The sequence below is a fragment of the Oryzias latipes genome, chromosome 22, assembly GCF_053564925.1.
Source record: "Oryzias latipes strain Hd-rR chromosome 22, Olatipes_Hd-rR_3.1".
Lineage (NCBI taxonomy): Eukaryota > Metazoa > Chordata > Actinopteri > Beloniformes > Adrianichthyidae > Oryzias > Oryzias latipes.
The window spans coordinates 8,201,454-8,270,070 of NC_136258.1; the positions used below are offsets into that span (position 1 = coordinate 8,201,454).

Below are 68,617 nucleotides of genomic sequence, written 5' to 3' on the forward strand. Positions count from 1 at the left end.
GGGCGGTCGCCCAGGGTAGCACGTCACAGGGGGCAGCTCACTCAGCAGCTCATGTTAATAATGTCATTATTTACAAACTATTGTAGATATTTTTATTACGTGTCTTTTCTGTCGTTTAGTTGGTGTCAGTATTTGACATAAAGACAGCAGGAGGTAATGCAGGAAAACAGTTGCACTTTAGGAGATCAGAAATAAACAATCCATCATTTGTTTATGAAAGTCTTGAGGTTTTTTGAATGATTTTTACTGTTGGTGTTGCACAAAATTAGGGAAATGCTAAATATTGTTGGAGTAATCCCACTGATGAGTTCTATGATTTAGTTTGTAATGTTTTATAAGACCTAAAAATGGTATTTATAATAAGTTTTTTTTTAACTCAATTCAATTCAATTTTATTTGTATAGCCCAAAATATACATGGGCTGCACGGTGGCCCAGTGGTTAGCGCTCTTGCCTCACAGCAAGAAGGCCCCCAGTTCAAGTCCCGGCTGGGGGACATGAAAAACACAACATCAATGGGGGACCTTTCTGTGTGGAGTTTGCATGTTCTCCCCGTGCATGCGCGGGTTTTCTCCAGGATCTCCGGCTTCCTCCCACTGTCCAAAAACATGCTTCATACGTTGATTGGCAACTCTAAATTGTCCATAGGTGTGACTGCGAGAGTGAATGGATGTGTGATTGATGATATTCTACCCTGCGACAGACTGGCGACCAGTCCAGGGCATCCCTTGCCTACGCCCAAGTGGCCGGGATAGGCTCCGGCAACCCCGTGACCCCGAAAGGGAATAAACGGTTAAGAAGATGAATGAATGAATGAATGAATAGCCCAAAATATCGACAACAGTCATCTCAGTGGGCTTTGTACCGGTAATTGTAAGGTAAACATACAATCAAAAAGGATCATAAAGGCATAGAATTCAATAGGATAATACTAAAACTTTAACTAAACTGACTGAACTAAACTGTCATCCCTACCCTTAGACCCTCCTTCGCGGTAAGGAAAAACTCTTTGGATTCCGGAAAAAAAGAAGAAACCTCAGGGGTGTCCACATGAAGGAGGGATCCTCCCCCAGGATGGACAGGTGATTTACCAGAACTCATAGAGAAGAATTAACTTATCTAACACTACAACTACACATTTATAGTCCAGACGAGCTTCATCCAGATGGAGTTGGGGGGATGGCTGGGGGCGTGAGACGAGCCAGAGGCAGGATCCACAGCCAGGTGTAGGAGCAGGAGCAAAGACGAGGTACACGGTCAGGTACAGGAGCACGGATGAGCCAACTGGAATCTGGAAGCACTCCGACTCCCCAGGAGGGGAAAGGGGGAGAGTACATGAATAGCACTACACCAAACAGAGGCATGGAGAACTAAATGATGAATAAATACATAATTTTATCTTTTTCTATAATTTTAGATCCAATCCCTCTGATATGTTTCACAAAGACACATACAGGACGTCACACACCAAGAAATGAACTTCTTGTTAAAAATGATACAGGAATCCAGCTCTAAAAAATGATAAAAGAGCAAAGAAAACGGAAAGACATGATTTGTTATTTCTAATAATTAATATCTCCAGGCTTTGTTTGTTTTGTTCTGCAGCATGTTCATATTTGTATAATTTTTACACAATTTATTTTAATGGAGAGCAAAATATGGTACATTATTTAAGGTTTAACTTGAGTTATTCTGGATTAATGTTCCTGTCTGTTTTTATTCATATTAATGTTTTAAAAATTCAGTTTTGAAAGTTTAAAAGTTTAGCTTTAGGGTGTTCAGTAAATGTTTATCTTGTTCGGCCCAAAACCTAAAGCGTGTTTTCAATTTAGGCCCCCTGTGCGCCTGAGTTTGACCCCCCTGTAATACCAGTCTAGACAGTGCATGCATTTTTTGTGTAAAATGGCCAAATAGAAGATAGGGAACACAAAAGGATGTCGTCAAATTGTATGTGTGCGGGGGGGGATTTACTCTCCCAGGGAGCAAGTAAGTGTAGAACCGCCACTGTGGTGAATTAATGTAAACACCGGAGCTAAAGATCAGCTGTTGCAGTTTTATAAACCTGAACACTTCTGTTAACATCAATGTTTTTCAAGGTTTTCTTCATATTTTTACGGATTCCGTTTTTTTTTAGGAGTTTTTCCCTACCGTGAAGGGGGGTCTAAGGGTCGGGATGACAGTTTAGTTTAGTCTGTTTGGTTCAAGTTTTAGTATTATCCTATTGAATTCTATGCATTTATGATCCTTTATTGGTTGTGTATTTACCTCACAATTACCAGCACAAAGCCCACTGAGACGACTGTTGTGAATGTGGGCTACACAAATAAAATTGAATTGAATTGAATGTTGAAAGGAATAAAATGATTACCATTTTAAGCTCAGCTTGCACACTTAGCAACCGTTCATTCACGTTAAAAAGTTTTAATAAAAGTTGCCACAATTCTGAAACCTTGTTGAATTTCCGCTTCCGGCTAACGATGTCTGGGCGTCTGCAGACAGATCCACTTCAAATGCATCAGCGGTTATCCTGACTTTTCCATGAGGAGATCCAAGTCCAGTTATGTCTCTGCATGTCCACGTCTCCAGTGAGACCAACACACAAACGTCTCCTGCCTGCGTGTCACAATGTGAGCTCAGCTCATGCATGTGATGAGAGTTCACCCTTAAAAATCCAGGTTTTGTTTGGTTCTTTAGTACACCGGTGAACTTGCAACAATGCACTCCATCCAGGTATTCCTTCTAAGTGGAATAACGGTGACAAAGAGTCAGAAGCGGTTCCTCTCAGCAACAGCAAACCAAAAAACAAAGACAAAAAGGTGCACAGACAAGCAGAGGGAGAAACAGCTTTGATGGGATTTCGTCCACAAGAACTCTTGACACAGATAAATACGTGAAACCTCAGCACAATGGGTTTAATTAGATTTCACTGTGTTTACAGAAGGTTGTAACAAAACAGGCAATAACTCACCCTGAGAAGCTCAGACAAGAAAACTCAGCAGAGCCGGTGGCACCACTCTGAGTCCAAAAATCAATTGCTCAATCCCAGAAACAGCAAATTAGACGGATTCCTTTAGCCACTAAGAGTTCTGTAAAGGACAGATGCTTCCTCTCTTTAAACTTACTTTACCTCTGCAGCAAAGTACAAAAGTAAAAAGGAAACTGCAAAAGGGAGTCCCTGATTGGATGATCAATGTTCATACATGGAAACCTCTTTAACGAGTTACAGAAGAATTCACCTGTTGGTTCTTCATTATAGAGTGCAGATGGAGTGAGGTGTGACCGGCTGGTGTTTCCAAAGGAAATGGACGTTTGATGGAAAAGAAATGACGTCTTTAAGTTCCCGAACTTCCAAAGATCGGCTTAACAAAATAATTTTTAATGTTTAATAGCTTTATTAATCCCGAAGGAAATTCAAAAGCAGCCTCCATTAGATGGAAAACATGAACCTACCGACGTACACCTGAAACTCTCTCCACTCTGTTAGAGTCGTGACATTTCCAGGCCAGAAGGTTCAGACTTCATTAATCATTGGTCCGGTTCTTGCCTAACCCCCGATGCGTTGTAGTGTCCGTGGGGACTGAATCACTGCCAGTGTTAGGCAGTGGAGTGGGTGAATGGGACTATGAAGCACTTACACCTTACAGGAAGGTAGAAAATTGCTACACGAGTATCCGCCATTAACCCTTGTGCTATCTTAGATGACCCCACCCTTACTTCTCCCTACCATGACAAAGGTGGATCAAGGTGGAAAGATTTCATGTAATCCACAGACACCAGTGAAGATCACAAATCATTGAAGAAAAAAGGTTCATAGCACTGTCTAGTGGGTCTAGATGACCCCACTCCCAACGCTTAAGTGCCTAGAATAGCACAAGGGTTAACCATTTCAAACCGATATGAGTCTTTGATCTGATTCCCGCTGCTTCTGATCCCTCTGCAGAGCTGCTCACGTGACGTCATGATGGTGACAGGGGGGAGAGTCAGTCCACTTCCTGTTTCGTGTGTCAGAGGCTGAACTTCAATAAAGAGATAAAACAGAACTTTTAAAATGAAGAGTTTAGTCAACAACTTGATCAGCTGTCAGGCTTCATTATCACCAAGAAAACCTAAAATCCAGTAAATTTTGAGAAGACTGACAGTTTTTTGCCAAAAAGGAAAAGGAACTGAACACAGCTCCATGCGGTGAGGGCAATATTTGAGTTTTCCCTATAAAACCTCTGGTGACTGTGAGGCTTGTTGGATGAAGAGCGCTCATCGGCTCACACGGATACCGATCCTTGAGAGCGACCGCAGAGGCTGGGTGGCCTTTGGTGGCGAGCCAGGCTGAGCACGGATGCCAAGATGAAGGTTAACCCGACGCCGGATAGCAAGAGTCGCTGGTGACCCACGAGGCAGAGATGAATGTGTGTTTAGTCTGGAAGCAGGACAGAGCGTGAGTGTGCCCACCAGCGTGCATGTGAACCTTTGCACGGACCACGCATGAGCAGCAAAGCTGCTCAATGTGCTGGGAATCACTGAGCTCTGCTTTTCACTGACCCACACTCAGAGTTTGGCTGAATCCAAACTCTTCCCTTACCTCTACATCTAGCCCTCCAAGCGGTCCCAGGATGACGTCATCAACAATCGACTGCAGGGGTGAAGCTACAGGGGGCAGCTGCTCCCCCAGCAAAAAGCTTGACCCTTAAATTTGAGTCACTAGCTGCGTTTACATGGACAAAAGTAATCGTAAAGAACGCCTGATCGGAAGAAAAATGTGTCATGTAAACACACCGATCGGACTAGTCTGCCCCGATCAGACTCGTTCGGATCAAAATTTCTTTCCGATGGAGATAGGTGGGTTATGTTGATCGTTTATCCAATCGTGTTACATGTAAACAGTTCATTCTGATCGTGTGTCACTACTGTTCTGGTTTAACGTCATGCATAGACGGTGTTTCGCTCCAGAGGAGGCTTTGGAGCTCAAACAGGACGACTGGCTGCTCCGTGGACGCCGCTGCACTCCGCCCTCGCCCCGCGGGCTCCGCCACTGGTCGCCGGTCATCTACGGTAGCATCGGTTTTATAACTTTAAAAAGTTGTGCAAAAACAAAATGTCAATACTTACATTTAAAGTTAAACGTCTGTGCTTCAGAAAACACCCACGTGAGGAAATGCGTTTGTCTTCTGCGACACACCCCATCAGCAGAGGGATACCCAGCACCAAGTCCGTACGGCTCCTTCTTTAAAAAAAACTAGTTCGGACACCACTACAGCTCCCGATGCCACAACAATTGGAGCAACAGACGGGTAGGGAAAGAATTTGGATCCTGCCTGAAGCTTAAGTCATGCTGTTGTAACATCTGGCTATAGGGACGCATTCGCATACATGGATGTCTTTCTAAAGAAGCTGTGGGCGTGCTCGCTCAGAATTTACTCTACGCTTTAGGCTCCAATGTTCGACATGAATTAGAAGCATCACAGACAGAAAAGCCTGACCTGAAGCTGGAACAAATCCTTCCCTCTGCAGCTCACATGGTCTCACATTGCCATCTAGAGGCCAGACTAGGAGCTGCAGCATGCAGAGTCCTTACCTTTTTATTATTGGGTTTCCACATGTTTTTTGCATAACAAACGAAGACTTTGACGCAGGAATTTGTGGATTCCACAGTGGAAGGAGCTTGTATTGTGTGAACAGCAGCCTAAAGGGCCTGAAAATTGAATATTTGACCGACTCATGGGAGCTGGAGAAGCAGACTGATTGCAGTCAGAGATTTATTGCAGGTTGTTGAAGCGATAACAGCAGCCGTACAGATGTCAGGACCAGCTGGACCTGCTCAGAACTGATCCCCACGACACAGACAGGCAGAGCCGACACAGAACCGCGGCGTTTACACACAGCAGGCAGCAGGCGGGTCAAACACTTGGTGAACGTAAACCAAGACTTGATTTTGATTCAGTTTAGATCTAAACTGATGACGGAACGTTTGTCTGCCTTTTTCTGTTGAAGCTCAGCTCAGGAAGGAACTTTCGGTCCTTTCAGTAACATTCAATAGTTTGGCCTTTTTTCAGACAACTGTTGAAGTTTGACACAGAATGTCACATTCACATTTATTATTGACAACATAACATCTATAAATGTCTGAAAATGATTTGGCCTGCATTTCACAGAATGTAATTTTCAGGAGACAAAAGGTGCATCGAGTGGAAACAGGATTTTCTCATCAGAAAGATGGACTTTGGTGATGTTATTTACACACTTTGATCTTTAAAAAGACTTTCAGGTAGTTAAAAACCATCCCCTCCTACATACAGTGTGTGTGTGTGTGTGTGTGTGTGTGTGTGTGTGTGTGTGCGTGTGTGTGTGTGTGTGTGTGTGTGTGTGTGTGTGTGCGTGCGTGCGTGCGTGCGTGTGTGTGTGTGTGTGTGTGTGCGTGTGTGTGTTCTCAAGTGTCTCCAAAAACATCTTCATTCTTGTTTTGGTGTTTAAATGCTGGTTTAACGTCTGTGAAAGTTCTGCTGAACATTCCCATGCTGTGAATGTGCAGTAATGTTATGTGTCAGCTGTGTGTAATGTCCCAAATATACTATACAGTAAAAACAGTGAGGTCATGTGTTTATGCGTCAAAGCCAGAAGGGGGCGGGGCTTTTAGTTTAAAAAGGCGTCGACCGCTTAGGGGACCTGGACAAACCCTTCACTGCTGTGGGCTAAGTCTTAAGTCAAAACACAGGACGAGAGTGGACAGGGTTCTCCGGCACCAACATTCACGAGTGAACGGGCCAGATCTGGAAGAAATTTCAGTCAAAGTTTGTAGAACAGCAACAAGAAACATCTAAAATGGCACGAAAATGAACCATTCCAGCTGATCAGACAGGGTTTTGTGTTTAAAAAAAAACCACACCATCACAGTCCTGACACTCTTTCAGCGACAGAGATTCCCCCCAAATGTTCCTCCTCTGAAACACCAGACTCTGTTGCCGTGGTAACCTGTGCTGTCAGTCCTCCACACGGTTCACGTCTCAGTTATAGAAGAACCCTACGCAGACCTGCATGCAGCGAACGCAGCAGTGACGGCGTCAAAGGTCACAGGTGCGTTTACCTGAACGTCACAGGATCTACAAACGTCTTTGCTTCGTGTTGCTCTGCAGCGCAGCGTTGGATTGTGGGACTTTTTTTAGGGAGGAAATGTTGCAGGAATCAAATCCTGAAAGAAATGATTTTTTTCCCCCCACCTTTTTGGATGTACTTTGGTTAAATAAAAGTTTCAAAAATTGCTGTTTTTGCTCTAAAATGTTAAATGTAGCTTTAAAGTTGGACAGAAAGACACAGGACTTGGTAAACACAGGAAGTTAATCTTTGTGAAACCCTCACAGCCTCAGGTTTCTTTAAGGTCCAAGAAAGGTTCTGATCAATTGTGATGCTGCGTGTGACGGAAAAATCCAGCTCCTGTTCTTTTGAGTCTCAGCAGTGACATGGAATCTGATTACAAACGTCACGCGCATCATGTCAACCAAACCTTTAAGGCACATGTATCCACATCTCCTGCTTTGATTTATTTTGCCCTAGAAATTTCCCAGAAGTCTCTGCGAAAAACTAGTGTGCATCGATGCTCACTAGATCGGAGAATATAGACCACAATGCATTGCGTCAAAAAATGTATTTGAATGTATTTTAAAACCATCAAAGTTTTTAATTTCTGAAGACAGTGAATCATAAATAATCCTCTAAAAACGCTCATATTAATAAGATTTCCACTTTGTAAAATCGACGTCAAATACGCCGTTAAAAAAAATAAATTACTTTTAAAATTCAGGGCTCTACATAGTAGTACTATATAGTTTTATAGTAGTTAGGGGTTAGGATGGAAATTCAGACACAGCCTAATACTTTCTCTGTCTTTGTTTTACAAATTCCTTTTTTACACATTTTCTATGCATTTTTTTGAACATTTTTGTAGTATTTGCTTCTTTTTTTGCTGATTTTATCTTTTCTGTAATGAACAGTGTTCTTGAGTGGCAAAAGGCGGTTTAAAAGAAATGGATTATTATTATTATGTAAAATCTTGTTTTTTTTAATCATCTATCACAGATGGTTTTTTTTAGCACTTTTCGGTTTTTCAGCTCCAACAGTTTTGAAACCGTCTTCAGATTCTGACATTTACCGTGCAGCATGTCACCTGAACCTTTTACCAACATGTTTTCACTGTAAATGCTGTTTTGCTGGTTTAGTACAGTAAACATTTCTAAAAACTTGACTTTGGGCGCTTTAAATTACTGTGTTTCTATAGCCGGATGTACTCTGCAGACCACGGCTTCCAGCTGATAGCTTACTGCTCCACCTCAAAGAGAAGATCAGTACAACCTAAAGGCGCCGTCACACAGCCACGACCCACATTTACCCACAGAGCACAGATGAACATTGGTCAGATGGGAACATACGTGGAAAAAGGGAGAAAAGTTGTGGTCTTTAATCGACATTTTCACAGATGTATCAGGAATGAACCACATTAAAACCATGGAAGAAGTACGAATAAACACGCAAAGAACACATAAACAACGTACAACATGAACCGTGTGACTATTGTGCCGTTTATATTTAATTTATCAATGATTTGTGCGTCAATTCCGTCATTTGAATGTGATATGTGCGCCGCATAGAAGCTCTAAAAGTTATACATCCTGTGGTTCATGCGTGAAAAGTCTGTTAGACAAACGTGGAACGGTCGTGGAAAGACACAAATCTGTGTATGAATCTCACACAAAAACACACACAATCGCATAAGATTTACACAATAATTACGTTTAAACTACGTAAAATACTCGTAAACTGTGTAATTCTCAACTGACCAAAAATTCTGAACAGCTCAAAGCCCGTCGGCTGAAACGGGCGACGATGAATGATGAACGCAAGAAACACCAATGAATGACGCATTTCACGCCTGTAGCATGAATGACCGGCATTTTATACGTGAAAAATGTATGTAGTGGCCGTGGGACACGGCCTAAAGGCGTGTTGAAGAGCTGCTGCTAGAATTAAAATGAAGTCCAATCGGCTTGATGCACAGAAGTTTAGAATTCTGCACTAAACGGAGACATCAGACGAGTTTTGAACGACCTCTTTGACCACGGACTCTAAAAGCGTTTCTGTGTAGTGTGGACGGCTGGTGACACACAACAATGACAACAAACACAACATGCATTTGTGAAGGGGTTAAAAAAAAAGGAACACAAAGATGACGTGTGAGGCGGTATGGAAGACACGACACGGATAAAAAGGAAAACATCTTTATCGTTTATTACACTTTTGATTCTTTAGTTCAGTGATGCTCTCTTTACACAAAAATGTCCAAAAATAAAAAAGAAGATGGTTTTCAGCCCAAATTAATCCCTGAAGCTTGGTTGAGGTCCTGAGCAGCGTCTGCCAGCGGCAGAAATACCACGGAAACCCAGTCAGTGAATAAATAACATCGAAAACATTTCAGCGCCTGTGCTCGTCATCATTTGGAGTTTCACTCCTAAATAATGGAATCAGATGAGATCTTTGAAAGCTTCCTCTGAATTCTCCTCTAAATCAGCTGTGTTCAGGAGGACAAACACGTTTCCACAACTTCAACCTTCAAACCAGCCGTTTGGTCAGAGAATAACGAACCGCAGACGCTGCTGAAGCTGCCCACCAGTCGGCATATAGTGCACTCAACGTCCTTGGTTAACGTCTCGACTTCCCCGGTTAATGTCTCAAGGTCCCCGGTTAACGTCTCAATGTATCCGGTTAGTCTTAATGTCTCCGCTTAACGTCTCCGGTTAACTTCTCAATATCTCCGGTTAACATGTCAACGTCCCCGGTTAACGTCTCCGGTTAACGTCTCAACGTCCCCGGTTAACGTCTCAATGTCTCCGGTTAGTCTTAACGTCTCCAGTTAACATCTCAACGTCCTTGGTTAACATTTCAATGTCTCCGGTTAATGTCTCCAGTTAACTTCTCAACATCTCAGGTTAACTTCCCCGGTTAACGTCTCAATGTCTCTGGTTAACGTCTCAGCATCCCCGGTTAACTACTCAATGTCTCCGGGTAACGTCTCCAGTTAACATCTCAACGTCCTTGGTTAACATTTCAATGTCTCCGGTTAATGTCTCCAGTTAACTTCTCAACATCTCAGGTTAACTTCCCCGGTTAACATTTCAATGTCTCCGGTTAATGTCTCCAGTTAACTTCTCAACATCTCAGGTTAACTTCCCCGGTTAACGTCTCAATGTCTCTGGTTAACGTCTCAGCATCCCCGGTTAACTACTCAATGTCTCCGGGTAACGTCTCCGGTAAACGTCTCAACGTCCCCGATTAACGTCTCAATGTCTTCGGTTAACGTCTCAACCTCCCCGGTTAACGTCTTGACTTCCCCGGTTAACGTCTCGATGTCCCCGGTTAATGTCTCAACGTCCCCGATTAATGTCTCAATGTCCCCGGTTAACGTCTCAATGTCTCCGGTTAACGCCTCCGGTTAACGTCTCAACGTCCCCGGTTAACGTCTCAACGTCTCCGGTTGACGTCACCGGTTATAGTCTTAATGTCTCCAGTTAACGTCTCCGGTTAATGTCTCAACGTCCCCGGTTAACGTTTCGATGTCCCCGGTTAACGTCTCAATGTCTCTGGTTAACGTCTCATTGTCTCCGGTTAGTCTTAACGTCTCTAGTTAACATCTCAACGTCCTTGGTTAACATTTCAATGTCTCCGGTTAATGTCTCCAGTTAACTTCTCAACATCTCAGGTTAACTTCCCCGGTTAACGTCTCAATGTCTCTGGTTAACGTCTCAGCATCCCCGGTTAACTACTCAATGTCTCCGGGTAACGTCTCCGGTAAACGTCTCAACGTCCCCGATTAACGTCTCAATGTCTTCGGTTAACGTCTCAACCTCCCCGGTTAACGTCTTGACTTCCCCGGTTAACGTCTCGATGTCCCCGGTTAATGTCTCAACGTCCCCGATTAATGTCTCAATGTCCCCGGTTAACGTCTCAATGTCTCCGGTTAACGTCTCCGGTTAACGTCTCAACGTCCCCGATTAACGTCTCAACGTCTCCGGTTGACGTCACCGGTTATAGTCTTAATGTCTCCAGTTAACGTCTCCGGTTAATGTCTCAACGTCCCCGGTTAACGTTTCGATGTCCCCGGTTAACGTCTCAATGTCTCTGGTTAACGTCTCATTGTCTCCGGTTAGTCTTAACGTCTCTAGTTAACATCTCAACGTCCTTGGTTAACATTTCAGTGTCTCCGGTTAATGTCTCCAGTTAACTTCTCAACATCTCCGGTTAACGTCCCCGGTTAACTTCTCAATGTCTCAGGGTAACGTCTCCGGTTAACGTCTCAACGTCCCCGATTAACGTCTCAATGTCTCCGGTTAACGTCTCAACGTCCCCGGTTTATGTCTCAACGTCCCCGGTTAACGTCTCGACTTTCCCGGTTAACGTCTCGATGTCCCCGGTTAATGTCTCAACGTCCCCGATTAATGTCTCAATGTCTCCAGTTAGTCTCTCAATGTCTCCGGTTAACGTCTCAATGTCTCCGGTTAACGTCTCAATGTCTCCGGTTAACGTCTCAATGTCTCCGGTTAACGTCTCCGGTTAACGTCTCAACGTCCCCGGTTAACGTCTCAATGTCTCCGGTTAACGTCTCCGTTTAACGTCTCAACGTCCCCGGTTAACGTCACCGGTTATAGTCTTAATGTCTCCAGTTAACGTCTCCGGTTAATGTCTCAACGTCCCCGGTTAACGTTTCGATGTCCCCGGTTAACGTCTCAATGTCTCAGGTTAACGTCTCCACGTCCACGGTTAACGTCTCAACGTTCCCGATTAACATCTCAACGTTATAGTCTCAGTGTCCCCCCCCTTACAAAAACTGACCACTCATCAAACAATGATGTCCTTTAAATCTGTTGTTGCACAATGAATGCAAAACTAAATAAAAACGCCATTTCCTGCTGTTTTGCGTGACAAACTGAAAATGACGACTCCTGTTTCCTCCTCCTAAACTCAACATTCACGCCGTCTCACACTCAAGGATTCTCCATGACCAGCACCAGCATAGAGGAGGACTTTTCTGCAGCGTCCGAACACACAGAGCAGAGATCTGCTGAGTCATGAGCTTTAAAAAGCTGTTATGGACCAACATTCAGCGGGACAGAGATGTTCTGCTGAAACTCCTCCCCGTCTCTCAGTCCAGGCCGGATCCTTTGATCCTTTCGTAACCGACAGCTTTCCCGTCCGAATCGACGACAGCAGTGTGGGGGGAGCACGACTGCCCCCTTTCTCCATGAGCGGGAGCCTCAAACCCAGAGGAAAACAGCAGTTGAGGTGCCGCAGAACCATTGGTGACCATCAGTGCTTAAATGACAGAGAGGAAGAGGAGGAGGAGGAGGAGTTCCTTTAATAGAAATAATGACAGCCAGAAAAGGCTGAAACTCCAGAGAGGTTCACCTCCTGCTGGAACTTTTCTCCTCTCCATTGGGCCTGTGGGGCATCGGGGGACACAGCCCCCCCAGGGAGACGCTTTCGTGTTGGTGCTCTGACATGTTTACCGCTGACTGATGTGTCAGAGGGCGTGCCACGTCGCGCCAGAGCGCCTTAGACCTAAACACACCCCTCCAACTCCAGCTTCTGCCCTTGTATGGGTGGAGTGTTTACCCATCAGCCTGACTCATCCCAGGCAGCGCCGGGCCCTCGCCCCCATCAGGCACGCCGGCCTCCCAGCTCCAAGAGCTTCTCCACAGACCCAGACGCTCTTCATCATGCCGGCGCGTGACAGCAAACTGCAGACAAGGACAAACGGAGCCGCCGCGTGATCTCCAGCGGCCCCCCCCCCCCGTGATCTCCAGCGGCCCCCCTGTCCTTCTGCACTGCACCGGCCGGACCAACAACACAAAGTCAAGCTTTGTTTTCTAAAGGAGACAAATCTGATAAAGTCCTTTTAGCTTCACCTCTGATCTGACATTCAAAGCACAATTTGTTTCAGAGAAAATATTTCATAATCAAAAATGAAGCAAAAACATCAGACATAATCCAGTTTGGAAGAAGTTCTTCATTCCTGCAGCTGCTTTTCACCGCTAGAGCAAAGTCTGCGGATGAGGATCCGTTACTGCCCCGCCTCTGAAGTAACAAGGATACCTGAAAACGGTCACCGCCCCCTTCAGCTCAGCTGATGCCGAGAAGAATGACCTCGACATGGAACCTTGCGTTAGTCTACCATGAAGACTCACTTTCCGGTCAACGTTTACCTGGAAGTGTGTCTTCATGCTGGCAGGCCCTTCTCAGGACCTGCACTCATTCATGGCTGTGGTGCATAGAAGAAGAAACAACTCATCTGAAGTACACGTGAAAGAAAACCTCCTCAAGTAGGAAAAAGAAATACATTTCTACAGCATTTCTACCATAAGATGAGTGGTTAATAGGCCACTTTGAAACTCAAGACCACCCTCATTCATGCTGCATTTAAGGACTTCACAAACATTCAGTCTTTTTTTGCAAACCCAGAAGCTTCTGCATCGGACGACGAATGATTTGTGCTGCCGCTTTGGTTGTTGCATCGCAGGAGACATGATTCCCCAGCATGCACCACCCCGTTAGGCGTGGAGATCCACCCACAGAGTCCACGTCCGCGTGTCAGGCAGACGTTAATCTATAGCAGCGCTGTCAAAGTTTCAGCTCAGGTTGAAACTTCTGTCCTTTGCTTTGGGGACAAATGTGCAACGATTCCGACAGCCGAAGCGCAGACACGCAACGGCTGGAACGTAAACCTCCATTCTTTGATTCAGTCTAAGGTTCTTAGCTGCAGCATCAACTCCATGTTTGGTGACCGCCAGCCGTCCACGCCGAACATGGGAGGAGCTAAACAAAAACAAACGGGAATGACGGCTGCTGTGCAAAGTTCAGAAACGACGGCTGGTTTCTATGAGAGAATATGAGTGGCGTGAATGGCGAGAAAAATCGGCACAGACTACATAATTACACCTTGTAACCCCCCTCTATGCCGGCCTATACATTAGAAAGACAGTAAGCTTTGTGGAACAATCTCTTTTTTAAAATAGTAATGACGCCCTGTTTGCCTTCAGAGTCCTGTGGCGGACACAGGCGCCGCACTGCTCCTTCACTCCAGTGTATGTGCGGAGGGGGCGGAGTTAGCTGTTGCGTGTGGCTGCCTGCTCCTTCTCGGCCTTCTCTTTGGCCTTCTCCATCAGCTTCTCCTCCTTCTGCAGCATCACCATGATGTCGGCGACCTGCGAGGTGGAGACGTCGATGTCCTCTTTGTCGATCAGCTCCACCACCTGCAACAGAAAACACAGCCAGGACAGTTAGGAAAGGATTTGAGGCGCAAAATCAACTCTTTTATCTCAGATTCAGCAAAGAAATAGGATTTCGGTGCGTTTTCTATAACACAATCCTCTTTAAAGCCATCACGTTAACAGGAAAATGTTCCCTCCAAGTAGGAAAAGTTGTGCTTTTGTTTGTTTGGAACTGACTCCACCGTCCTGACTACAGTCCTCGTTCCAGATATCATCCATGTGGATGCCTCCATACTCTGCAGACCGATGAAGCCATCGGGTGTCCCTGCAGCTGTTTGCTAGAATCCTTTCTTCCTCCACCAAAGACAAGATCTCTATGTTTGTGTGATGCTTCCATCTGAGGAGGAGAAGCACTTTTTGCCTTTTTCAACGTTGCAATGCTAATATAACAGACTATTTTCATTCATCTTTGTTTTTTAATGATCAAACGGGTCGCTTCATCTGCAGGAGTGGGCGTATGTAACACTGTTTACTTCCGCATTGGTGATCGGATGACAGATTCATGACGTAATGTGACAGATGAACTTCAGGTTATGTGAAAGAAAGGGAGAATAAAGGCTGCAGCGATCCTCTACACCCAAACGTGTCTCTGAGCTCCTTATTTTACATATGAAAGTCCGCTTTACCGACACCGAACCCCGGAAAGACTGCTACACGGAAAATAATCTGATTTTGAGTCGCCAAAAGGTTCAGAATCTCTTTGTTTTAAACCTATAATCCGGAAATAAAGCTTCACAAAAGGCTCTACATCTTTCATCTTCAAGCTAGGCTCAGATAAACAGACAACTTCGGTGTTTTCTCCTTGTTAATCTATGAACTTTTTCCCGTAAATTTACGAGTTTTTATCTCCTAATAAAATTACTTTTTTTTGGTGGCCATAAAACTCTGTCGTAAACTCTTAAATACAAAGCCACTAGCTCACTAACATTAGCCATAACACTGAATACTCCTGAAAGACTCAGCTTCACTGCTCTCGTGCAACATTGCTACTTTTATTTTGAAACTTTATTTCGACTTTTATCTCGACACGACGAGTTTTTTCTCGTCATGACGAGATTAAAGTCGACATGACGACTTTAATCTGAATTTTGTTCCCTCGACGTGGCCCTAAAACTCCGTCGTAGACGCTGGCTCTTTTCATTTGCAGAGTTTTCTTTTTTTTGCAGCTTCATTTCTTTTCATTTGCAGAGTTTCTTTTTATGTTTGTCCAGATTTTCTGTTAATTCTGTTAATTAATTGGATTCTACACCAATATAAAGAAGAACGAAGGTACAATAAAGTCGTCTTCATAGAAAGTGTCTTTTTTAATTCAAGCTGCTGCAGCAGAAGGATCTTATTTGACATGGGGTGCATTTTATTTTGAAAGGACCTTTTATGCGCTGCTCATAAAAATAAAAAACATTTAGAAGAATAGGAAACTGTTATAATTCGCGTAATCTAAATATTTTTAAAAGCTACATTTAAAACAGATTGAATTATGGCCACAAAAACATAAATCCAGTTGACTTTTCTAACCGGTTTGTTCCGGTCAGTAAGAAACCGGACTAAATGACTCTTCTAAGGTTAAAGGTTGCAAACACTGGGGCTGTGTCTGAATTCCCACCCTAACGCCTCACTACTAAAAAACTAGATAGTGCTACTATGTAGAGCCCTGAATTTTCAAAGCAGTTCAGACGCCACTCTTGGTACTTTTTTTTTTAAACGGCGGTTATGACGTCATAGATTTCAGGAAGTTAAAATCTAATTTATATGAGCGTTTTGTGACGATTATTTATGAGTCCAGTGTCTTCTGAAGATAAAAACGTTGATAGTTTGTTAATAAAATACATTTTTTGGGCAAATATTGTTCTGGCGCAATGCATTGTGGTCTATATTCGCTGATCTAGTGAGCATCGATGCACACTGGCTTTTCGTAGAGACTTTTGGGAAATTTCTAGGGCTCTGGATTTTGGAAATGGAGCTTCGGACAGTAGTGAAGGAATTCAGACACAACCCGGGTCTAGCACTTCCTGTGGAACTACTACTTGTGTTAGGGAATGGTTCGCACTTTGATGACGTCGTCGATGTCGACCTTCCCGTCTTTGTTGTCGTCCAGGGCCTCGGCGATCCGGAGCAGCTTCTCCTCCGGGATGTTCTGGATTTGCCGCATGACGTTGATGAGCTCGGTGATGCTGATCAGGTTCTCCCTGAAGGTGTAGAACAGACTGCATACAGGAAACAGTTACCGGCTTGGGCGGCAGGTAAAGTGTGGTGGAGAAGAGCCGGAACAGCAACCAGGCTGCATTCACCAGATGTGACGGGGCCAGGCCCGTTTCGTGGCTTCAGTTAACTCATGCTGAATTACAACCAAAAAGGAACTTGCAGGCAAGTTCACCACTTCAGCAGCTGGATTAGAGGGAAAGAACCCGTCGGCCCAAATGATGCAAATCAGGCAGCGGGGTGACGGGATGAAATCCAACACCCGTGCTGGTAAAGTCAGAAGACAGCGGCTCATTAGAGGAAGAGCAGAAGCGGGTGAAGCTTTGATCATGTCAGGCACAATTCCAGCTTCTGACACCCACAATGCAACACCAGCATCTGACAAGCAATCAGACGGCAGCTTGAAGCTGTTCAGCTTACCTTGTGGCATCGCTATATTTAGTTAGGAATAATCTGTGAAATTTGCAGCAGATTAGGAATTGGAGTTGTTTTTACACCTGCAAACGCTAAAGTCCTAAAGCCATTAATTTGGTTATCTCCACCACAATTTACTGGAAGTACTGATGATGATGAGCAGGTGAAGGAGATGATGTGGATGAAGATGATGGTTCTGAGTTCAGACAGATAAGAGGGAATGATCCACAGGCAGCGTTCTGGAGAACAAAGCTGACGTTCCTACTACTACTTTAATGCAAAGAGGCAGGAAGTGAAATTCAGAAACAATTTCTATTTCTGAACGTGAAAGAATTGAACCAGCAGTTCAGACTGAGCAGCAGGTGGCGCTGAAAAGATAATGGAACGAAGAAAAGTCTTCAGAAGGTTCTTTTGTTTGTCTCTTTAACTGTTTTATTCTAAAACCAAAACATCTTTTATCATCATAGCGCTTAAGGGGGACTTTTAAGGAGGAATTTAAGGGTCTGTCCCTTACGTTATTATTGGAACTATTTTGAAAGGGCCTAAATCAAGCAAAATCAACTTTTTTAGCTTTGAAGTGTATTAAAATGTTCATTCCTCACAAAAACAACCCCAAAGCAGTATTTTGATCCATTCATTCATTTCTAAGTATTCCTCTAAAAACCTGCTCTCTGAGCACCAGCCCCTCCCAATCCACCAAAACGAGTGGGTCCTCACATTGTGACATCACAAAATGAGGACCCGCCCCTTCCAGGAAGAGTCTGTGCTGCCAGCCCCGCCGCCAGGCTAACAGACACGCCCACTTTCTCAGTGGAGCTAGCGGTGATCGGCTAAACGCTTTTATTTAAATGTGATCAATATGAACATCCTTCTTTGGAAAAGTTCAGATGTTTTTTTTTCGTGGGAGAAACGCAGACATGCTGCTGAGGCCGACTCTATATGATGTCATGAAATGGGCGGCACCCAAAAGGAGAGAAAGGCGGAGCCTCAGAGATTGAGTCGTCTTACTTACTGGTAGGAAAATGAGCTGCAAAAATAACTCGTATTTCATAAAAAATGGTTCCTTAGTGTGGCAAAGGTAACAAATGCTCATATCTATGGATATACTTTCCTCTGAAAGGCCTTTAACCTTCATCAGCTCTGAATGTTCCTGCAGGTTATGAAGCGTTCGTACGGTCTCAGAGTGGGCGTCCACGCTGCTCCTCTGGTTTTTTCAGAACGCTGCCTGGAAATCATTTCCCCTCCACAGAAACGTGTTCTTTGTTTCACGAGCCTTCAGAGGAACAATTCTGGAAACGCTCAGTTTCTGGGGATCTTTCCACAAGAGGGAGCAGAATCCAGCAGTAAGCATCTGTACTTGTGTCTTAGCACAGTCAGAAGTGGATTCCCATCCAATCTGACACTAATAACTGAAGCAGGAATGATTCCCAAACTGAAACCTGTGTTCGAATTCATATTCAACAGTAAGCACGACGGTGCTGCATGTGTAGTAACACACAGGTGAATGAGCTGCTCTTACCCGACAGGTGGGGTGGCTCCACTGTCCACCTGTCCGTCCAGGATGACTTTGTCGTTCTCCAGCTCTGTGATGATCTTGTCGATGCGTCCGATCATGCGGGTGACTCTCTTAGAAAGACGTTTGCTGGCCTTGGACTCTTCGATGGCCTTCTCCTGGCCGCTCTTAGAAAACTCTTTCTTGATCTCCTCCAGGTCCTGGAGGACAGAGGCAGTGAGCTGCTGCATGGACACAACGTTCCAGGACAGCCGGCGTTAAAGCAGGATGTTTCTGTTCAGCACCTCGTTGTACTCCTGAACATCGTCCTTCAGGTCCTCCAGCTCCTCCTTCTCCAGAGTCAGCAGTCTCTTCTGCTCCTTCAGCTTGGAGCAGGCGTCACTCAGCAGATCAATCTCTTCTTTGGTGATCTCTTCATCCTGAAAGGTTGAGAGACAAATGACAAAATAAAGTCAAACGTGTATTCCAAAAACTAGAACATGTCTGTTGAAACTGGATTCAACGCTTGGTTTTTGGAGGGACGCTCGTGGGAGAGCAGACATGCAAAGCTGATACGTGGGGGGTCAGAGGACGAGGGCAGGGGGGGTGCATTGACAGAAAGAGGGTGGGGGGGTTCCAAACAGAATTATTCAGAAAGGTAGGAAGGGGAATCCGGGGCGTCTCTACAGCTGGAATGAGCAGTTTTCAGGTTTTCTTTTCCTAAATTCTGATGACAAACCAAAACTATACACAGAAGTACACACTACATACGTTGGGATCAAGGATAATTGCAGGGTCATGGGGGGGGGGGGGCGCATAATAGATGCTAACCTGGAAGCGTAGATATGTCTGCAACTGTTCAAACAGAGAGGACAAATCCCATCCAAACGGTGGCAACAAAGGGGTGAGAGAAAACAGAAAGAACACAACAATGCTCCATGACGTCAACACGTGGAGCAACGGAACATATCTGATAGGTCTGGGCTCATTTCCCAGCATCCACCACTGAAAGCAGCTGAGCAGGTTAGTACTCCTGATGATGGATTCAGCAGAACAGAAGCAAAAGGCCAAACTGTGGTCCAGAGATCCTTCCATCAAACTGCTGGCTTTGCCCGATGATCGGACCGATTTTCAACTCAAATCAACCGGAATCATTTCGCATTTCTGCTTCCAAGTTTTAGGTCTGTCACCGGAAGCAGAAAGTCCATCCAACAATGTAAAGTAGGACACGTCTACTGCTTCTAAAAGGCCGTGTCGCACAGCCACTACAGACGTTTGACGCAAAGAAAGGGGTCAAACGTGAATCCACGTGGGAAAAGTGAGTGGTCTATACGTGAAATGTTCACAGATGTAACTGGAATGAAACACGATAAAACCACAGAACTACGAATGAACCACGTAAATCAACATAAAACATGAACCGTGTGATTACTGTGCTGTTTATCGTGCGTCAATTACATAATTTGAACATGATATGTGCGCCGTATACGTGATAGAAAAGTTATACATTAGAGGTTCATGCGTGAAAAGTCTAGTGGACAGACACACATTTACATATGCATCTCACAAAATATCATGCACGATTGTATACATTGTCTGTAATATCGAAAAATACGCCTAAACTGCATGAGTCTCAACCAACCAAACACCAAATTCACGTGAAGATCCATTGACCGAAACCTTCCACGGACATCTGCACACATCGACGAACGACAAACGCAAAAAACACTCATGAATCACGAAAGACAGACATTTCACACCAGACAAATGGGCAGAATGTAAGTAGTGGCTGTGGCACAGCTTCTAGCTAATGCTGAGTGCTTGGAGGCATCAGAGATGATGTTACCTTCAGCCCGTCCACAACAGGAGCCGTGTCCCGCAGTGTCTCTGAATGAGACGCTCCGTTAGCCTTCAGGGATGCCGTCTCTGCCTCGCTGTATCTTGCTCTGCTCGCCGCAAGCTCCAACTCGCCCTCCTCCTGCAGGACAAAAGCGTTCAACCGAAAACATGAAGAGACTCACGAAAAAGCCTCAGAGCAAACTGAATCCTGCTGAAACCCGGCGTCAGTCCGTCAGCAATGTAACACCAGAGTCTCAGCAAGTATCCAGATCCTCACTCCCTGTTCCACATCTTCCTCCAGTCCTGTAAACCACCATGTCCTCTTCACTTCCTCACCTTGGCAGCTTTCTCTGCAGCGTCAGCCAACCTCTCCATCTCCCGGTCCTTGGTGTCCTGGCGTATGGCGGCCTCCTCCTGCAGCATCGTCTCCAGTTTGGTCTTGTTGTCCACTTTGGACAGCTCCATCTCTGCCACCTTCAGCTGTGCTTCTTTGGTCTGCAGAGGTAGTACCATCAGCCTCTAAAGCCCAAAATGGGTTTGTGCGGCGCGTGCCACAGTGAACGTACCACCATCTCAGGGAGGGTCTGCAGGGTGGTTTTCAGCTGGTCAGCGGGAGACAGCGTGTCGGGGAGGTACATGGCTCGAGACAGCAGAAGCAGGGAGGTGGGGATCTGCTGGTTCAGATGCAGCTCCAACCACTGAGGGACATGGCAAGACAGAGAAGATCACCAGGGAGCCACCCCACCTCACTAGTGCCACAGTATGGATGCTGAAAAAGTCTTAAAAACAGAAAACTGGTACCTGTCCCAGCTGCTCCCTGAGTCGTTCCTCTGTGACTCCCAGAGCCCTCATCCCTCTGACGCGACAAGCCGCCTGCACCTCGTTGACGTTCAGGCTCTTCACTCCCTCCTCTGCTATCAGCTGGAAACACAGACCGTAGACGTGTGCAAAAGCCATTTACTTAAAGTATCACGCTGTCACATGAACTCTCTCCTCAACATCAAACGCTTCTCTTCACACTGAACGAGCCAAAAGCAGAAGTGAAGACAGGAGTCTGCGGCGGCTGAGCTCTGGGGAGGTACCTTGTCATCTGCACGGATGGCCCTGAGCTTCATGATGAGCTGGAAGCGGAGGAAGTTGTTGGTCCCGATGGACTGGAGCTCCAGCAGGCGGCAGAGCGCCACCAGCTGAGGTCTGGTCAGGTTGTCCAGAGTGAGCTCGTCTTCAAACAGCTTGGAGAACTTTATGATCTGTTCATTGCTGGGACGCTCCCCAGAGTCCCGGATCTACAGGAACCACAAGTTCAGTCACATTCAGCGGTTTAAGGTGGATTGAGCATAGAAACAAAACTGTCCTCTAGTCGGGTCACTTTTTATCGAGCCCCCACTGCTAACCAAGGCCATGCAGGGATGGAGCCGTGTTTCTCGTCCTCTAAATCGGTGGATCCCAAACCCCGGGCTGCGGACCGGTACCTCTCTGTGGGCCACTTGGCGCATGTCCTAAATACATTTGCTGCATTCTGAAAGCAGCAGCTCCGACCACTGAATTAAAAGCCCAACGCTAGCAAAGGTAATAAAAAACAAACTTTCTTTAGGGATGAAACCAGAGATAAGGACTGTTACACGGACGCTGCAAATAAAGTTGTATTTATTGTGGATTTATTTCTGTATGTAGAGAATTCCAGTTTTAGGAGGGTACCGTTTTATTTGGTAGTTGTTTTTAGCCTCCACTTTGTAGGTTAAAAAACGACGTCATCTTTGAATGGAAGTCAAGACTACAAAGAAAATAGACACAAGCTGCAAGTGTTTTACAAAAAAGGTGCAGATTTGTGGAAACCTTTCAGAATAGAAGATAGACAAGGCCGGCACCTGTTCAGAAACTTTAGCGCAGAAAATACTCCTCTGTATTAAAGAGAAATACACAAAGACTTAAGATGTAATGACCAAAAATAGGATTAATCTTTTTGCACTGAAAGATGAGTTATTATTGTTACAATGGCGCTCTATAAAAAAACTGCCTGCAACGTCGCCTTTATTCCAAATTCAGGCACAACTTCTACAAATCAACAGCTTTGTTTTATTGGATTTCAATTCTTCTTTTTTTAACTCATTCCATTTAGCAGCACTTTAAATTGAAACATAGTATTTCCAGAAACCAGAAGCTTAAATAAATGCCAACTTCAGCTTCGCTTGGACCGGTCCAAATATTGTCTGACATTTAACGGGTCTGCGGCCTAAAAAAGGTTTGGGACCACTGGTCTGAACGGGTCAGAGTTGTTGAGCGCTTCAGCAGCCAGCAGGGGGCGGTGCTGAGGTTCACGCGTCTCAATCACAGCTCACCTTCTGGAAGAAGGTGGAGAACTCCTCCGTCACGTTGCCTTTAGCTGCTTTGTTCCTCAGGGCAATCTCCTCTATGGTGTCCTGCAAGAACTTGGCCATCTCCAGTTTGACCCTCAGCTCCTTTTTCAACCTCTCCTCCTAAAAGCAGAACAACATTTCCACATGAACGTCCGTTTTAGGTTCATATCAGCTTTAAATAGTCAAAAGAAAAGTCAGACTTTCTGTACACATAAACATGTTTACTTCATGATAACTTCCACGATTTCTGCCTGAATATTTACAAAAGTTTAAAGTTTGCTCTGAACTCCAGCAAGCCTCGCCTCCTGATGGGCAGGCGTCAGAAGGCCGCCGCCGCCGCTTACCTTCTTTGACTGTGTCTCGAAGGTGGACGGCAGCATGTTGGGGAAAAGCTTCAGGGCGACGGGAAGAAGAAACTCCATGAACGGGACGATGATGAAGACCAGGAAAGGAAGCAGCCGGAAGACGTCTGCACAGGTTCTCAGGAACTGAGGAGAAAACGGAAGAATGTGACCATCGTTCCATCGCATCCTGGCCTCGTTTGTGAGGGTCTCTGTATGGATCTGGACCACCTGTGGAGAAACCTGCAGCTCCAGGAGAGAGCAGCATGTGTGCAGAGAGCCACAGCATATGTCCGCCACACCTTTCAACAGTCAGCATTTTGAGTCAACACGTGAACAAACCGCGAGGCTGCAGACCAGCAGGAAGCGCTTTACCACGACTGAACTGTACAGCAGCACCACCTCTGCTTCATGGTCCGGCGGTGGCAACCGGCCTGAGACACAAACTGCAGAAACAGCCAAGAGGAAAGAAAGCCAGACTTTCTTCTGGCCACCTGCGTGCCAGCAGGCCATTGGGGTGAGGGCTTTAGGGCAGCCTGGGTGAAAAGGCCTTTGTCCGCAGACCCATTGACATGTATATCATCTCACAAAGCTCCTCACGGCGGACGGGGGAGGGGGTGACCGCTTAGAAGCAGAATCCTGAGCGTTGTAGGTGAACATGAAAGGAGATTAAGCAGGTGGGATGAATGCACTCCGAGGGAGTCTGCTGAATGTGAAAAGGTACAGATGGGGTGGTGGTGCTGGAAGCATGGTGGATGTCCACTGAAGCTCCTGGACCGCAGACACTGAAATGAGCTTCTTCGTTTGCAAGCTGGAGATCCGGCTTTTGCGCTGAAGTTTCTAGGGTCAGAGCGGGACCACTACGACTCCACTCACAAACTGGTGACACAAACACTTTGAAAAAGTACCGACACTGAAAACAGTGTTTTCAACATGTTCTTGTGGCATTTTTCTGATGAGGAGGGATGTTTACACAGAAAACTAGAAGGAGCTGCATTTCCAGAAGAAAATGCAGGGTTGATGCTATATTACTGAATGAAAATTAAACTTAAAGGGTCATAATTGGCACAAAAAAATCAAATAACTGATCAAAGTTGAGCATAAATATAGTGAAAACAGCACAATAACAAAAAATATTTGTTTTCAAGGATTCCCCATGTATTTCAATGGGGGCAAAAATCCTGGAAATCCTGAAATATCTGGAAAAGTCCAAGGATTTGAAGTACCAAAGTCATAGCTGTAAAAAGCTGAAAGAGCTGAACATTTGTATAGTTGAATGGTTGAAATAGATGAAACACTAAAGAAGTTTAGCGCCAAAAAATGGAGGAAACAGGAAATTCGATGAAGCATTCAGCCCATGATCGTTTTTGGAAAAAAATATGCTGGACGGGGCCACAATGTCCCGGCTCCGTCCCGTTCTGATCATCCACTGTCAGACTAATAGATCCACAAACGTCTTTGTTTTCCTGGTCTGAGCTGGAATCTGGATCAGAACTGGACGGATGGATAGCTACGATATTACTAACTATTTTTGTTGCACCGCTAATGTTAGCTTGGGGTTGTGAGGGACTGTAAGCTAGTGGGAGAAAGTGTAAACAGATGGGTGATAGGAAGTGGGGGGAGGGCTTACTCTACGCCAAAAGCCCCGCCCACAACTCAGAGGGAAATTTCTAATGAGCTCCTGCCGCTCTGCAGAAACTACGTCCTAGAAAATGACACAGGGTTTTAGATTTTGGCTAAAAGTAGCATAATCATAATGAAAAGACGACTGGGAAACACTCTTTAAAGACTCTTTGGGTCTTTAAAGGATTTAAAGCAGCTGCGAAATCAACTCAGATCAATCTTTAGTGTGCCAAAAGTAATATACGATCATATATATGGATATAGTTTACTCTGAAGGGCTTAAGAAAAGCAGGATATTGGCCCTTTAACATAACTTGACTTTTCCAGACCACCAGCTTTCGAGAACAGTGATTGAAGGTGGATGTGACCTTCAAAGGGTGTGAAGGTTTGGAGGCAAGTTTGAGAAGAAAAGGAAGAAGATCACATCGAAAACAAGAGCAGACAGCTTAGAAAAGGTCTTTCCTTTCATTCATTAAAGGGTTCCCAGTTTAGGAAAGTGTTTAGCAGTTTAGCGTTTCAGGGGATGTCCTATACAGGAAGTAATGAACAACTTGGAATTTGCCCGAGAGTTGCAGAAGACTTTTATTACATCCACTGAAAATGGAGAAGGGAGTGGTCTCCTCCACTAAAGCTGTTTGTCCCAACCAGATGAAGATTACTCACTAGAGAAAGCTTAAAGCTTTTCCTGAACAGAAGTGGTTTAGAAAGGAGATCTAAACGGATCTGAAATCTAAAGCAGATCATCGCATATTTTCCAAGGTTTGTTGATCGGAATCGGAGTAACTAGTCTGATGTGGTCCAGGTTCACCATCCAGCAAACATAAATTTGGAAGCGGCTGAATTAAAACTTCCGTCTTATGCTGTTGTAGCATCAGAGTAATCACACGACTCCACAGGAGACAGCGGCACGTCCCGTGAAACCGGAGCCGACGCAAACGTAGATCGTGGCAGAAGAAGAAGCAGCAGCTGACATGACGGGTAACAGAGGAGCGCATGCTGGAGGGAAGATCACCTTTGGTCTGAGGTGATGCCAGAACTGAAGCTCAGACGAAGACGTTTCAGCTGACAGCGTTTCAGATACGAATGAAAACGGGATCGAACAGAGAAAGGAACAGTTTAGGGAACCGGTGGAGCCTTCCCTCATACTGACAGGTGGGCAGAGACTCCATCTGCATGCACGTCCTAGAATTGATCCCATTAGGCTAAAGACGCCATGGATTAATGTGAAGGAACAAGAGTCCTCGCCGCCATCTGTGACCTCTGAACTCAAGCAGGTTATGTTGGCGTAACTCTTAAGAAAGACTGGAGTATGAGGCTCCTGAACGCCTCACGCTGCTGCTCAGAGATCAGAACAAAGTTGACAGATTTTTATCAGCTACTTAAAAAAGCTAAACGGGTAAAGTAACTGTTTTGATAAAAACACAAACAAGGACATACAGTCAGGTACATAAATAATGGGAAAGCAGCACAACTCTAACAGTTTTTGCTCTACACACAACCACAATGGATTTGAAATAAAACGCACAAAATGTCCATTAACTGCAGACTTTCAGCTTTAATTTGAGGGTTTTTACATCCAGATCAGGTGAGTGGTGAAGGAATTACAACAGTTTGCATCTGTGCCTCCCACTTCTTCAGGAACCAAAAGTCAATGGACCAATTGGCTTCTCAGCTGTTCCATGGCCAGGAGTGTGTTATTCCCTCATTATCCCAATTACAATGAGCAGATAAAAGGTTTTCAAAGTGTGCTGTATGCATTTGGAATCTGTTGCTATCAACTCTCAAGATGAGATACAAAGAGCTGTCACTATCAGTGAAGCAAGCCACCATTAGGCTGAAAAAAACAAAGAAAACCATCAGAGAGATAGCAAAAATAGTAGGCGTGGCCAAAACGACTGTTTGGAACATTCTTAGATTGAAGGAACGCACCGGGGAGCTCAGCAACACCAAACGACCCGGAAGACCACGGAAAACAACTGACCGAAGAATTCTGTCCCCAGTCCAACAGCTGGTCCGACCAAGAACAGACTCCAGGATGTGTGTGTTGATGTCGACAATCAAGAGAAGACTTCACCGGAGTGAATACAGAGGGTTTACCACAAGATGGACACCATCAGTGAGTCTCAAAAACAGGAAGGCCAGATTAGAGTTTGACAAACAACATCTGAAACATCCTATGATCCCAGATGAGGCCACACTCAACTTGTACCAGAGTGATGGAAGGAGAGGAGTATGGAGAAGGAAAGGAACTGATCCTAAGCATACCACCTCATCAGTGAAGCGTGGCGGTGGTAATGTCATGGTGTGAGCATGTATGGCTCTCTTGTATATATTGATCATGTTGCTGCTGACAAAAGCAATAGGAAGAATTCTGAAGTGTTTCGGCCAATATTATCTGCTCATATTCAGCCAAATGATTCAGCACTCATTGGACGGCGCTTCACGGTATAGATGGACCCAAAGAAGACTGCAACAGTAACCAAAGACTTTCTTAAGGGAAAGAAGTGGAATGTTATGCAATGGCCAAGTCAATCGCCTGACCTGAATCTGAGTGAGCATTCGTTTCACTTGCTAAAGATAAAACTGAAGGAAAATGCATCAAGAACGAGCAGGAACTGAAGACAGCTGCATTGGAGGCCTGGCAGAGCATCACCAGGAATGAAACCAGCATCTGCTGATGTTTATGTGCTCCAGACTTCAGGCTGAACTTGACTCCAAAGGATCTGCAACCAAGTATTACAAAGTGAATGTTTGATTTAGGATTACTGTTCTGGCCCCTTACCTCTAGGTTCCTGAAGAAGTGGGAGGCACAGATGGAAACGGTTGTGATTTTCTACACCACTCACCTGGGGCCTCATTTATAAAACTTTGCGTAGGATTTGCGTCAGAAGTGGCGTACGGATGAAACATAGGACGTGCGTACGCACAGAAATATTCGGATTTATAAAACCGTGCGCACACACATCCTACGCATCTTTCCCTTTATAAATCACAACCAATTCTAAATGCAGCGCAGCTTTTGCGGCTTCATGACACGCCCATAGTTGCCCATAAATAGTCCGTGAAACGCCCACAAATGAATATTCATTGAATGCGAAACCATGGCACACACCGAGAGGAAATGAAAAAAAACGTAACTTTACTCAATGTGAAGTAGAAGTTATCGTTGGCTAGGTGGAAAAGAGGAGCAAAGTGTTGTTTGGAGGGCACAGTGTGGGCATTACTAATGCCAAAAAGGCACGTGACTGGCAAACGGTGGCAGACGCCGAAAATGCTGTAGCCTCACAACCTCGGACCGTGGCCGAAATAAAAAAGAAATGGTCGGACATCAAAGTCAAGGCAAAAAAACGTCTGGCGCTGCAACGCCAGAGTGTGTCTGCCACGGGGGGGGCGACACCGGAGCTGACCCCTCTTGATGAGAGACTGGCGGCAATAATTGGGGAATCCCTTAAGTGGAGTGGTGACTGAGGCGCAGGGGGAACACCGACGCACCAGATGCACCGGGTGACACCCCCCCAAAAGCTCCAACAGGACGGCTCGAGGAAGTCGGAACCGGCTCATAAGCCACTCGTCCTCGTTTGCCAGCAAGTCTTCTTGCTGTCTAAAGATGCGTTCACTCCGAATTCTTCCATTTGCCTCATCTTCTAAGAGCGCAAGATCAGCCATTGTGCGTCATTACGCATTGTTATGGGGCATTTTATTTCCAGCCATTTAATTGCATCTGACAAGCTACAGATGTCGGTAATAATCGACGTGGAAATGGGAAATCGTTCGGCGCAAATATAATTTCTTGTTGCTTTCTGAGACATACGCCATACATTGTTTTATCAAAAATAAAACAAACTAAAGGCATATGCATGAATACCATAATTCCATAGCTTGTGAAGAAATGTTTTAATATGAAAACAACTTTCCCTAGTGGACAATTAATGCATCTCTCTCTATCTATCTGACGGACACATTAACGAGAATATCATTATTATTACGTTCTGTTAACTATATTATTTATGAGGATGAATTGCACAACATGCCAATATTGCAGAACATATTTCACTTTTCTTTTTGCAAATAAGTGTTCATTTGAATTTATGTTGTAATTTTCTTTTGATCTTTTTTGTTTGTCTCACTGCTGATCGATCAAACGGGTGTTCGTGTAGCTGTTAATTGTAAGACTTGCTTTGTGAAGTCTTCATGTTATTTCTGAGAGGCAGTATTGTCATTTTCACTTTCACGTGTTTCTTCCATCTGCCGACGGTGTCGCCGTTTCTCATTTCACCCGTTTTTGTGCGTACGCCTGGGTCAGAGCTTGCGTGAAGGACCGCACATTTTCCCGTCAAGTTTGCTTTTTATAAATCTCAACTATTGCGTAGAGAGTGGCGTACGCCTTCTTTTGTGCGTACGCAACGTTTATAAATGAGGCCCCTGATCTGGATTTAAAAACCCTCAAATTAAAGCGGACAGTCAGCAGTTAACCCACATCTTGTTAGTTTCATTTCAAATCCATTGTGGTGGTGGTGTATAGAGCCAAAAATGTTGGAATTTTTTTACTGTCCTATTATTTATGTACCTGCCTGTATGATGATGACTTTCATAAACTAACATTAAACTCATTCACAGCTCATGTGGTTTCAGATGGGGATTTTTGTTTTTGTTTCTTGTATTCCTTTTTACTTGAAACCAGGGGTCTCAAACTTGCGTCTTGCGGGCCACTTGGTGCCCCCAAGACGATATTTTGTGGTGGGGTATACGACTCTTGGGGGTGTGACACTGACCGGGCTTGAAGCAGGAAAACATTGAAAGCAGGAAACCTGACAGCCCCCTCCCCGGACCAGAAGAAGTTCCTTACTTTCCTTTTTAGAAAGTGTCTTTGCCCATGTAGATTTTCTAAATACATGCAGCCGGTGCTGATATTTTTTTTTGTTGCTGTTCTGCTGATTCTTTTCAGTGCAATTCGTACGATTTATTTATTTTTGAACACAGCGGCCTGTGTTCTGCATCCTGATTGGCTGTAGATCTTGTCAATCATTCTCCTTCATGGTGCGTCTACTGTACAGAATACGTTCACTTTTCCAAATTTCCATACATCATTTGTTGGCAATCAGATCTTTGTTTTCATTCTTTAATCCTGGACTTTTTCTTCTACAAAGATTAGACATTTTAGAGTTTAAACAAGAAAAGTGTGATGATGTTCTTTCTGTCTGAGAAAAGTGTATAAAGTGTGTAGCGAGGATTTTTACAGCCTTGTGGGTAGTTTTTAGAAAATACCCTCCGCGAGGAACGAAGGAAAACTGCACTCCAGAAAGACGCTCAGGACTTCCTAATTTGGTGCAAAGCAGCCCCTTATAATGAAACCCCCACCACCGTGCTTAACAGTTGGACTTTTGCAGCAAAACTGTTTTTGGAATTCCCTTAGATTAAGGTGAAGAGCTCCACTTTGGTCTCTCTTCCTCTTTAGAAAACGTGTTGTTGGTGTTTTCAGACTTCTTTCCGGCTGAAAACTATTGGTTGAATCTTCTAGCAGTGGTGCTGAGGTGGACTTCAACGCGCTTCTACAGCCTGCAGGGGCTCAAAAGCCAGATCTTTTGTCTAGTTTGCGTGTCTCAGTGCTGCATGGCTTTGGTGAAAGTTTAAAGAGCGACACTTCACAGTCTTGAGTGATTACGCTTTTGGCCGATCCTTTCCCTGCCCTCTCACATGTTCTCTGCGGTTAACAAGCAGCTGAATGTCTTCAGTGCTGAAGGTCTGCTGATACAGTGTTTATCAAGAACCTTCTAGCACCTTCTCCTATGGTTGGTTTGTTCCTCGTTTTACTTTCTATTATCAATAATAAAAAGAATATGTGTTTTTGTTAAAGGGGTTTATCTGAACTAGAAGGAGCAGCACAGGGTTGAATGTTATGTTGCTGAATGAAAATGGAACTTAAAGGGGGATAATTGGCACAAAAAAAAAGATAAAAAAATGATCCAACTTGAGCATAAATAAAGTGAAAACACAATAACAATAAATGCCAGAGCCGGGTATCGAACCAGCGAGCTTCTGCACCAAGGATTCCCCATGTATTTCAATAGAGGCAGAAATCCTGGAATATTTTGAGAAGTTCAAGGTTTCGAAGGACCAAAAGTAATAGCTGGAAAAAGCTGAAAGAGCTGAACATTTGAATAGTTGAATGTTTGAAACATTGAAAAAGGAGTTAAGCGGAATTAAATGGAGGAAGATACAATAATAAAGAAAGAGAAATAGGAAAACGATGGGACGAACGCTTTATAGCACTCAATTAAATTAATGTTTGCCACATACTGAGACTCACATTAGCCTTAAGATTTGGAATCTAAACACATAAAAAGTTAGTATATAAAAGAAAGTAAAAACTTGTCCGCGTGACTGAAATGACTCATGAATCTCTTAAACTGGAGGCTCCGTCTTAGAGGGCTTACTGCATAACCTGCATAAGCTGAAGAGAAACGGAATTTCAATTTCTATGTATGTGGAAACATTGTAGAGATTGACAATAAAGTTACTTTGACTTGACTTGACTTTGACTTACTGCATAACCTGCAGTCAGTTCTGTCTGATCTCACCTGTCTTCTCTCACGGCGAGACAGAGGATGTCCGTTCAGGATCCTCCACAGCATCCGCCCGGCGATGGTGGTGTCGATCCACAGCAGCTTGAAGCCGTGGTAGTAGTGCCAGATTTCATCCACGACTCGCTGCCGGATCGTCTTTCTGACGGGTTCTGCATCTAGAGTTGGACTGTACACCGGCCCTCCTTCCTCCAGCTTCTTTTTCTTGTCTTTTAACGAACGCAGGGACTTCTCCACCTTCGAGTCGTCCCATCTTCTGCAGGAGGAGTGTATCCACCGGACACCAGGAATGTCCTGCTGATGAGCTATCGTCCACTTACTGGCGGATGTGACGGAGGGCGAAGGCCCGACAGCAAAAGCACAATCAAGCAGCTGAGGGTCGGCGCTCTCAAAGGGTCCCAGGTGGTCACCTGCCTGGGGCAGGGGGTTGGAGAAGCTGGGGACCTGGGTTACGCCGCCAAGTCGGAACCCGTCGAACCTGAGGGGACAACCAGCAGAAGACTTACCACCCCTGTGTTTGGCAAAATGTTGTTACGGAGCTCCGCTCAACTTTTCATAGATCTTTTGACCCAAACCCCATTTTGTTTCTTTAAGGCCAGTCAGGGAGGTTGCCTGTGTTACCTGGACACTTGAGGTTGCTCCAAAAACTTTTACACCTGGCTAGGAGATGTCTACTGCTACAATGGATACGAGTGCAACCTCCATCCGTTACACAATGGTACACAGAGACTTTTAAGGTTTTTGCAATGGAACGCCTCAGTGCCCTGTGAAACAAGACGTGGAAGCCTGATCTGGATCACCTTCCTCGAGAAAAAGCTGATATACTTTGTAACAGGGACTCACATTTTATATTTAATAAGTATTTATTATATAAGTATTTAGTAACTTCTTTAAGAAAATGTTATTCTAACCTAGATTTTGTGCACCTTTAACTAGTTAGATATCTGCTGTGCTGGTTTGTGTTGTGTTCTTTTCTTGAAAAGTTAATAAAGTATGATTACAAAAACAAAAAAATGACGTCAACATAACAGGGAAGCAGAAGAACAGAGGAATAAACACAAAGAAGTCAAATGCAGAAGAGGAAAAAAAAAAAGAGACCAACTTTTTGTTGCACATTTTGTTATTGCTGTCAGATTTTTTTTAATCTGCTGAAAAACACAAAGTGTGTCGTTTTCAGGGATTTCTTACTTTTCTCCGGTAAGTCTGAGAGTTGTGCAGCTGATGCAGGCTCCATCCGGCAGTTTCCCTGCAGAGAAAGGAGACGCAATGAAGGCACCACAAAAAAAACACACAAGGTTACACGTGAAGTCAACACACTGAGTGTGTGTTTGTGTCTTGACTTCATGTTCTGGGAAAATCTGTTTTCATGTCAGAACATCAAGTGAGAATTCCCTAAAGGAAAGACGGAAAGATGGGGGACATCGGGCGGGACAAACCAAACACGGGAGCTGCCAAGTGGTTGAATGGGGGTTCAAATCCGGAGCTTGATGGATAACGTGTCATGAACAGGATAGCCCCCCACACTCTGGTTCTGGCTGTTCCTGGAGCAGAGCATCGACAGAACCTGGAGAGTGTTATTCCTGCACCCCCCACAAATCTGCAGCCCTCAGAGCTGGTCATGCGGTGATGGAATGTGGAGGCAACCATTAATATGAATGAATGTGACACACACGCTGACTTCTTCAGAGGGCATCTGACTAGAATGAACCTATTCTGGGACGGTGGGGAGAACCTGCACCCCCCCCCCCCCCCCCCCATTAAAAGAGACCACAAACTCCAAGCGGAGAGGTCTTTCTCCTCTGGACAGTCTGGTAAAATGACTTAACTCATTTCTTCTGCTAACGTCTTTCTCAGCGTCACAGAGTAAAAGGCTTCCAGCCAATAAGATCAGAGCTTCAGAGCGTTCCCGCCCCTCCTCTGCGTGTCACGAGGCCGGCTGGAGCAGATCCAGCAAAGCCCGGCCAAACGTGACACAACAGGAGCCATCAACGGGGACGTTGCTGGAACAGCGTCCCCCGCTGGCTGAGCGCACACAGACGGAAATGCCTGGAAGTACAGTAGATTACTCAAGCGCTGGGGGGGGGTCACACAGAGGTGACAGGATCATACCACGGCTGTGGCTCCTCCCCCTTCATTCCCGTCAGCCTTGTGGTTGCAGTTACACGTCTGCTGCTGATCTGGTTTATGAAAGGAGAACCTTCAGACTTTGTAAAAACAACTAATTCAAACATTTTCACTCCCAGCTCGGATGTGAAAATGATCATTGAAGGTGAAAACGTTCTTTGCATTGCAAACAGCCGATGTGGAGACGTGCTGCACGGACGCCGCCCGCACGTAAACAAGCGCGGCTCTGCTCCCCGTGTGCGCCTTCAGGTACAAACGGGGGTTTGTGAAGCTGCAGACCAGGCTTGGTTAAAAACATTTATGGTTCCTGGTCTTTCCTAGAAGCCGTGGATCATCTACCTCCAGATAACAACCCACTTAAACTGCAGAAAACGGCTTTAGCGGGGTGAGTTTTCATTATTGCCCTGCTTTATCTAGTCGTTACCTTACATAATGTCCTAATCTTTGCCACGACTAACCTTAAAGTCAGACCTCCAAAGTGGATGTCAGTTATCCACTTTAGAAGGTTTGAGGACAGGCCAGATTTAGGCAGCTCGGGTCAACGACAAGGTGAGGGTCCTTGAAAGCATCATCACCCCCCTCCGTCTCCCAGAGGGATGACGATGGTCTCACCTCAAACTTTTACTGAAGGACACGCCGCTGGTTCTACAACAACATACAGACAACAGGAACCCTTAGAGCAGGAGCGTTATTAAAGGCTGTGACCTTCACTAAGGGAATGCAGCTTGTCTGGTGCTGCCAGAAGCACAGCCGCGGGCTCTGCAGACGGACGAGGCTTCGTGTTCATCTATTTGTAAGGCCAGACTCAATGCATTAAGCAGACACACTACTACCGTCAGAGATCACTTTTCATATTACATAACTGCAAGACGCATGATCTCGACACCGGCACTGCTAGTTACACAACAGTCCACTTCTTTAAAAAAAAACACTGAAGAAAAACAACTATCTTCAGTGGGCCGGATCGAAGCTAATGCCAAGTTTACAACATTTGAACACAGTGAACAGACACACAAACGTTGTGGTCAATAAGAGGGACAGAGTTCTTCCTCATCTGTTATCTCCATGCAAGCAGATTCTGTATTCTTTATATGATCTGGAATAGATTTATCGCTACCACGGTATCGAGCTGTGCAATACGCATGTCGCAAAAGACGGCGAAAATTGCAGTAAATGGTTACCCTAAGCCTTGTGCTATTTTGTGGGGTCTGGATGACCCCACCCTTGCATTGACGTGTTCTCCCTACCATGACAAAGGTGGATAAAGGTGGAGAGGATTTCATGTAATCCATGGACACCAGTGAAGATCACAAATCATTGAAGAAAAAAGGTTCAGCGCACTGTCTAGTGGGTCTAGATGACCCCACTCCCAACGTTGGGAGTGGGGTCATCTGGACCCCCGAAGACAGCAAAAGTGTGCTAAAACAATCCTATGGCAGCTTGTAGTATTTAGTGAATCAAATAAATCCATTTATGCATTTGACCAATCGGATGGAGCCCTTTTGTGTTAAATACATGTGGAATATTATTTAAGGTATGTTGACTCTTATATAAATGAAACTGCAGTAAAATGGAAAATATGTATTTAGTTGCTTTGCAAGTTATATCGTCATCGCAATATTGACCACTAATATGGCAAATCGTGAGTTTTCCTCACATCGTGCAGCCCTATTCTTGAACAAACATCTTTGTTTTTTTTTCTTTAAGAACATTTAAAGTTATTCTGTTCAGAATAAGAGTTTTTTTCTGATAACCCCTTCTTCAGAGGGCCTAAAGGAGGGGTTCTGTTACTAAATATAGACTCGTATTACTGACAAAAGTGAGCGTTTCCTTGAATGATGGAGTCTTTAGCAGAGCTCGCTGTCTGTCAGCTGAACGTTTGCCATAGCAACAGCGTCAGCCTCAGGCTGCAGAGGCAGGGGGCGCTGCCAGGCCAACCCGGGCTGGCTGTCCTCACATAACCTGCCTCCTTTCTCCTGTTTGCGCCTAGGAAAAAAATAAAAATAAAAAACAATCTCTTCTCGCTCCTCGTTTCTGCTCACCTGCTCGCGAGGTTTTCATCTCCGAGAGCAGACGTCAGAAAACAACGGTCACCTTGAATTTCCCAAAGATCCACTGAGTCCTGGTTCAAGTCAACCCAACTAACAATTCACTGCTCCTCTAGATCCTAACAGATTATGAGAAATTTGGTTCAATTTGAACAAAAAAATCTTACCTTTACGTTTCCGGAATTCGTTATTGAATGACCGGGATGTTTTCATGAACGGTGCCCGGGTTCTCGTGAACAGGATTAACGCCATGCTTTCAGTCGGAATCCGCTGCTTTTGATGATCGGCTCTTTCGCCGTCGCTCCTCCTCGGTAAGCTAGCTGGCTAGCTAAAGCTAAAGTTCCGCGCGCCGCTCAGACTCTTCATAGAAACACTGAAACCCTGAACGATGTCGACTATCTACGACGCCCGGAGAGACGACCAGTGGAAAACTGATCTCATGTCATGTCCTTTCATGCCTCTGGTGACAGTTACGGGGCCGAACACTACAATGACGTCAAACGTCACCTGGTTAAGCTTCCGTATCAGGCCCAACTTCCGGTAAATTTACAAAATAAAAGACAGCTCTTTTTTTATGGGACTGTGCTAAATTTAATGAAAGAAAACTACAATAATCCACATCCAGCTCACCAGCTTGAACTCCTGTTGTCATGAAATGTGTTATAAAATATTTAGAAATCCATAGGGTGTATGATGTGCAAATCATCAACAACTTTGAATGCATCTCTCTCAGAATAACCTTTAATAACAATTCCAGTCTGGCTTCCATCCCCTTCACAGCACAGAAACGGCTCTCCTCAGAATCTCCAATGACCTCCTCCTTGCTGCTGACTCTGGCCTACTCTCCATCTACTTGTTTTGAGCTCAGCCTTCAATACCATCTCTCACACCATCCTCCTAGACAGACTGTCCGCCATATGTGTCACAAACATACCCCTCAACTGGTTCCACTGGTCGCCCCCAATTTATTCAATTAAAAACATTCACTTCCCACACAGCTCCTGTCAATACAGGTGTGCCCCAGGGCTCTGTCCTGGGACCCCTGTTATTTATCATTTACCTTCTTCCTCTTGGTCAAATCCTCCGTAAATACAAGATTCACTTCCATTGTTATGCAGACAACACCCAGCTCTACATCTCCACTAAGCCAAATTCCTCTCTTCCACCCACTTCCCTCACCGACTGCCTTCTTGCAATAAAATCCTGGTTTACTGCTAATTTCCTAAAACTATACAATGATAAAACTGAACTTCTCCTGATCGGCACTAAATCCATTTTAAACAGCATCCAGAACTTCTCCATTCCCTTTGAAACTCCTCTATTTCCCCCAACTCAAATGTAATGGCTGATTTTGATTATTTATTTTTCAATAAATTTTAATTTATTGTTACTTTTGAATGTTTCAAGTCATTTCAGTGAGCATTGTGGACTTTCTTAATTAATGTTAATCCTTCCTCTTTTGGCTTTTCCCATCAGGGGTTGCCACAGCGAACAAGTCGCATGGTAAACTTGGCAATGTTTTACGCCGGATGCCCTTCCTGATGCAACCTTCTCGGGACCGGCACAGATGTAGAAAAGGGAACAGGGAGCAGCCTGGAGTCGAACCCTGGTTTCACGGACGGAAGGTGCTGCAAACCAGCACGAGCTAAACCGGCTCCCTCTTAATTGATGTTAATAATTATTATTAATAATAATAATAAAAGAGTTCACACAATGTGTTAAAGAAAATACATCCAAATCAAGAAAGGCTCTATTCATTCATCCACTTACTTTCCAGAAGACACTTGGTGATGGTTACTGGAGAGAATTTATTAGCTTAAGGGTGGTCAGCATCCCATCAAAGGACCAAAAAGCAAAAACATTTTAGCAAAATCAATCATCTCTCTCTCTCTCTCTCTATCTGAGAGAGAGAGAGAGATGATATGAGGCATAATTCATATATTTCCTCCATAATTCTATCTGGAGGAAAATATTTCTTATTTTGTTTTTGAAAGGCAAACCAACCAGAACATTGTGAGATGAGCTGTTCCGGCTTTGGGTTCAGTGCTTCCTTTAATCGCCCCCTAGCGTACGCTAAAGGTACTGCACGTTTTGTTATTAAAAAAGCAGCCTGACCAGCGCAGACTTAAAAGTCTTTTTAAGATTTCAGACCAAGATGTTTGCAAACTCTTGGTTTGGAGCAGAAAACACGCAAAATACTGTTGTTGTGTTCACTGTTGCAAGAGTCTAGTTGTATCGCACTTGGTATCTTTCTGTACCGTTAAATCCATTTTTCATAAGTATAGAACCTCGTTTGCTGTCCTGATGAATTTAAAAAGGGTTTGAATTACAAATAGGTTTTATATTTTGTTCTTTTGCAACAGTTTATTATAACTTCGGTCATGTTGAATGCTCGTCTCCTCCGTGTGATGCTCACGCATCTTTTCTAAACAGCACATGACTTCAAATCCTTTCAGTGTCATTTGTGAAAGACTGCGAGTTGAAACGTGGAGTAAAAAGCGGCTGGAGCCCCGTCTGCAGGCTCGGGGGTCAGCTACTTCCTACGGTTGGTTTTTTTTGAAAGGACCGGTTGGATCCTCGCTCTGCCTCCGACCAATCGGAAGTGAGTATTTTTCGCGCTGGTCCGACGCAGAGTTTGAGTTTCCCGCAAGCTTTTGATTCGACTTGAATGAAGTCCGCGGCTTTCCGGGATGAATCTGGAGACGCCGTTCCTGCTGTAACGACCGAAGACCCGATTCAAGCGGCGGGTGAGCAGCGGAGCTCCGCGGGGATGTTGTCAGTCCAGAGGCGGCGGCGGCTCGGAGGTTTAGCGCGAGCGCTGCTTCGGGCCGACCATCCATTTTAGCGGGCGAGCCGGCTAACTGCTAACGCTGTTCAATAGAGGCTGGTTAGCTTCGGCTAGCACGGTTAGTTTTTCGGGACAAGCTGTCATGGTGCCCACGTCTTCTGTGTTTATACCGATTTATCTGAAGACTTTACCCAACTTAGTTCAACAAACAAGCTGCGCCTAAGAAAACGTCCGCGTACGTATCTGCTGAGGGTTTTCCGGCTGTGCGACTGCATGGAATATTTGAGTGGCGGCTTTGTCTATTTGCTGGAGAAGCTATCATGGCTGACTGTATTGATGACAGAGATGCGGCTGCTATCCATGAGTTTCCGTCCCCTTCTGTTGTTGCTGGACTCGTTTTTTGCATGACGTGATCTGGACTAATTGCTGGTGCTTCCGTTGTTATTTCAACGCTGCATTAATTAGACGACCTCATTTTTTTTTCTTTTCTTTTGGCACATTCGGCAGCACCGTTCTGCATTCCGCTCGTAACTGAAAATAGATGCATCCCGTTTTTCCGGTTACGGCTGCATCTTTTTTTTTACGGGGCATTTCCGCGGCTTTCCTGGCGTGCAGTGCGGCTGCGCCGCGGCCAACCCACTCGCTCAGCATTCGGGGCATGCCGCGGTTCTCGCGGCTGTCCGCACCGCCGAGCTACACGCCGACCATGCTAGCGGCTAACCCGTCCTCGTTCGGGGCGACGCTGCCCCGCTGGGAACGGTCCATGTCGGGATGAGAGTTGTTCGTTGATCCCCGTGGAGACGCGCGGTTCCGGTGGTCCCCGGGCTTTGCTTACGTTAACCGGTGGAATAGATCCCGCTCTCTCTCCCGGTAGAAGTCTGTTTGTTTACATGCTGCTGGAAAAGTTCTGTGCTGACAATAATGATGCTCGTCTTTCTTTCAGCTCCTGCGGAGGTCAGAAGGGATGGACGGCAAAGGCAGCTCCCTGCCCTCGATGCCTGAACCAGCCAACCCCGTCAGCATGAAGCAGCCCCCCGAGTCCCTGAGCGTGCGGAAAGCCCTGGGGGACGTGACCAGCGACCCTGCTCTGCTGATGGACAAGGCGGCGGCGCAGCTGGCCGCCACTCTTCAGGACGGCGTCCTCCAGAAGATGGCTGGCCACAACCACCACACCCACGAGAAGCTCAAAGACCTGACGGCCCTGGTGCTCAACGGGGACCAGGACGCGGTGCTGCCCCAGCTCTGCGCCCCAGAACCACCCATGTTCAAGGGGGCCGAAGCTCCCACCGCCACCGGCCCCCACCAGCTCAACGGCACGGCCCACGCCGAACCCGAGCTCACCGTCTCAGTACCGCAGGTGGTCCAGCAGCCGTCGCTGGAGCCGTACTGCGCCAACGGGGTCGGCTTGGTCACCGAGGACACTTTGTCTGGTCCTGATGGGAGGCATGAGGTGAAGAAAAGGAGAGGAACGGCCAACAAACCGAAGGCTCAAGTAAACAGCACCTTTGTCCTTCCTGTGGATCACGAAAACACTGGAGAAGAACCCGCAGTAGCTCAGGTTCACTTCACTTCCTACCAATATGAGAAAGTCATCGCATTTACATGTCAGGCTTCTCTTTCTGAAAGAAAAAGTTCATGACTGAAGCCAAAAGAACCTTTTCCCTGTTGAAATTCCTCATGATGTGAAGTCATGAATGGACTCTTTCTGGCTCTGTTCTGACGGCGTTTTTCTGTCTCTCCCCCAGCCGGCTCTGATGTCAGCGCTTCCTGGAGGGGAGTGTCCTTCGCGGACGCGGTTCTGTCCTGGAGATGTGGTTTGGACCAAGGTGTCGGGTTACCCCTGGTGGCCTTGCATGGTGACCAACGACCCAGAATTCAACAGTCACTTTAAAGAGAAACAGAAGGGTGAGAGCCCGCCACCCCCCCCCCAGACCTGCGGTTGATAGAAGCTTAACTCTGTTCCTTTTCTTTGTTTGTCTTTTTGTTCTAGTTGTATTTTCAAACGTCTTTTAATTGATTTGTTTTCTCAGCGGTGACCTGCGAGCTGGACATCCTTTACCACGTTCAGTACTTTGGAGATGCTGCAGAAAGAGGCTACGTCTTTGAGAGGAACATGGTGTCCTTCAGCGGCGAGGAGCAGTACCCCGAGCTCTGCCAGGGCATCAGGCTGCCGGGCTCGTGTGTCACCCATAGAAAGGTCAACCTTCTGGCTCCGGTGTCCTTTTCTAAGTCAAATACAGCAGGCTTTGTTTGGGCTCTGAAACAAAGTTCCATGGTTCTTATTGAATTATCGATATCTTCTTTATTCCCTCGGTTGTCCCGCAGACGTCTGCCTCCGTGCCCCAAAAACTCCAGGCCCAGTGGAACATGGGCGTCATTCAGGCCAAGGAGGCTCTCTGTATGCCGCCAGACGAACGCCTGGAAAACTTTGGGTTTCTGTACAACGAGGAGGGCCCTCAGCTGAACCCCCACATTCTGGAAAAGCTGAAGCCAGAGGATTGTGACGACGGGGTCCTGGACGGCCAAGCCAGGCTGCTTTCAGACCCGGTGAGAGTTTCTGAGCATGCTCCACGCAGGATGGAACTGCTGTGTGATCGGGTCGTTGCATTTTTGAAGTTTGGGTTCTGGTACAGTCAGTGGATGCAGGCTGGTCAGAGATGTGCTGCCATTCTTCAGTGTTTTGCTATACCACAAGGAAAGTTTTGAAATCGGTCTGTTTTGCAGAATTCCTCGTCTTCATCAGATTCTCTGGCGGAACCAGTGGCTCAGAAGAAGAGGAGGAGACCCAGACAGGCTCAGACCAAGGCAGACAAGAGGAAGAGCAAATGTGCGGCCAGCAGAACCCGCGACCCGGTCAAGACGAAAAGAAAACCAAAGTTGCCTTCTTCAACTGAGGATCGTTTGGGAACAGGTTGGTTTGGGGTTTTGGTTCCCGTCCATCTGAGCGATTGAACCTGTGCGGCCGACAGAACCAGAGATGGGTCCATCAGCTCTGACCCGTGGGGTTCCTGGGAGACGGTTGGATTTTTGGAAATGTTTTCTTTTTCTCCGTCACCGTTGGTCTGAATTCCAGGAGGAGACGATCAAGAACAGCTGTCTGGGTGGTTTTGGTAGAAGCTGAGGGGAAACCTTTCCTTTCTGAGTTCATTCCAGCAGCATCTCACAGTTCAGTCCTCAGATGTGTTTAGCTCATTGGCCCCGCCCCCATGGCGTTCCAAACAGAAAGTGGCTCCATAGAGAAACAAACGGCCGTTCCTCAGTCATTCTATTGGTCAGAAGAACCGTTCTGGGTCTTGATACCATTTTTTAAACATTCTGATAAAAATTATTCAAGTTTTAAACTGGCCAATCAGATGCCTGTATAGAGGTAGGTCGGCTCGTTGGCCCCCACCTCCAACATTCAAAATGTTTGACAGATTCTGTCGAGCCGGTAGGGGTGTGGTCTCCCAACAAGCTCCCTCCTGATTGATGAGTGGTTGCTATAGAAACGCCAACTCTTACCGACACTGCCTGGCTCCGACATGATGGCGTCCAAAGTGGCGACCGGACGTCACACTCGCTCAGTCCAGTTCTCATTTACAGTCAATGGTTCAAACCACAGAATAGGACCCCCCCCCCCCCCTCCTCCCATTAGATTCTGAAAGAAAAATGAATCCTGGGTAGGGTTGTGGGCGGGGCAAAGTAAAGGTTTTGTGGCGTCCTTATACCTGCTGACAGAAAAGCGGATTATTTGGGGCGTAAAGGCAGACTTTGGATCCTCGTCCAGCCTCTAGCGAGTTTTTTTTTTCATCAACTGCAACATCTGGTCCTGCCTGGTTTGCGTAAACCGCTAACATATGGTGGCAGCGTTAGGAGGAGTTCTGTAGGGTTTGGAGCTCTTCAGGTCTGAATTTACTCCAGCTTGTTCTTTCAGTGAGAAGAGAGCGAAGGAAGAGATCCAAAAGGCCTCAAGCGGGCGCTGCAGCTGACAGAGATCAACCGCCTAGAAGAAGACGCAGCGCTCTGAAAGATCCAGAGAAGCAGGTGAAGGGCCGCCCGACGCAGAGCCGTCAAAACGTTTCAGGTTTCCACTAAAACGCCTACGATGCGGCAGAAGCCCTGTGGAAAACCTTCCTGCTGCTCTTCTCTCTTAGGCCTCCACCTCAGAGGGTCCAAACAAACGGAGGAGGAAGACGAGGGATGGAGGTGAAGCCCGCAAACGTGCAGACAAGTCACAACCTCGCCTTCAAGGTCGGTCAACAGAGCTGCTGTGCTTGTTTTGCTCTCTCTCTCTCTCAGCTGTTTGGTTAAGTCAATGTGGTTCCTGCACACAGAGGACCAGAGTACAGAGAAGCCCAAGAGACGGAGAAAAAGGAAACAGGACGGAGAGATGAAGACGTCCAAAGCAAAGAAGAGGCGGTCCTCTCCCTGTCCTGATGCTGAGGTGACTACACAAAGCAGAGCTGCGTCCTCAGTCTGGGTTTTTCCGTTTTGTTAAGTCTAGAGCTCAGTCACTGAGTGAGGTCGCCTGGAAGAACAGGGCTCCTCGCTAATTCCCTTAACACAAAATCCCTATTTTATTTAAAATGTGAATTTTTTTAAATCCGTGGTGTTTAAATCCCAACCAGTGGGTGGATGTTGTGGCTAAAGCATTTGGATCTCCATCATGGAGCACTGCTGGATCAGCACCAGCCTGAGCTCAGCTTGTGTCCAGTGAAACCCACAGATGTTGGGCGGTTTCCACGCCATTCTGTTGAGGGAAGCTGACGCTCTGTCTCGCTGATGCCGCAGGGCTCCGGGAGCGAGGAACGGCCCGATTCTCCGAGCGACAGCTTGGACGGGACCAAGAAGGGGGAGAAGAGGAAGGAGTTTGTCTGTCAGGTAGGTCTCCTCTGCTTTCCCGCTGGTTGGTTGTAGAGGCAGATGAAGGCAGAAGCACAGAGATCGTTTTCCAGCTGGACCCAGGAGCCTCACTCTGCTGGAGATCCCTCCCCCAACTCCTAAAGTCCTCTCAAACCAGATCAGGGCTGACCGTTGGGTCTGACAGAGCCGTTTTCATGTAATGCTGCATTCGGACACTTCGGGACGTTTGAGTGATGTGATGTTCAGAGAGCCTCAGAAACCAGAAGAATTTAGCAAAACAGCTTCATGTTGGTTCAGGAGATGAAGAGTCCAGCATCCAGCGCAGCCTTTCTCTGAGCATTTCTGTGAACGTGTGCCGTCCTGCAGGTGTGTGAGCAGGCAGGTGAGGACCTGGTTCCATGTGAAGGCCAGTGCTGCGGCATGTTCCACCTCCACTGCCTGGGCCCGTCCTTCAAGCCCGAAGACAAGCTGCTCTGCCAGCAGTGCCGAGCCGGTGCGTTGATGCGACGCTGCAGGAGTGACGGGCGGAGGCCTCACGCTCATCACCGTGTCCGCTTGTCCGCAGGAATCCACTCCTGCTTCGCCTGCAAGCAGTCGGAGGGCGAGGTGCGCCGCTGCCACGTCGTGCACTGCGGCAAGTTCTACCACGAGGCCTGCATCCGCCTCAACCCGCTCACGGTGTTTGACAACAAGGGGCTCCGCTGCCCCCTCCACGCCTGCCTCTCCTGCCACTACGGCTCTCGCACCAAACACAAGTCTACCAAAGGTGAGCCTGTGATGCAGGTTTTGGGTTCCTTCTGACACCGTCATCCACCCAGAGGCCTTTCAGCTTCTCCATATCCGGACAAATCCATTCGAAACGGTCACAAAGTCTACTAAACCAATGAAATCAGTGTTTGCAGAGAGAATTCTGGGACCTGACTGGTTCATGATCCGGCTTTGAGCTCCTCTGTCCCGGTGTCTCCCTCTTGCTTAGGTCGGTTGATGCGCTGCCTTCGCTGTCCGGTGGCGTACCACGTCGGCGACCTGTGCGTGGCTGCAGGCAGCGAGATGATCACGAACACGGCCATTGTCTGCACCAACCACTTCAACGCCAAGAAGGGCTACAGCCACCACAGCCACGTCAACGTCAGCTGGTGCTTCGTCTGCTCCAAAGGTCTGCAGGAAACTGCTGTAAACTACACCTTTGCTGTCTGCACCACTGCTCAGGCGTTTCCCCAAACGTGGGTCCAAACGGGCGGTTCACGCTTCCGAAGCAATCCCTTCGGGTTTTTATGTCAATGAAATGACGGGTTCTGACTCTTTGAACAATGGAGTCAAAGGTTTGACCGTCTTTTCATTGATTCAGATGGGAAGTGAGGAACTGTGTTCTACACATGCACGGCATGAAAACAACACTTCCAGACACTGAACAAGCACTCTACTCTATAAAGTATATGTGCAAATACATTTACAGCCAATATAAACTCCCTTTGGCTCAGTAAACATCAATGCAGTGAAAGTAAACATTCTGTGCTGCAAATCAATCATAGAGAACTAGAACCTCCCTTCTGTCCGCCCACACATTTTCATCTACGTCACTTCAAATATTAGCTCTACTGCAGTGCTGTGATGTCATCAGGACTCTGCTGTGATGTCATCACAAGCTGCAGGACTCTGCTGTGATGTCATCACTAGCTGCAGGACTCTGCTGTGATGTCATCACTAGCTGCAGGACTTTGCTGTGATGTCATCAGGACTTTGCTGTGATGTCATCAGGACTCTGCTGTGATGTCATCACGAGCTGCATCCGTAACTGCTAGCAGGGTTATGGTGACGCCGGTCCTCTGGGTGGGGAATATGGGTGTGTCTGGAGTTTTCAGGCTGGAATATTCCTTCCTCGTTGGTCGGTACCTCTGGCTGAGGTGAACGTGAAGCTGCCAAAGGCTCCCCAGAGGAAACGCACACCTTTTCATCTGTGTGGAAACGTTCTGCTGGTCTGAGCTCCAGCCTGATTCACATTTCTTTATCTTTAAAATACAGATTTAGTTTGTTTTGGCCAAAAACACAGATGTAGTTCTGCGTTAATCTGATTTGTTGCTGGTGAATGATGGACGGATCCTAAATTAAAAGTGAAGACTGAGCTGACCTAAAACCCTGACATCTGTTGGACCAGGAGAGAGTCTGACTTTGAAACCTGGTCTCCATGTGGAGGTCTGTGGACCGCTGTGGTCTTGGTTTCAGTGGATTTTTCTGCTGTGCAGGAGGTCAGCTGCTCTGCTGCGAGTCTTGTCCTGCGGCTTTTCACCCGGACTGCCTGAACATCGCCATGCCCGACGGCAGCTGGTACTGCAACGACTGCAGGGCCGGGAAGAAGCCCCGGTACAGAGACATCATCTGGGTCAAGCTGGGAACGTACAGGTATGGATAAAACCGTCTGATCCCAATGCCTCTGCAGCGTTCCCGCCTTGACCCCTGGTCTTCTCTCAGGTGGTGGCCGGCAGAGATCCAACACCCTAGAAACATCCCCACCAACATCCAGCACCTTCGGCATGAAATCGGAGAGTTCCCGGTCTTCTTCTTCGGCTCCAGAGATTACTTCTGGACCCACCAGGGCAGAGTGTTCCCCTACATGGAGGGCGATCGGGGCAGCAAGCACCAGAGGACGGGCATCGGCCGAGTCTTCAAGAATGGTAACGACGGCGTGGCGGCGGTCTGACCAAGGGACCGAGCACCTCTGCAGACCGAGAGCTCAGGTGTTCAGGTGTGTCTGGATCTTTGTCCTCAGCTCTGCTGGAGGCTGAAGCTCGATTCAAGGAGATGAAGATGAAACGGGAGGCCAAGGAGGCTCAGGAGAGCAGCCGGAAACCGCCGCCCTACAAATTCATCAAGGTCCGGATTCTGCCGGCGGGAGGTCAAGGAGAAGTGGAGCTTGTTCTTTAACGTCTCCTCCGTCTGCTCCCCTCAGGTCAACAGACCCTACGGCAGAGTCCAGGTCTACACCGCCGATGTTTCCGAGATCCCCAAGTGCAACTGCAAGCCGACGGACGAGCGGCCGTGCGGGTTCGAGTCCGAGTGTCTGAACCGCATGCTGCAGTACGAGTGTCACCCCCAAGTGTGTCCCAGCGGCGAGCGCTGCTGCAACCAGGACTTCACCAAACGTCTCTACCCCGAGACCAAGATCATCAAGACGCCCGGCAAGGGCTGGGGCCTGGTCGCCCTGAGGGACATCAAGAAGGTGAGTGGGAGGGGCTTCAGGGCTGCCTCCGCCTGCTGCAGAGTTGGTAGAAGTATAAGGCCCCGCCTCCCACAGTTTTGAAATGGGGGGGGGCTGACCAGGAAGTGGGGGGGCTTTTGTCTCACAGGGCAAGTTCGTCAACGAGTACATTGGAGAGCTGATCGACGAGGAGGAGTGCCGAGCCCGGATCAAGTACGCTCATGAAAACAACATCACCAACTTCTACATGCTCACCATCGACAAGGTGAGGCCGCCGCCGCCGCCACGGGGGCAGGGCGTTGCTCCTCTGAGTATGGCGGCGCTGCTCCCTCCTGCAGCGCCTCCTCTTCAGGGAGCTACAGTAACCGGTATTGCATTGGGAGTGTTGCATGGCAGGCCGCTGCAGCATTACAGTAGTCAATACCACAAATGCAGCCAGACCTCCGCCCGCGCGCTGACCTCTGACCTCGGCTCCTGCAGGACCGCATCATTGACGCCGGCCCAAAAGGGAACTACTCCCGCTTCATGAACCACAGCTGCCAGCCCAACTGCGAGACACAGAAGTGGACGGTGAACGGAGACACGCGCGTGGGCCTGTTCGCCGTCTGCCACATTCCTGCAGGTCGCCCGACTTTCAGCAGAGGTCACGTCTGCTCCCAGGCGCCGCGCGCCGGTTCCAACTCTGTTTTTTTGTGCCGCAGGGACGGAGCTGACCTTCAACTACAACCTGGACTGCCTCGGGAATGAGAAGACCATCTGTCGCTGCGGCGCTCCCAACTGCAGCGGCTTTCTGGGGGATCGGCCCAAGGTGAGTGCAGACGAGCGGCGAACTTTGACCTTTTCCAGTGCGGACCACTGCAGATTCACTGAATGAAACTACAAATGATAGTTTGAGGGTCTGAAGTTTGTCTGATCAGTTTGTAAAGTTATGAAAACACAGAGGGGAGGTCCTGAAGGAGACTAGCGTTTCCTCCAGTCAGCGGCCTTCTGCCTCCCTTACAGAACTCAAACGGGCACGCGGCAGAACCCAAAGGCAAGAGGCCGAAGAGGAAGTACAAGAAGAGGAGGAGCGAGGGCAAAAAGAAGTCGGAGGACGAGTGTTTCCGCTGCGGAGACGGAGGCCAGCTGGTGCTGTGCGACAAGAAGACCTGCACCAAGGCCTACCACCTGTCCTGCCTCAACCTCACCAAGAGGCCCTTCGGTGAGCTCGCCGCCGTCCCGTTAGGCTGCAGTCGGCCTGCGGTGGTCGTGGTGTGATGTTGGTGGAGTCTGACCGTGTCGGTGTCCCGCAGGCCGCTGGGACTGCCCGTGGCACCACTGCGACGTCTGCGGGAAGAACTCCGAGGCCTTCTGCCAGCTCTGCCCCAACTCCTTCTGCAAGGCCCACCAGGAGGGGGGGCTGTGGCCCCGCCCCCCCGGCGGCGAGCTGTGCTGTCTGGAGCACGACGAGCTGGAGGGCGCGAACGGCCCCGCCCACGACCCGGGCTCAGTGGGCGGTGCTGCCGCGCCCGCTCCGCTCAGCCGCTCCAGAGGCTCCCGGAAGGCGGATAGGCCCGGCGGCAGAACCAAGAGCTCCAAACGGAAAGCAGCAGAAGCCTGAAAGGTCGCTTCCGGACCCGGCACTGTTCTCCGGACCCCCGCCTCATCAGGGAAACGGTTTCTCCACGTCTTCAGGTGCTCCAGCCGAGCTGCAGAGGCGCACACACCTGGACCTGCAGCCGCTGGAGGCTCACAGCTCTGATTTTTACTTTTTTAGAGAACATCCAGCTGGTTCCTGCTGACACCCCCCCCCCCCCCCCCCTTCCCCAAACGTCCTCAGATCATGGTTCATGGTTTTATCACGTCATCTGTGGACATAAAATACCAAAACCAGAATTTCTGGTGGAGTGAGAGGTTGCCAAATTATCGTTTTTCCTCATTTTTTATGTGTAGTTCATACGTGTTGCAGAAGGCAACACGCACACAGTACGGCTCGGCTTTAGAGGGCCGCTGTGCTGTCTGCTAGCCTTAGATCATGTAAGCGTTTAGCCACGTAGGTTAGGGTTAGGTTGGAGCTGATGATGATGATGTCACACCGTGACCTTTCTTCGGCGTCTGACTGCTGCTGACCAGCTCCTCTGTTTCTTATGTGTAGGCTTTTTTTTTGTGGTTATTTTGAATAAAATTGCACCGTTGGATGAGTAGTGTCGTTAAAGTCTGTTCAGACTTCAGGAAACAGCAGAGCATTAAAAACAGGAAGTGAAACATCCGTCAGGCGTGTGGATGCTGCTCCACCTGTCCTCACCTGCAGCACGTCTCACCTGAGTCCTCGTCCCAACGCTGAGTGAATGTAGTGCAGCCCGTTGTTTCTGTGAGCACTGTAGTGTGTAGATCCACTTGTAACTACTGTCATTAGCAGACCAGAGACTAATATGTACATAATGTATAAGTGCTAATAGTGATATTGTAAATATGGTTCAGGTGTCGTCCTGAAACTCTGTCTGCAGGATCTCACCTCCGATGAGCCGAGCAATAAAGTGCAGGAACCTTCAGCCTCACTGGCTCCGCCTCCTGTCTGATGCTCCTCTACCGCAACCCGTCACGCCAAGAGACCCGTTTGGTCCGGTTTCTGACGGCTCAAAACCCAAAGAGCCGCAAAGTTTGTGTTGCTAAGAAGCCGTTCTTTTCCAAACGTTTGGGAGACTTCAATTAGAAAGATAACCGCTTCCACCTTTGACAGCAGCGCCTCAGTGTCCTGTCATGAGAAAGGAACGCCATATTCTGCTTTATTCTTCACATATACATGTGCTGACAACACAAACACACCAGAATTATTCATGGACATTAAATCTATTAGCCTATGGAGGTCTGGATGCATAGTCACACTCAAAATCAAACTGGAGAAACTCACTACAGGCTGATCCAGCTGGGATTCAATGAGGCAGTTGTGGGCGTGGCCTCCACATGCTCCTGTGACCTCCTAGCAACGCCTTGGTATGCTTCTGATGTGGCAGCGGATGGTCTTCTGGGGGATCTCCTCCCACATATGGAGTAAAGCATCTACCAACTCCTGGACAGTCTAGTGTTGCTGGATGGACTGAGACATGATGTCCCAGATGTGCTCAGCTGGATTCAGGTCTGGGGACCAGACGGGCCAGTCTGTGACATCAATACCTTTGTCTAGCTAGCAGAAACTGCTGACACACTCCAGCCACATGTGGTCCAGCGTTGTCTTGCATTAGGAGGAACCGAGGACCAATCACACCAGCATCTGGTCTCACAGGAGTCCCAGGATCTCATCTTGGTGCCTACTGGCACTTGGGCTACCTCTGGAGAGCACACAGAGAGCTCTGTGGCCCCAAACCGTTACTGACACACTGCCAAACTGGTCATGTTGGACGATGTTGGAGGCAGCAGAACGTCCTCCACGCCGTCTCCAGACTCTGTCACACATGTTCAGTGTGAACCTGCTTTCATCTGTGAAGACCCCAGGGCGCCAGTGGAGAATTTGCCGGTCTTGGTGTTCTCTAGCAAAGGCCAAATGTCTTCACGGTGCCGGGCAGTAAGGACACCTCCCACCTGTAGACGTCTGGTCCTCATACGCCCTCATGGAGTCTGTTTCTAACCTTTTAACCCTTGTGCTATCCTATGACCCCACTCTTACATTGACGTGTTCTCCCTACCATGACAAAGGTGGATAAAGGTTGAAAGAATTCATGTAATCCATGGACACCAGTGAAGATCACAAATCATTGAAGAAAAAAGGTTCAGAGCACTGTCTAGTGGGTCTAGATGACCCAACTCCCAATGTTTAAGTGCCTAGAATAGCATAAGGGTTAAGCAGACACGTGCATGTTTGGGGCCTGCAGGTCAATTTGCCGGGCTCTGGCGGTGCTCCTCCCGTTTCTCCTCGCTGAAAGGAGGTGGTAGTGGTCCTGATGCCGGCTGGTTGCCCTCCTCCACATCTCCTGATGTACTGGCTTTTCTCCCGGCAGCGCCTCCATCCTCTGGACACTACCTTGACAGCAAACCTTCTCGCCACAGCACGCACTGACGTGCCGTCCTGATGAGCTGCCCCACCTGTGTGGGCCGTCGACGCCGTCTCGTGGTACCGTGGTCACCATGTCCAGAACCACTCCTGTACTGGAGAGTTTTGCTGATCGCCTATTATGGTCTGTTCCACTTCCACTAAAACGTGAAACTGGCCGTCAGTCAGTGCTGCTTCCTGATTGGACAGTTTGATTACACAGAAGTGTGATTGACTCGTTCTTTAGGCCTTTATTTTTTAGATAGCTGTGCCTCTAAACAGAAAGAAGACACTATTGTGCATCAGAACATGAGGAGATACCCTTAAAGCTGCTTCTAGTAACAATTAAACCTTTTACCATCATTTTGCTCAGTTATCTGCTTTGTGGAGGAGCGGTGAGCCACACAAGGCCTCTTAGTTTCGTGTCAGCAGGAGTCAAAAAAAAGAATTGCACTAATATAAGACCGCCTTAGTTTATAAATATGTACACAAATCTTTGTTTATTCAAATCGTTAGCATTTTTTTCTTCACTGTGGAGGTCGGAGGAGCAGCAGGTCGGTGACCCCTGACCTACAGACACTCACAAGGCAGCAGGAGCTTTTGGTCCTGATCACTGATGGATCAGGAACAGAATGTTAAGAAAGAATGTGAAGATGAAGAGAAATCCGTGGATTTTTTGGATGGAAACGGTCTGCAGACTCGGCTGTGTGAAGATCAGACAGACGCACAAACACCTTCAGAGTTTTATTGTGTCTTCGGGACGACAACCTCCTTTTTTGCATAACAGCAGTGCAGCGGCGGGCGCTGTTTCGAAAAACGCCGTTCCTGTTTCAGTGTAAAAAATAACTCTTCGCCTGTGCCGTCCTCTCGTAGTGCAAACGCTTCAAATAAGTTAGGCACATGGCGGAAACCATCGCGGCTCCTTTACACGTAAGTGCTGTTGCCGGGGAAACACTGGCCGCTACTCTGACCACCCGAAAAGAGACGTAAAAGGACTTCCTGTGTTTGGCCCGAGACCAGACCTGGACGACCCAAACACTTAATCATGGCAACCTGTGGTCCCAGGAAAACAACCCGCTTTTCCCTGTGATGAGCCAGCGTTTCCATGGCAACGTGACATCTTTCTACTCCTTTTCTTTGGGAAAACGGACATAAACAGAATCTAGCTCAGCTTGACATTTATGTTACGGATAAAAAATAAATATCTGCTCTGGTCTGAATCTAGCATTTTGTCATCTCTAGTGAAAAATAGCGGTACAAAGAGTAGCGGACCCCCCCCCCCTCATCATGAGGCCAGCACGCCCCTGCGGATGATGTCTGAGCCGTAGCGGCGCCCCAGAGAGGCGTCGCCCCTCAGCTCGTGGGAGTGGCAGCGCTTCAGGCAGGGCTCCAGCTCCGCATGACCTCCTTTGGGGTCGGGCGGGTACCCGTCATGCTCCGCCCCCGTGCGCAGTCGTGTTCTGGGGTAGGAGGGCTCTGGCGTGTTGGTCAGCGGCCTCAGTAGAGGCTTGTGTGGCTCCGCCGCCTCCTTCCACGCCACAGCCGGAGGCCTTTCGCCCCGCCTGGGGATCCGGAACTTCCCCCAGCTCCTCAGGTGTCCGGCCGCGGCCCCCGGGGGGGCGTGGGCGCCATCGATGGGTGTTCTTCTCAGCCACACGTTGGCTTTCGGGAGAGTGGCGGCGTCTAAAACCACGCTGGCCCTGCTGACCTTAGAGTTTGGCGTCACATCTGAGAAGGCGGGGCCTCTTTTGGCCACGCCCTCGTCGATGAAGAACTCGTCTGAGTCAGAGTTCCTGATGTCCACCAGCCTGATGGAGACGGTTTTCTCCAGGTGTTTTGACCCCAGCTTGTTCTTCATCGGACAAGCAAAGCCGTCCGCGGCCTCGCTTCTCCTCTTCCTCCCCCGCTCCTCCTGTTCAGGGGGCGGGGCCTCCCTCCTCAGAGCCTTCCTGCTTTCCACCTTGTGCAGCCGGACTACAGCTTCCTGGATGACGTCTGGCCTCCCGAGCTTGGAGCTCCACCCCTCCCTGCTGACTTCAGCGCTTTGGACTGGAGCTCCGCCTCCTGCCTGAGCGGGAACCACTTCTCCCAGCTGACAGCTGCTGCTGTCCTTCATCTCCACGGGTTTGGCCTGATTTTCTCTCCTTTGGGTGTGAGAGGAGTCGGACTGGTTCTTCCGGTCGCTGCTCGTCTTTCTCCTCTGCTTCGGTGACTTGGTTTGCAGCTCAGGGAGACTCGGGGACAAGCTGGACTGAGAGGACAACCAGCCCAGAGAGAAGACCCTCTCCAGGTCTTTGGGCGAAGGATTGCCTGAAACGAAACCGTTGGGGATCAGCATGAGGCCGTCTTGACCGTTACCGACACGTTGACCACTAGAGGGCGACGCGTCTGGAGGCAGGACTCACCGTTCAGCAGCTCCTGGTCCAGCAGGACCACCTGCTGCTGCAGGATCTGCTCCTGGACTTTCCACAGGGAGCGCTTGATCTTCTCCCTCCGGGTCACCATGTAGGTCAGGTTCCGGACCTGGAAGCAACAGCAGCTTCTATAGAGATCACCATGACTTCACACAGCAGAACCCGGAGCTTTACGACGTCTTCCTGTTCGTTTGTCACAGAGACTGAGCCGCTCCACCGGCGGCCCGCAGCTGCAGTGAAGCATCAGAACAGGGAGATGCTGGGGGAGCAGAGTCCTCCCATCACCCCCCCCTCTACAGGCTGCAAACACGCCGTGTCTCACTGGGTTTTTATTCAGTCGACTTCAGAGCTTTGTCTGGCCCGTCCCCTGACCGTCTTCTCCCCCTCGCCCCCCAGAAACCTACCCTCTCCAGGTCCTGCCTCAGGTGGGTGAAGAGCTGGAGGCGGCGCAGCAGGACCTCCTGCTCCCGTCGCGCCAGGCTCTCCTCTTCATCCTTCTTGGGCGTGAGGAGCGGCTGGTTGAAGTTGGCTTTGCGTTTCAGCTTCCAGTACTGGTAGAGGAAGTCCAGAACCTCTGGGGGGAGCTTCAGGCTGCCGGCCACCTCCTCCACCTCCACAAACCGGTAGAAGTCTTCCTCCATCTCCTGCAGCTTCAGCTTGCGGAGGCTGACTCTTTTCTCCTGCTGGCTGAGGCCTTCCTGGTCGTAGGACGGCAGAGGGTAGGAAGACGCGTCTCCCCCCCGTGTCACCCCACCCTTCCTGCCTTTTTTATGGCCGGCGGCTTCCTCCTCCTCCTCCTCGTCCTCCGACTCCTGGTCTCGCGGCTCCGCCCCTTGGTGTCCGGAGTGTTTGGGGCAGAAGGACTTGAACTTCACCTCGTCGTCCTCAGTGAGGATGGTGTTCATTTCCAGGTTGGCCTGAAGGCCACACGTCACGTGGAAGGCAGTCCGGCAGTTTTTGGCTGAGCACTACGAAGAAACACACCGACAGTCAGATGTCGGGCTGAAATCAGAGCTGAAGTGGGTTTTTAAACGGTTCACAAACCAAACCCTGTTTTTAATCATCACCAAACATCACATCTATACCACATTTCCTAGTTTTTCCAAATGAAAACAGGATGATCCGTTACAGCAATTATCTGATAACGGGTGATCCCGTCTGCTACGTCCTGCTGAACTGGGCTGTGGAGGTGAGCGGCAGTGGCGGCGGGGGCGGTACCTGGATGCAGGCCCCGGCCTTCTCTTTGCACAGGCAGCAGATCAGAGCCCATCTGTTGCTGGGAATGTGGGACACGTTGGTGATGGGCTCCATCTTCTCTGGGTTCCCGATGCTCACCTGCACGGCAGGACGGACGCGTCACGCACCAGCAGGTAAACACACCATGACGGGGGGGCGGGGCTGACCCTCACCTCTGGGATCCACAAGGCACAGCTGACGTGGACCCACTTGGTTCCACTCCGGGTCGGCTTCATGGCCCCCCCCTTCTTGGGACACAGCTGGCATTTCGGGAGGATGCCGAGCGCACAGATCCGGCACAGCCAACTGCCTTGGGGGACCTTCTGGATGCCGTAGCAGGCCTGAGGAGAAGGGGAGGGTTTCATGTTAGTGGGTCAAAGGTCAGAGTTTTTCACAATGTTAGGAAAGAGAAAGACTAAATATTCAGAGTGTGGAGGCTCCGCCCTCCATCCGCTGACCTGGTGAACGCAGATGTTGCACTTGTCACAGAACACCATCTCATTGTTGTCCTCGCCGTCCGGCGACTGGCAGACGTCGCACACCACGTCCTCGTCGTACTCGATGCCCAGCCCCTCCTCCGTCTCCATGGCGTGCGTCATGTTATCGTAGCAGCGGCGCTCAAACTCCTCCATCGCCCGCTCCATGGTGTTCTCGTCAAGCAGAGGCAGGCCTGGAACGGCAGCAGAACGGCGTCAGCAAATGATCCGGAGATCTGACTGGAGACCAGGGGTCGCTGTGGACCCCAGCGCTGAACATCTGAAACCGGGTCATTTGTGTCCGTTTGCATGTTTAGTGAACCTCTCTGGTCTCTGTAAGCATCGAAACCTACAGCACTTGCAGCAAAGACCACAAGTCCTGGGTTGCTTTACATGTTTGAGCTCCAGAACTGAAGAGCTGAATTTTCCCGACCAGAAGCAGCGTTCATGAAGGTAGCAAAGGTCGTGACCCTGAAACTTCACCGCATTTTGACGTGTTTTGGTGACGGACAGACGGGTAAAGCTGCTGTCGCTTCAGTGATCCACAGCTGAGCTGTTTTTCTGGTTCTCCCTCTCCAACTAGATTTTTATTGATTGTAAAACTGGTCCCAGTGGTTTTTTAATCAGGATTGTGCCGTTTATCGCAAAATGCAAAAAGCAGACAGATTTTCTGCAGACGTTAGAAATTCCTGCCTGGGTTGTGGGCTGACTGTTGGCATGGAAGTAGCCCTATGTTGATATCCCATCATGCCTTTGTTTACACTCTCTCCTGTTAGCTTCCAGCACCTCACAACCCCAAGCTAATGTTAGCATAGCACAAAAACAGCGAGCAATTTCAGAGCTATCCGGCAGTACAGTTTAGATCCAGATTCCAGCTCAGACCAGGAAAACACAGACGTTCATGGATCTGTTGGCGTGCAAATGGAGGATTTGGAATTAGGGCGGAGCAGGGAGACTTTGGCCCCGCCCATGGCAGCTGCTGTGTCAACAAACCTCAGCTTTTTCAAACGTCTGCTCCTGATCCATCACCATTTGAATACAGAAATACTCAAAAATGGAGTTTTAATCTTGAAATGTCTTTATAAATGTCCTCCATCATGAGAAAAGAACATGTTAAAAACACAATTTTCAATGCCGCGGGTCTTAAAGTCTCCTGTTCACAAGTTGGAATCAACGCATGCCAAACTCACCCATCTCTGCAAACTCCTCGTTGACGATCTGCAGCCAGGCCACGTCCTCCTCGTTCAGGTCGTAGCGGCACACCCCGTCTGCCAGCGTGCGGATGTCCACGTATCCCAGCGCCTCCGTGCCAGACGTGCGGATCAGCTTCTTTGGCCTGATGAACATGAGCTCCTTCTCTTTTTCCACCAACACTCTGCAGAACACGGCACATGTTTCCAACCCACGACTCAGGCCCAGACCGCGTCATCCACGAAGGGGTTTTTAAAAGTTGACGCGGGTTTTCTGAAAACACGGGGACTCGTGGAGACAACGGGGTGCGTGGTACCTGGTGACGGGCTGTGGGATGGACTGCGGACTGACAGGAACCTGGACTCCCTTCTCCCACTCCTGCCTCCACGGGTCGGCGAGCACAAAGTAGTCCTCTGGGTTGAGCGGATGGGAGTCGTGTAATTTCATGGCGGTGATCAGGTCCGTCCTAAAAACCTGCCGCACAAGCGAACGCGCTCAGTTACAGCCCGTCTGCCCCCACTAGCTAAAACACAACACCCGTTCTCACTGTAAACTTTGGAAAAATTGGACAAATATCATAAAAAATGACCTAACAACTATTAGTTGTTCCATATAAATGTTTAACTGAAGGCCAGAAATGTAAAAAACAGGATTTAAAAAATTGCAACAGCAGCAAAAAGCCACCAATAGGAAGGCAGTGATAGATTGTGTGACTTGCAGGAACAAAGTCCACACGCTGTTCAGAAGATAAGAGAAGTTTCCATCCACACATGCTAAGCTCTGGAACTTAGATAGTCAGCCTTTCCTTACACCGTCTGCTCAAAGACACTTGATGTGCTCCAGTTTTTACTTATTAACAAATTCAAAGCAGAAAAAGCTGCTTTGGAGTGAAAAACCACATCCAGATGACCCTCTTTCTTGGCATGGAACCATCCTGGATGAAGGAGAGTCTTCACAGATCACACAATGGCAGCCCACGGCTTGCAAATACACAACGCAGCCGTCAAGAAATGCTGACGTACCTCAGAGGGTTTCTGCCCGCCGCCCCTCCGGTGCTGCGACGAATGAGACCAGCAGGTGGAGCTACCTGAGGGACAAACATGGCAGAGTTTAGTCCTGCTGCTCAGACAAACAACTCACAAAAACAATCAGACCAGAAAGTGGGAAGGAGAGTTTCTTAAACCTCTGAAAGGTTTGGTTTTCTGCTGCAAAATCCCAGAAAATGGAAGCAGAGGAGGCTGCTATCAGTCCCTACCAGTTGTTTCTGTTTGTTTGACTGCGTCCATAAAGATAAGACAGTCCAAACACCATCATTTACTTCTGACAAACAGAAGGTCTTAACCGGTTGACCTCGGTTTTCCTCTATGTGAAACCTGACCACGAATTACAAACTCACTTTGCATTTAAAAAAAAGAAACATTTTCAGGACAAAAAAGTGACAACAGACTATCGTCTAACTCCAAGAAACCTTTCAAACTTGATTTAAATGTCAACTTTGGATATTCTTGTGAGTGAGAGGAAGAGTCGCTGCATCTGGATGGCGTCTAAACATTAAGTCTAAAGGTGACTCAGCACTTACTGCCATTGTCTGAGTCATCACTGGTGCTGAGGTGCCGGCTCCTCTTCATCTTCGTCTATCAACACTTCAGAAAACAGCCAGACAGAGAAACTGTTACAAACAAATGAAATACAACTCATTTCAGTCAGACTAAAATGGTTAGAAACTCCCGACTAACAACACACACCCACACCCACACAAACAAACAACAAGGAATAATGTGGTGGTTGGAGTTCCAGGTCGGTTCCATCAACACAAAACCTCTGCAAAAGTCCCCAAACCTGCAGAATCATGGTGGTAACAGCTGATGCAGCGACACCAGAAGCTGACATCCCAACAGCTCCAGACTTTCTTACAAACAACACCAGTCCCGCTTCAGTGCGCGCAGAGGCAAACGGGCTACACGCATGCAGGAAAGGCCTGCTCCCGTTTCCTAGGTGATGACGCAGCGTCAGGGACGTGTGCGGGCGATGACAACAACTTTCCACAAGATGCGACACAAACAGAGCAGCGACCCGCCGAGTTACGAAACCAGCCGTTACCGGGCTGCCGCGCGCGAGCCCCAGGAACCCGCCCCGGCAGGTTTCGGGGTCGGCTAGCACCGCGAGGTTCTGGACAGTTCGAGTGACGCTCCGTTGGAGAGCCAACAACAGCAGCAGAACGTGATAAATGTAGCAACATGTAGCGTTGTTAGCCCTGCAAACCGTTAAAAACACACAGGGTTATTCTATATATAGAGGATGGTTGTAATTTAACGCACACGTCCTGGCTTTAAAGCAGCTTCTAGCTCGAATTAGCTTCATGCTAATGCCTTAACCGCGGGCCCACCCACTCACCGCGCATTTTAGTTTTAAGGTTATAAACTATCAATAAATGCATAAATTTGTTAAATTGGCTCTGCGTATATTCATAAAAAACCTTTTAGGAAATAGAGCTAAGCCATTGCTTAAAAGAACAAGACTGCTTTGACCTGTTTTTTAGCAGCAGGCTAACGTCAGTGACAGCGATTTGTGTTTAGCATTAGCCACCGATGCTAGCATCGCACACTCTCCTGGTTTAAAACCAACTCACCACGAGCTTTAGGACAAAGGTTAAAGGTCAAAGACCTACTCCACGGCCAGCGTGAATGCATGAGCGACACAAGTTATTAGAAATGACGGAGGCGGCGCGGCATAGCAGCAGGGAGGCATGTTTTACCTGCGCTCCCCTGCCTCAACTTAAGCTTTGGCGCCATTTTAAATGACGATGTCGCGTTCTCCTAGCGGATCGTTGCTGCGACCGTAACACTGCCACGGGTAAAAGTCGCCCAAATACCCCGATAAGAGCACCGAGTTACACCGCGCAGGTAGTAAGTGAGTTCGAGTAAATTCTGGGGTACATACAAAGCGCGCCAGGCCGGTGGAAGTTGGTGGCAGAGTTTGATAAGAAGCGCTGTTTTCTTTTCTTTTTCTTTTTTTCGAGTGAGTTCCGCTTCGCCCGCGTTCCACATACACATAAACACAAGCGGCGAAAGGGGAGGGGACTACGGGGCGCAGCTGCGCCTGCGCACCGCCAGAGGGCGGCAAACCCCCTCCAAACACACCAACGACCAACGGAAAGTAATTTTCCACAGCTTTTGTGGGCAACACGCACGCGCAGCAACGTGACTTTGACTCTTCTGCGGTCAAATTAGGATCAGCTTTGAGAAAATTAAAAATACAGATTGGACATTTGAAAAACAGACATTTCAAATTTGAAATAAAAATAGTTCAAAGCCCCGCCCCTACGTCAAAATAGGCTCAGCAGTGAAAACTTGAAAAGTCTGAATTGAAACAATTTTAAGACCAAAAAAGGAAATAAAACAAAATAATTTAGTTTTTTTTTTTCAAATGCTGAACTTACTTGTTTTATTATTTCTCTATATTTCTTACAATATTTTTTTTTCTGCGAATTTACAATTTTATGTTCTAAGATTTCAACAAACAATGTGGAGAATGTGTACTTTTGAGTTTAAAACAGTTTTGAGGTCATATATACATTTTCTAATTCACTTGATCCTAATTTGTCTCTGATTCATCATCCGACTGTCTCTGAAAAAACGTTTTCTCTGGAGCTTTACATAAACTCTATGAACCATTTGGTCGTTACAACAGCACCCAGAGGAAACACTTACAGCTTTAGCGTCCAAATCAAACGAAGAAAAGGAGACTATAGTGGTCTTAAACACTGCTTAAAGTTCAAACTTATTGTTTTTCTTTAAATTTATACTTAAACTAGAATCTAATCATTACATTTCCAATCATTCTTGACACAAAACTGTTCTTATTCTGTATGTTGGGTATAGGACAATTATCTCTCTGGGACACAACGATTCTTTGAATCTTTATTTAACATGTCATCAAAACCACAAAAACTTTATATTCAGTTCAAGTCAATTCTAAAGGGTAAATATACACCTAAGTTAAGAGTCTCGCCACAAATTAAACACAGAAATCCTACCTTGATTATGATTAAATGAGCCCTAAATGATTCTGGGTTGTTAATTTTGTTCCAAATGATCACATATTCAGTTTTTAATGACCCATATAAGTGACAATAACCTGTTTTGTCACAAGTTTCTGCCAGATTTCAGACTAAATAATTCCCACCTAAAGATGCAGACGTTTGACCTGAATGAGGGTCCCTTCAGAGCTTAAATTGAAACCCACGTTTCCCCCACACGTCTTGACATTCTCCTGCATGTCATACGTTCATTCTGAGACCCGGAGCTTGACGTTACATGATCCTTCCGTTGGCTCGAGTGAACACTGCGAGTGTCGGCGTCCTCAAAGCTGCCGGCGTCACAATATTATTTAACTAAACATCACAAACTTTTTCATACAAATAAGGACTTTTTCATGTGAATGAACAGGAAAGAGGAGGATTTCATCCTAAATAAACCCCAAACCGTCACACAACCGCTGCTGGGGTTTTGATTCCTCAACAGGGAGACTTGCAGGCAGAACAGATTCAGCACAAGTCAGGAGATCGGAAAGAATCTCTCCGGATCTGACGGGAAACGGACTCACAAGAAGAAACGAGTGGAGACCCAGCTCTCCTCTGATTCACCTTTTCAGGCCTTTACATGGATTTTTGTTTTTACACAGAAGAAAACTAGACGATGAATCATTAATGTAATCATTAGGAAATCCAAGAAAATGAATGTCACTTTTTAGCTGTGAGTACATTTAAGGTCCTTTTTGTTCTCTATGATATTGCAAAGTAAAATAACTTTTTTTTCTACTTTAACAGAAAAAGTTATAACAAGACACACCCACAAATCAGAGAAAGGCTTTCCTCCTAAGAACAGACGAGGTTTAGAATTTGGTGTGAATGTTCTAACGTGTACACGTTTGTGTTTTTAAAGTAGTGGCTTTGAAGGAGATGGAACGTGCATTTTTGAAAAGATCTGACAGCAAATGTTGAAATGAAAACAGGGGTTGTGTCTGAATTCCTTCACTACTCACTACTTAGTGCACTGTATAGTGCATTCTCCATTTTCTAGTGATGTCTGAAGCTCCAATTCCAAAATCCAGAGCCCTAGAAATTTCCCAGAAGTCTCTGCAAAAAACCAGTGTGCATCGATGCTCACTAGACTGGTGAATATGGACCACAATTTTTGCCCCCAAAAAAATGTAGTTTTTAAATAAACCACCAGTGTTTTTATCTTCAGAAGACAGTGGACTCATAAATAATCGTCACAAAACGCTCATATTAATTAGATTTTAACTTCATGAAATCGATGACGTCATATCTGCCGTTTAAAAAAAAAAAGGTAGTGAGCGTGGCATCCGAATTGCTTCTAAAATTCACAACCCGGGTCTTTTTTATCCTCAACAGCTGCTCGAGTCCACGTTCCAGTCAAATCTCCTTCATGGGGGGGTTTCCGAACCTCATCCGTCTCCTCGGAGGCGCAGCATTATTAAGCTCTCCAACCCGGTTTGCGTGGAACACATCCAGGCATTTCTGTAAGACTCACACGGGCGTTTTAAAAACAACTGTAGTAGTTTTGTCAGACTTCCCGCCCTCACCTGTGACCCGACCTCACATGCTAAACTCTAAATGTAAAATAAAGCTCTGTCTGAATTCCCGCCCAAACCCCTAACTAGTAAAAACTATGTAGTCCAGCACTATGTAGAGCCCTGAGTTTTAAAAGCAATTTGGACACCATGCTCACTACTTTTTTTTTTTTTAACGGCGGATTTGACATAATCGATTTCACAAAGTTACGTTTTTAAGAGTGTTTTGTGAGGATTATTTATGAGTCCACTGTCTTCTGAAGATACAGTAAATACATTTTTTCGGTAAAAATTGTTCCGACGCAATGCATTGTGGTCTATATTCACCAGTCTAGTGAGCATCGTGCACACTGGTTTTTCGCAGAGACTTCTGGGAAATTTCTAGGGGCTCTGGATTTTGGAATTGTAGATTCAGACAACGCTAGAAAATGGAGAACGCACTAGATAGAGTAGAGAAGGAACCAAACACTTTTTTCAAAAAGGTTTTATCTCCATAGAAACCATTTTATGTTTTGGTCGCCTGGGGATACTATACAGATTGACATGAGTTTTAGAAGAATCTGCAAAAGTAAACATTTGCATTTCCTTAGCCACAGAGGTTCTTTGCTAACAACGCCCACATTCCCAATATGTTCATCTTCTGCGGCATATTATTTTGTTCAGCTCTAGCCAGAGATCCATGCATTCAATTTTTCCAAATATTCTGTTAAAAAGTGTGCGAGTAACAGGAGACCGGCTCACTTGTGAGCTCGCCACGCGCACGCCGCTCAAAACATACAACTTCTGATTGCAACATTTTTTCCGCAGTAGCTTGTGATGGTGGACTCTTCCTGGGGTCAAAGGTCAACAAAACTCCAGGAGTGGTTGTAGACTCCAGTTGGCATCATGTGAGTGAAATTTCGTGAAAACGGATCGAACAAAAGGTTCCTTTTCACATATTCTGGAAAAACCTTACAGTTTACCACAAAATGGCCACCAAGTCGTAGGTTCTGTGGACATCCCATAATAATTTCAAAGCTCATTTGGATATCCCCAACACGTGTTTCCGTTTTGTTTTGTTAGCTTATTTTGAAATACAAGCAGTTTTTGCCCCATTTGATTTTTTCTTATTTTGCCCGCCGTCATTTCATTGCCTTAAAAAAAATGTATTTTAATTTTGTTTTGTTTTTTTGTTTTTTTTTTTTTTTTTTGGGGGGGGGGGGGGGGGGGGGGGTCACTATGCCTGAAATGCGGGGGTTACATTTTTGCTCAAAGCCGCAGAAATTTTTCCAACTGTGACTACAGTCTGGTCCTTGCAGTGAGCGACAGTTGTGGGCCGTAAGTATAGTTGCTTCAGTTTGTTACCATAGCAACAAGTCAGATGCAGAGAAACCTGAGCCCACATCAGCTTCACCATGAAACGGTTTTATCCCCACAGTTAAGGATGAGAAGTTCAGGAAAAGACGATCCGCCTAACATGACAGACTTTCTTATGAACAGCTCAGCTGAATGCTGGACGAAGCTTTATCTCTAGCATGATTGTCGCTTCGGTTTAGGAGTTTATCCAGCACCAAACGGACATTAGGAGTGTTAATATTAGTGCAAACCTTTACACATACAGCAGTGGGACTCTAGCAGCTTCTCATACAAAAACTGAACAAGATCCTAAGGTGTTGATTTAAGTCTTTCTCAGGAAAATGCAGCAGAAAAGGGTCTCTGCGCTCATCTGATGGCCAGGATGGAGTCGTAGGACTTCCCGGTCCGGCAGACTTGGATGTTGTGGAAGCCCGTCTTGCTGAGCATGTGGGAGTACTCAGACGGAGCGCGCTCCCTGCCCTCCGCCTGCACCAGCATGTTGAGGGAGAAGATCTGCGCCATGATGGGACCACGTCTGTTTTCAAACAACATGGCTTCCACCAGCAGAACGCCACCGCCTGGCACAAGGATGGACAAGGGAATGGACAGAAGACGTCAACATTTGCATATCAACCCACAGAAGCTGGACGGAAGCCTCCAAGGGGAGACAAACCTGCAGAAAGACGAGCTGACAGAAATCTCAGCTTTTACAGAAGCAGCTCTGCATGACGAAGTTAAAGAAGTCTGCAGGGAAACTTAAAGAATCAAAGAAAACCTTTTTCCTTTTCTGGTTCTTACTTTGAAATAGTCGTTGGTTAGAGTTCAGATGTGTGTGGCCACTCTAGTCTGAACCATTCTCACCACAGTACAGCTGACCAACCATGACTTGACGTTAGGACTTGATATGAATGTATTCCTGATGGGTGTTGCATTGTGACTCTTATGTCCACCCATCCGTTCTCTTAACCAGCTGTGTCTCTGTCGGGGTCACCTAATTGCCAGAGTTGTAACCCTAACTGTTGAACAAAGCCGTGGACAGGTCACCACAACTACTCACAAATGTAGGTACACTAACCCCGTAAGTGTCACGGTTTTAGGTTTTTCTGCTTTTGTGTTCGAGTTGTTTTTTGTTCTGTGATGTTTTGAGTATAACTTCCTGTTTTATTTAGTAGTGTTTCCTGGTTTATTGTAGTTTTGAGTTTTACTTTGGTCCCCATCCTTCCTGAGTGTTTCCACCTGTGTCTCGTTTGTCTGCATGTATTTAAGTCTTGTCATTCCCTTCCTCCTGTGCTGGTCCATGTTGTGCTGTTCCCTGGTTTCGAGCGTTGTGTATTTTCAAGTTTCGAGTTTCTAGCCTGCTAAGCAGTGGATTTTGTTTTGTAGTCATTTGTTATTATTAAAGCCCCGTTCCCCTGCAATTTCCTGCCTCCTCTCCTCTCTGCGCCTGGGTACTTCCCTTCTCCCCCGTAACAGTAAGACCCTACCGTAGACCTCTGTGTGTCTGCGGTACGTCTGTGGTCTTTTTGCGGTGTGTCTGCGGTGTGTCTGCGGTGCGTCTGCGGTGTAGCTGCGTGGCGTCTGAGGTCTGTTTTTGGTGCATCTACGGTCTGTTTGCGGTTTGTCTGTGGTCTCTCTGCAGTGCGTCTGCGGTGGGTCATCGGTGTGTCTTCAGTATGTCTGCGGTGTGTCTGCGGTTCGTCTGCAGTCCGTTTGTGGTGGGTCTTCAGTGTCTTCGGTGTGTCCCCGGTGCACCTGTGGTGTGTCTGCGGTGCGTTTGCAGTCTGTTTGCGTTGTGTCTGCAGTCTGTTTGCGTTGTGTCTGCAGTCTGTTTGCGTTGTGTCTGCAGTCTGTTTGCGTTGTGTCTGCAGTCTGTTTGCGTTGTGTCTGCAGTCCGTTTGCGTTGTGTCTGCAGTCCGTTTGCGTTGTGTCTGCAGTCCGTTTGCGTTGTGTCTGCAGTCCGTTTGCGTTGTGTCTGCAGTCTGTTTGCGTTGTGTCTGCAGTCTGTTTGCGTTGTGTCTGCAGTCTGTTTGCGTTGTGTCTGCAGTCTGTTTGCGTTGTGTCTGCAGTCTGTTTGCGTTGTGTCTGCAGTCTGTTTGCGTTGTGTCTGCAGTCCGTTTGTGTTGTGTCTGCAGTCCGTTTGCGGTGGGTCTTCAGTGTGTCTGCGGTGCGTCTGCAGTCTGTTTGCGTTGTGTCTGCAGTCTGTTTGCGTTGTGTCTGCAGTCCGTTTGCGGTGGGTCTTCAGTGTGTCTTCAGTGTGTCTTCGGTACGTCTGCGGTTTGTCTGCGGTTCGTCTGCAGTCCGTTTGTGGTGGGTCTGCAGTCTGTTTGCGTTGTGTCTGCAGTCTGTTTGCGTTGTGTCTGCAGTCTGTTTGCGTTGTGTCTGCAGTCTGTTTGCGTTGTGTCTGCAGTCTGTTTGCGTTGTGTCTGCAGTCTGTTTGCGTTGTGTCTGCAGTCTGTTTGCGTTGTGTCTGCAGTCCGTTTGCGGTGGGTCTTCAGTGTGTCTGCGGTGCGTCTGCAGTCTGTTTGCGTTGTGTCTGCAGTCTGTTTGCGTTGTGTCTGCAGTCCGTTTGCGGTGGGTCTTCAGTGTGTCTGCGGTGCGTCTGCAGTCCGTTTGTGGTGGGTCTTCAGTGTGTCTTCAGTGTGTCTTCGGTACGTCTGCGGTTTGTCTGCGGTTCGTCTGCAGTCCGTTTGTGGTGGGTCTTCAGTGTGTCTTCAGTGTGTCTTCGGTACGTCTGCAGTTTGTCTGCGATGTGTCTGCAGTCTGTTTGCTGTGGGTCTGTGTTGCGTGAGGAGTCCGTCTCACGGCCATCAGTTAATCTACATTGACCCCGTTGAGTCTCCGGTCCTCCCCCTTAGTTCCTGGAGGAGTGGTTTTATCCGTCACCTCCGTTTTGATTAGTAAGGCCCGCTCTCTTTGCTCATCCAAAACATAAATGATCAACCCCCATGCCCTGTCTTTCCCCAAAGAGTCCTTTATGTGATGTTTAGCTTTTGAACTTCCACAGTTGAACTTTTAGCATCCATGGTGGTGTTATCCACAGTTTTGACCTTGTGGTGTGAGCACAGACGTTTTTTTTTTTTAAACCCAGACCTGTTTCTGGTTCTTCGGCTTTTTGACGCATCAACGGACTGGAAATAGAACTCCTGCGTCCAGCTAGCGTTGCTGTGCGGAGGGCCGGACAAGAACCGCAGACGTGACGAAGGGGATGTAAACACCGATTGATTCAACCAAAGTTGTGTCACAGCGGAGACGCATCGCAGACAATCAGTGGACATCAGCCGTCACAATAACAGCAAGGGATAATCTGAAGAGATGAAACATCTCTGTTTTTTGACACCTCAGTGACATTCTGCCCGTTCTCTCATGAGCTGTGCCACAAATGCCTTTTCCAGAGGGATCAATAAAGTTTTATCTCAACCAAGAAAAACTCAGAGGTCACTTCTAAACTCACCTGGCTTACAAGCGTTGTAGATCTTCCTCAGCAGCTTCAGGCACTTCTCCTCAGGCCAGTCATGAAGGATCCTGGCCAGAACATACAGGTCAGCAGCTGGGATCTCCCCACTGAAGAAATCTCCTGCACAGACGTGGAACATCAGTACCTGCTGACGGAGCACAACACGCGTTTCCGAGGACCAAGCAAGCTCACCGGTGTGAAACGCCACAGCTTGGTTCTCCTGTGAGAAATGCTGCTGAGCTGCTTCCACCACCTGAGGCAGGTCGAACACTGTGACGGAGGACGAGGGATAGGCCTGCGCCATCTCTCGAGCCAGAGCACCTGTGCAGCCTGCAGGTTATGCAGCCAGAGCAGAAACTGGGAGGTCATCAAAGCCCCTGGCAGAGGGGGGGTGGGGTGTGGTGGGGGGGTGGGGCGCTCGGGGGTCTTTATTTTTCCATAAGCTCCTCAGAAGCGTCTCACCTCCAAGATCGACTATAGTCTGAAAGCCCGAGAGGTTGAATGCGGTCACAACATCATGTCCATCCAGAACCCATGAGGAGTTCATCAAACCCATGAACTTCAGCATCTCCTCCTCCGACCTGTGAGGCAAAATTCAGGGATTCAAACATCTGAACTACCAGAAAAAAACACGCACAGCTGGGCAAAATACACAAGAACTCCAAGCACAAGTGCTGCAGAATCCAGAGAATGCTCTAAGGAAAACAAATGACAGGGCTGATGGGATGTCAGTCCAGCAGAGAATCTATGCACAGCACTGTGAAGACCAGAAACTGGACTTCAGTCTGAAGGATCGGAGCAAACGTCCTCCGAGGCGATCAGCACTTGAAAGGCCTCTAAGTGATGTGACTCTGCAGAAAAGAAATGCTCTTATTCAAAAAACAGGAACAGTTTCCCTGAACTTCTGCTTTCAAATCTATCTATGTTCATATTTTTGGGCCTTTAAACAGTTGAAGCTTAAACATATACTATTACAGTAATACTTTCCCAGTTGTCATGGTTACTAATCTTCAGCGATATTATTACAGAAGACTTGGCAGATGAAATCCGTGGAGAAGCCCAAATCTCTCAGGATCTTCACAGGTTCATCAAAAAGTCAGGAGAAGATGAAGGAAGGATGGTATGATCCAAATATCGTCCTCCAGAGACCCCCCTACCTGTAAATAGCTTGAAAAACATCTTCAGGTGGAAGGCCGAAGGTCTTCTGGTTTTGGTTCCTGCCCTCCCTGTGTGATGGAGAAGAGGGGGCAGGCTTTAGACCCCACCGCCAATCAGCCCCCCCCTCCTAAGATGAGTCAGCCCCGCCCACCTGACGGCATCTGCCATGTTGCTCCACAGCGGGTAGATGGTTTGGGACTGGTAGATGATCATGTCGTGGAGAGACTTGGCGCTCCCCTTCGCAAGGTAGAGGCTGGCCACGTCTGTGCTGCTGTACAAAGCTGCTCAAGAACAGAACCACAGGAGAACCCGCAAACGGTTCTGCTTGAGGCTCTGAAAGCACCACAAGAAAATCCTGACACGTGAAAGGTGCTCAACTCACCAGAGGAACTATTTTAAGTCTGGAATGGAATGGACTGTCTGGGACTGGTACGGTACAGTACCAGCCCTGTGGCGTTCCTAATAGGACACACCCTGACCAGGGCAGGTGTTTCGAGGCAGATGTGGTGCAGGTTTTGTGTAAAACAGACGGGGTCAGGAAAGGTCAAACCACCCCGTATCACGATCAGGACAGTGGGAGCGCTTTAACGGGACCCTACATGACCTGTTGAGAACACTGCATCCGCGCCAGAAGAATGTAACTTCAGTCCAAAAACGTCTTTTCATGAACTTTTTCATGCGCTGATCTGAAAGTTTCTCCCTGACTCTCCTGAAGCATTTCAGCTGCTCTCTTTAGGGGGCGCCACAGTGAATTATCCGCCTCCTTTCTCACCTGCACCCTCCTCCTCTCCATCCATGAGCCTCCTCCATGGTCTTCCTCTCTTTCCTGCTATCAGCATCTTTCCACCATCATCACTGTTCCTCCATCTGCTTCCCTGCATGGATCTCCAGAACATCCATGATCTGTTCCTCTGATAGATTCATCCCTGATCCATCCCAGTCCCAGAAAGAACCTCAGCATCTTCATCTCAGCTGCCTCCAGCTCCGCCTCCTGTCTCTTCCTCTGATCTACTGTCTGTCCATCAACTCTCCCAATAAAACAAACGTCTGTTTTCACTTTCAACGACTCATTTCATGACGTTTTATTAAATGTTACAGTCTACGATGACATGCTTTGTAGATTTTTATCTGACAGTTTTAGTCTGGAAATGATGTCCAGACCTCCACCTCACCTGTGCCGTCAGCCACCTCCACCTCCAGGATGTCGATGCCCACCAGGGCGTCCAGCAGCCTCTCCATCCCGTCCGGGCTGGTGCCCAGCTCCCGGGCCACCGTACGAGAGCTGAGGGGCTCCGCGGAGTTCAGCAGGAGGTCAAAGACTCCCAGCTCGCAGGCGGTGAAGATCACCTGGTGGCACACAGGTCAGGTCAGAGCATCGACTGCGTCGTTCCCGGTGGAGGGAACCGTCGGGACCGGAAGCAACACCACCGAAGCCCGCAGGTAATACCTTCGAGACCCTGAAGCCATTGAAATACTCCAGAAGTTTGAAGGGGTAGTCCAGCTCGCTCTGGGACAGATGTTCTGCCATGACAGATGAGCAGCGGGGGAACCACGGATGGACACGCGCGCAGCGCACGAGGGGAACGAAGGAATGAATGGTGAAGCT

At 47.5% G+C, this 68,617-nt stretch overlaps 4 protein-coding genes and 1 long non-coding RNA gene across 25 annotated transcripts in view; 2 read left to right on the forward strand and 3 right to left on the reverse strand.

Annotated features, from left to right (window-relative positions):
• Nucleotides 1-9,245: 9,245 nt before the first annotated feature.
• Nucleotides 9,246-36,342, reverse strand: letm1 (leucine zipper-EF-hand containing transmembrane protein 1). 9 transcript variants are annotated; one of them, XM_023951960.2, is made up of 16 exons: nt 35,488-36,342; nt 32,337-32,394; nt 31,146-31,626; nt 22,948-23,091; nt 22,586-22,723; nt 21,329-21,532; nt 21,048-21,167; nt 20,813-20,944; nt 20,583-20,741; nt 20,254-20,385; nt 19,239-19,262; nt 18,713-18,847; nt 18,435-18,628; nt 16,922-16,954; nt 16,350-16,488; nt 14,019-14,284 (listed from the first exon to the last, which is right to left on the reverse strand). In XM_023951960.2, the coding sequence occupies exons 1-16, from the start codon at nt 35,570-35,572 to the stop codon at nt 14,138-14,140; spliced, it is 2,325 nt and encodes a 774-aa protein (XP_023807728.1). In that variant the 5' UTR covers nt 35,573-36,342; the 3' UTR covers nt 14,019-14,137. The 9 variants fall into 9 exon arrangements, with proteins under 9 accessions (XP_023807733.1, XP_023807728.1, XP_023807727.1 ...); XM_023951959.2 differs by having other exon boundaries at nt 16,350-16,506; XM_078940825.1 differs by lacking the exon at nt 19,239-19,262.
• Nucleotides 33,407-36,924, forward strand: LOC144989051 (uncharacterized). The gene is made up of 3 exons (XR_013653189.1): nt 33,407-33,521; nt 33,594-33,657; nt 36,797-36,924. It is a non-coding gene; the product is annotated as an uncharacterized LOC144989051 (long non-coding RNA).
• An 850-nt stretch (nt 36,925-37,774) lies between these two features.
• nsd2 (nuclear receptor binding SET domain protein 2) lies at nt 37,775-48,677 on the forward strand. Of its 5 annotated transcripts, none has more exons than XM_020700610.3 (22): nt 37,775-37,922; nt 39,052-39,666; nt 39,854-40,013; nt 40,139-40,305; nt 40,434-40,655; nt 40,833-41,019; nt 42,022-42,131; nt 42,242-42,338; nt 42,422-42,531; nt 42,879-42,968; nt 43,317-43,443; nt 43,516-43,716; nt 43,927-44,106; nt 45,194-45,350; nt 45,420-45,622; nt 45,718-45,821; nt 45,898-46,167; nt 46,295-46,411; nt 46,627-46,768; nt 46,848-46,954; nt 47,149-47,347; nt 47,439-48,677. In XM_020700610.3, the coding sequence occupies exons 2-22, from the start codon at nt 39,073-39,075 to the stop codon at nt 47,744-47,746; spliced, it is 3,852 nt and encodes a 1,283-aa protein (XP_020556269.2). In that variant the 5' UTR covers nt 37,775-37,922; nt 39,052-39,072; the 3' UTR covers nt 47,747-48,677. The 5 variants fall into 5 exon arrangements, with proteins under 5 accessions (XP_020556269.2, XP_011491920.3, XP_020556268.2 ...); XM_011493618.4 differs by having other exon boundaries at nt 37,801-38,067; XM_020700609.3 differs by having other exon boundaries at nt 37,900-38,226.
• A 2,206-nt stretch (nt 48,678-50,883) lies between these two features.
• On the reverse strand, nt 50,884-58,650 carry jade1 (jade family PHD finger 1). 9 transcript variants are annotated; one of them, XM_004082696.5, is made up of 11 exons: nt 58,410-58,650; nt 57,049-57,112; nt 56,492-56,556; nt 55,786-55,943; nt 55,469-55,653; nt 54,261-54,472; nt 53,976-54,143; nt 53,785-53,901; nt 52,971-53,534; nt 52,558-52,675; nt 50,884-52,462 (listed from the first exon to the last, which is right to left on the reverse strand). In XM_004082696.5, the coding sequence occupies exons 2-11, from the start codon at nt 57,095-57,097 to the stop codon at nt 51,438-51,440; spliced, it is 2,661 nt and encodes an 886-aa protein (XP_004082744.1). In that variant the 5' UTR covers nt 57,098-57,112; nt 58,410-58,650; the 3' UTR covers nt 50,884-51,437. The 9 variants fall into 9 exon arrangements, with proteins under 9 accessions (XP_004082744.1, XP_011489003.1, XP_011489005.1 ...); XM_011490701.4 differs by having other exon boundaries at nt 57,049-57,138; nt 58,410-58,531; XM_011490703.4 differs by having other exon boundaries at nt 57,309-58,489.
• A 3,617-nt stretch (nt 58,651-62,267) lies between these two features.
• The window catches only part of asmt2 (acetylserotonin O-methyltransferase 2), an 8,489-nt gene continuing 2,139 nt past the window's right edge, over nt 62,268-68,617 (reverse strand). The window contains exons 1-8 of the mRNA XM_023951427.2: nt 68,459-68,617; nt 68,184-68,358; nt 67,163-67,292; nt 67,011-67,079; nt 66,316-66,434; nt 66,046-66,183; nt 65,851-65,973; nt 62,268-62,977 (exon numbers count right to left, since the gene is read on the reverse strand). The exon at nt 68,459-68,617 is cut by the window's right edge and continues 2,139 nt beyond it. Of these exons, the coding sequence (XP_023807195.1) occupies nt 62,766-62,977; nt 65,851-65,973; nt 66,046-66,183; nt 66,316-66,434; nt 67,011-67,079; nt 67,163-67,292; nt 68,184-68,358; nt 68,459-68,617 (1,125 nt within the window). The 3' untranslated portion in view covers nt 62,268-62,765. The remainder of the gene's footprint in view (nt 62,978-65,850; nt 65,974-66,045; nt 66,184-66,315; nt 66,435-67,010; nt 67,080-67,162; nt 67,293-68,183; nt 68,359-68,458) is intronic.

Excerpts from the sequence above, each read along its gene's own strand:
- jade1 (XM_004082696.5), bottom strand. The coding sequence starts at position 57,097 with ATGAAGAGGAGCCGGCACCTCAGCACCAGTGATGACTCAGACAATGGC. Across the intron at positions 53,902-53,975 it reads GTGCCTTGTGGATCCCAGAG|GTGAGCATCGGGAACCCAGA; the intron begins GTGAGGGTCAGC and ends CCTGCCGTGCAG. Across the intron at positions 52,676-52,970 it reads TGAGGCAGGACCTGGAGAGG|GTCCGGAACCTGACCTACAT; the intron begins GTAGGTTTCTGG and ends TGTTGCTTCCAG.
- nsd2 (XM_020700610.3), top strand. The coding sequence starts at position 39,073 with ATGGACGGCAAAGGCAGCTCCCTGCCCTCGATGCCTGAACCAGCCAAC. Across the intron at positions 45,822-45,897 it reads CGCCCTACAAATTCATCAAG|GTCAACAGACCCTACGGCAG; the intron begins GTCCGGATTCTG and ends TGCTCCCCTCAG. Across the intron at positions 46,769-46,847 it reads CGTCTGCCACATTCCTGCAG|GGACGGAGCTGACCTTCAAC; the intron begins GTCGCCCGACTT and ends TTTGTGCCGCAG.
- letm1 (XM_023951959.2), bottom strand. The coding sequence starts at position 35,572 with ATGGCGTTAATCCTGTTCACGAGAACCCGGGCACCGTTCATGAAAACA. Across the intron at positions 31,627-32,336 it reads CTCAGACTTACCGGAGAAAA|GTTCGACGGGTTCCGACTTG; the intron begins GTAAGAAATCCC and ends TTGTCCCCTCAG. Across the intron at positions 16,507-16,921 it reads AAATATAGCGATGCCACAAG|TCTGTTCTACACCTTCAGGG; the intron begins GTAAGCTGAACA and ends TCCTGTATGCAG.